The sequence below is a fragment of the Gracilinanus agilis genome, chromosome 3 (assembly GCF_016433145.1).
Source record: "Gracilinanus agilis isolate LMUSP501 chromosome 3, AgileGrace, whole genome shotgun sequence".
NCBI lineage: Eukaryota > Metazoa > Chordata > Mammalia > Didelphimorphia > Didelphidae > Gracilinanus > Gracilinanus agilis.
The window spans coordinates 117,164,406-117,236,494 of record NC_058132.1 but is presented as its reverse complement, the minus strand read 5'-3'; the positions used below and the strand labels follow the sequence as shown (position 1 = coordinate 117,236,494).

The 72,089-nt window shown below is 36.5% G+C and overlaps 1 protein-coding gene and 3 non-coding genes across 7 annotated transcripts; 3 read left to right on the top strand and 1 right to left on the bottom strand.

Annotated features, from left to right (window-relative positions):
- The first annotated feature begins 1,496 nt into the window (after positions 1–1,496).
- Positions 1,497–1,569, top strand: TRNAR-CCU. Its single transcript has one exon. It is a non-coding gene; the product is annotated as a tRNA-Arg (tRNA).
- Positions 1,570–3,181: 1,612 nt separating this feature from the next.
- TRNAR-CCU lies at positions 3,182–3,254 on the bottom strand. Its single transcript has one exon. It is a non-coding gene; the product is annotated as a tRNA-Arg (tRNA).
- Positions 3,255–3,520: 266 nt separating this feature from the next.
- On the top strand, positions 3,521–3,593 carry TRNAR-CCU. Its single transcript has one exon. It is a non-coding gene; the product is annotated as a tRNA-Arg (tRNA).
- Positions 3,594–20,584: 16,991 nt separating this feature from the next.
- ESD (esterase D) lies at positions 20,585–65,589 on the top strand. Of its 4 annotated transcripts, none has more exons than XM_044666035.1 (11): positions 20,585–20,631; positions 25,363–25,426; positions 25,623–25,684; positions 29,864–29,941; positions 33,405–33,493; positions 37,099–37,197; positions 40,269–40,393; positions 44,020–44,139; positions 46,300–46,398; positions 47,702–47,869; positions 65,094–65,589. In XM_044666035.1, the coding sequence occupies exons 4-11, from the start codon at positions 29,874–29,876 to the stop codon at positions 65,172–65,174; spliced, it is 849 nt and encodes a 282-aa protein (XP_044521970.1). In that variant the 5' UTR covers positions 20,585–20,631; positions 25,363–25,426; positions 25,623–25,684; positions 29,864–29,873; the 3' UTR covers positions 65,175–65,589. The 4 variants fall into 4 exon arrangements, with proteins under 4 accessions (XP_044521970.1, XP_044521973.1, XP_044521974.1 ...); XM_044666036.1 differs by having other exon boundaries at positions 20,613–20,631; positions 25,366–25,426; XM_044666038.1 differs by lacking the exon at positions 25,623–25,684.
- Positions 65,590–72,089: the final 6,500 nt, after the last annotated feature.

The following is a 72,089-nucleotide window of genomic DNA, read 5'->3' as shown; positions in this document are numbered from 1 at the left end:
GGCAGCTGGGTAGCTCAGTGGATTGAGAGCCAGGCCTAGAGACGGGAGGTCCTAGGTTCAAATCCGGCCTCAGACACTTCCCAGCTGTGTGACCCTGGGCAAGTCACTTGACCCCCATTGCCTACCCTTACCAATCTTTCACCTATAAGTCAATACACAGAAGTTAAGGGTTTAGAATTAAAAAAAGAAAAACTCAACTAAAATTCTTTCTTTTACTGGAAGCCTCTTAATTCTTAAGCCTTCCTTGTTATTTCCTTTAAGTTTCTACTATCTAAAATGTAAAGTATTCAAGGAAATTAAATTAAACTTCCTTTGTTAGAGTGGGGAAATTTAGAATGACAAACAAATGTGGAGAGAGGGGTTTGTTTGTTTTTCCTGACCTAGGAGGGATAAAGTACTCTCGCTTGTCCTCTTCCTCTATTCTCTATTCCATTCTTAGGGTGACTCCTTTAGAGAACTGCAAAGGTCACTAAAGTCACTTCTCCACTGTCTCTATCCCGGCCCATTTCACCCTTCTTGGTCCACTTTCCCTCCTTCTATGACCTTAAGCTCCAGTCAGCCACCTCTGCTTGGTAGAGCAGCAGCTCTGGGTGTTTTGTGTAGGAGGAGGAAGCAGGGCCTCCGCCTCGGGACCAATCTTAAACTCAGGAGGGAAAAAGGAAAATTGCTGGATCTTCCCATACATTTTTCCTTCCATTACACTCATTCATTGAAGTCCTTTTCTAATTTTGGGAACATAGAGGTGGAAGGAAGGAGAGCCAAAGAGTCTTACAATGAGATTTCTTTTTCTTAAGAATTCCGGAGATAGATATTGGCAGTCAATTGCGGAGGAAGCAAAGGATAAACATTCGAAACCCCTGGAGCAGTGATATCGCTAAAAACGCAGTATCTTTCCGCTGTCTTCACAGGCGAGGCAAAAGACTTGCGCATGCGCGTAAGCTATAAGCTTGACAGCACGAAACCCGCACTATTCGCGAGAGACTCGCGCATGCACTTACGAGTGTGTAAACACCTTATACTCTGTGTCACTCCGCCGGAACTCCGTACACCCTTGGAGAACCGCTGCCTTAGAGTTTCAGGAGCAGTGCAGTGGGATTGGGGTGACGGTGTGCACAGTGTCAGGCGGGAAAGCTTACCATGGGGCTTTGGGAGACCCAGGGAGAGGAATAACCCATTTCTAAGGCACTAAGAACGCACCAATTGTAGGTTCCACTTCGGCTCTCTATAAGCCAGACTGAAGGTGGGTAAGAAGTGCAGCCTAGGCTTGAATCCAACCTACACAGTTTCCTAGTTTATAATCACTCTGAAAGAAGCTTTTTTTTTTTTTTAACCCTGCTTTAACTTCCAACGAGTCCTATGGAGAAAGGTGGGGAAAGCCAGACAACTTTCTTGATTCTTCAGGCTGAGAAAGCAAATCGTTTAAGAGGAAACAAAACTAATTAGTCCCAGAAAGGAAACAGTAGGGTGGAGCTGAGTGACAAGTATCTTTCGTAGAAGCCCCAGTGGCCTAATGGATAAGGCATTGGCCTCCTAAGCCAGGGATTGTGGGTTCAAGTCCCAGCTGGGGTGGATAACTTTTGACACTAGTACAAAGATTACACATCCCTGAAATGTGTTCACATCTACGAAGAACTGTTGGAACTGCAACCAAATTGGATGAACTACCTTAGAAGGCAAAGGATATCTGATAAGGCTGGATCTTCTTTAATTCTGAAATCATTGCACTATTTATCAAATAACTATATTTTAGTTCGCCTTTCAGATGAGATCTTGATATTTGATATAGGTCCTGAGCCAGTACTCTAAAAGCAAAGGTGAGGTGGTGGAGTGCACAGTTTTGGTATGATCAGCAATCAGCCCATAGGAGTTTATTTGATATCTGCCAGAGCTCCAGGATTCTCAAAACAGCCCCAACAGAAGAAGACTCCCAGTATATTTTCAGTAGGATGGAGGGTAACCTAGAAGCACCATTAAGTCCTAATAAATGAGTCCAAGAAGGCTACTTTTGTTTAGAATCCAGATTACTTCTGGATTTACATTTTAGCTTTAAAATGCAAATTCAGAAGTAATCTGGTTAAAATCTGAAATATGGGGAGATCGTCAAATTGGCCATCGGTATTTTAGGAAGGATGTATTAAAACTACACAAAGATGATCTTCCATAATCCACTTATTTCCTGGGCCATTCCGTTTACTCCCATAGGAAGGGTCTTAATCACTGGAGGCAATTAATTCCCCGTTTCATTAGGGAGTTGGGTCATCTGTGTCTCATCTAGTCGTTCCTTCTCACAAAGCCACTAGGGCTTAAAGAATTAGCTAACGTGGTTTTGTTCCCCAAGGTAGAGGCATATGTAAAGGCAGAACTCCTAAAAGAACACAAAGATATTCAACCCCAAGCAGGAAATGTCTGGGGTTGCAGGCAGAGGGAATGGGAAATGAGTCAGACCAATTCAAGGCGATTTGCCTTCTGCCATAATCTGCAGAACAAAGGATATAAGGTCCTGGCCCTTAGAACTATTAAGAGCAATCAGCAAAGTTCTGGGGAAATCAAAACTCTCCTGGGATGGAAAAGGCTGTGTCACTTGGGAATCTAGATCAAACAGCAACTCAGAGGGTGATGCTCGAAATAACCCAAATGATCTAGGCCTAAGGAATATCTTACAGGCAGGAAATAGAGCTAGAGTTCTGAAGTCAGTTCAGAATTGATGCATCTCCACCTCCCGGTTTCCCAGGCTTCCTTCAAGTACGGACTAAAACCCCAACTTCTAAAAGAAGCCCTTCCTGTCCTTAAATCTAGTGTCTTTCCTTTGTTGTTTATTTCCTATTTATTCGCTATAATTTGCATATACATATTTGTTTGTTGTCTCTTCCATTTAAAATGTAAACTTCTCGAGAACAAAGACTATTATTGTTTTTCTTTATATCTAGCGCTTAGTTTATTTACTGACTGTGGAGAATTACAATCGGAATGAAAAAGAATCACGAGTCCTTCTATGTCTGATTAGGATACATTCGCTGTTAACACATCCACGGAAAAACCTAGCATATTCTTAAAGAAGGCGACATTCCAATCATTTACCCAACTCCATCAGCTCTTATAGATTCTTTAGTTCGTACATTTCTTAGATTTTTCTAAGATGTTCAGCACATATTTTATCTTTGTTAATGTGTTAAAAACAGCTCACCCCAGATGGGACTTGAACCCACAATCCCTGGCTTAGGAGGCCAATGCCTTATCCATTAGGCCACTGGGGCTCACACTTTCTCAAATCTAAGTAGTATTCAATTCACTTCTGTTATCGCTTTTCTAGCTCTAGCTGGTTTTGTTTTCTACGTAATATTAAGGATTCCGATGTGACGACAGATCTTCGTCTGAACCAGTTCCTCATTTTATAGTTGAAGAAACTCAAATCTAAAAGAAGAAATTTATTCAGGGTCCCACAGGTAGTAACAAAGCTAGTCTAGAAAAAAAATCCTGTTCTCTGATCCATGTAGACTGTAGCAAACCTGTTTAAACGAGCGCCCCAGTGGCCTAATGGATAAGGCACTGGCCTCCTAAGCCAGGGATTGTGGGTTCGAGTCCCACCTGGGGTAATAAATTTTGAGGCTATTAAACTGTACTGATGCACTCAGAATTTGCTCGAAACATCAACTCACACAGAAAACTGATCAAGTCATTTACAAAATGGGGTGGATCTTCGTTAAGTCCGCCCTCTAAATATGATTTCATGTCAGTACGTTACAAATGAAGATAAATAGGCGTGGTAGACGCCTATTAGAGGTAGAGTAGAAGAATCTGCTCCTCTACTTCTTACCTTAAGATTTTTTATTTCTCATTATAAACTTGGCAAACAGCATTACACGTGTACATTTCGTTATGCAAAGAACAAGAAAAAAAAGCAATGAATATAAGGCCAGAAATCTCTTTGTCCAGTTTGTGTGTGCGTGATTAAGTACGTAATGAAGTCAGCGCATTTGCTTCAAAGCTGTGCTGTTTGTCTTTGTCTCCCTCTGCATTTCTTTCTGTTCTCTTCTGACCTTTTTTTTTTTTTTTTTTTTAAAGCTTTATAATGAGATGTCTGAAATGGCGGATCGCCGGGATGGGATCGAGCAAGCGTGTTCCCGCGGCTTTTCTGGAAAATAAACTGAGTGCTACGTCTTTTCTGACACTTAGAATGGGGAGCACAAACCCGGATCACTGAAGAGAAAGAGCAAAAGGTTTAGGATTTAATTAGAACTATCCAGGTTACCTAGGGAAATTCGATACTTCAGGAAAGGTGAAAGGAGTAACTGAAATTCGGATTAAAGAGATGCGTGGAGACTATGGAGTTATATCTGTCACATTCATATCAGGAGCATTTTCATTGTTCTCTGCCATCGCTTACCGGGCTTATTTGGGAGTAAAACTTCAGAGATGCCTTTCGGATCTAAATTGGAAAGCTCCATTTCTTTTTTCTTTCTTTACTTTTGTAATAATTTTTTTTTGATATTTTTCCAAGCTTACATGATTCATATTTTCTTCCTCCATTTTCCCCTCCCCTATCCTGGGCTGACAAGCAATTCCACTGGGTTATACATGTATTATTACTCAAACCTATTTCCATATTATTCACTTTGGTAATTATCTTTTAAACTCAAAACCCCAAAACATATACCCATATAAACAAGTGATAAATCATATTTTTTCTTCTGCATTTCTACTCCCACAGTTCTTTCTCTAGATTTGGATAGCTTCCTTTTTCATAAATCCCTCCCAATTGTACCGGATTATTACATTGCTATTAATAACAAAGCGTATTACATTTGATTGTTCCAATGTTTCAGTTACTGTGTATAATGTTCTTCTGGTTCTGCTGATTTCACTTCAGTTTACTTGAACGTCTTTCCAGTTCTTACAGAAATCCAGCAGATCATCATATACCAAAATTTGTTCAGCCATTCCCCAACGGAGGGACATCCCCTCACTTTCCAATTTGGAAAGCTCCATTTCTGAAAAAAATCCATTCTACATAAGACAAAAAATAAGCAAATTGATGACCAGATGAGTAGCAGCTGCAGTGAAGAACTCCAACTTGCTGGGAACTATAAAATAGTCCCTACCTAAAACTGATGATTTAGGTATTCTGAAACTATAATCTGAACTAATAATCACTTGATATACTTGCTTAGACCCTTTGGAAATTATACTTCTCTTGTCTTTGATACTTGGAAGATTTGTATTTCCAAGCACTTTTTTAAAAGACCATTTCCCAAATAAGACAATTAATACTTGTTTTGCTAAGGTATATAATGTTCTAAGGCTTTGTGACATTAGGTAACCAAATAGAAGATATTTGTAAGATACATTACTTTTTCTCCTAGTTGCAGGTTCTGATACATCTAATAATTTGCAGGTCAGCTAAACATTGTACTCAAGCAAAATGGGTTTCATTCATTTCTCTAAAAAATATAAATAAAATGAGGATGAATGTTGTAATTAACATTTTTAATTAAATTTTTATAGTAATCCCTTTTTTTTGCATCACTAGTCTTCCTCACTTCCACTAAATTAAAAGAGAAAGAAGGAAAAAAGCCTCTCATAAGAAATAAACAGTGTATAAAACAATCTATACCCTGGACATCACAAAAATGTCTGTTTCATTCTTTATCTCTCTAGTCCATCAACTCTCTATCAGGGAAGCATATTTCATCATGGGTCCTATCCAGTTCTGGTTAGTCATTGTTAGTCAGTTCTTTAAAGTTTTTCACAGTTCCTTCCCCACTCCCCATCCCCACGCCAGATCTTTTTCTTTACAATGCTGCAATCATTGTACAAATTGTACAAATGGTACAAATCTACTCTCTTCACTCTGCCATCAGTTCATACACCTTCCAAAATTTCTCTGAGTCTACTCTTTCCTTCTTTGTTAGGGCACAATAACATTCCCACACATTCATATACCATAATTTGTTCAGCCATTCCTCAACTGATGAGGACCACCTTAATTTCCAGTTCTTTGTCACTAGAAAACGTGTTGCTATATTTTTGTAGGTTTGGATTCTTTTCCTGTTTCTTTGACCTTTTGGGGTGTATGTGTAGTTTAGTGACTTTGGAGGCATAGTTCCAAACTGCTTTCCAGAATAGCTAAACCAACTCAAATCAATCAACAATGCATTAGTATGATTGCTATTCCAGCTCTTCCAACAATTGTCATTTTTCCTTAATGTCATCTGAGCCAATCTGATGGTTATGAAAGTGTTGTTTTAATTTCTCCTTCTGTTATAACTGGTTAGGATACTTTTTAAAAAAATATGATCGTTGATAGTCTGGAGCTCTTTTGAAAATTGATCACCTCCAACTTACTACATCTATAGAGATACATACACATAATATACATGTATACATATAATATAGTAACATACATATAATATATATTTGGACACATGCACATATATCATATTTGTACATATATGCCATATAGCTTGCATTCAACCTTCTCTAGGGCAGTGACTATGTTTGCTTTTCTTTGTATCTCCAAGCCATATCATACTAGGACATAAAAGTTTTAATATCAATGCTACTGGTGATAGTGGTATCTAAATCTATTTTTCATCTAAATACCACCTAAGAAAGAATATCAGTCCAGATATGTAACAAACCTTACCATAGAATATTTCACTTGTAGGTATCATTTTAACACCTCTGAATTGATCTATTTGTTTTTTTTTTTTTTAACTGAGACCATTTTTATGCCAATTGTTTTCTAGTATCAGATGAACTCGATGTTTTGTTGTGAGTTTATACTTCATATTTTCCTGATTCCCCCAAATTTTGAGTTTTGAACCAAGGTCCATTTCTTATTTTCATTATCAGAAATCTAAATAAGATTTAACTAAATAATATAGAGGTAAAATTGTAATCAAATCAATAGTTTTTCAGATTTTTTGTTGAATGAAACTTGCAACATGTTTGAAATAGTCAATAATCTCCCCCAATAACTAGTATATCTATACTCTGCCAAAGTTATTATTTTCATTAATAAGGCATTATCTGTATCCTGTATATGGCTGGACAGCTTGTAGTATGCCCCCAAACAACTATATCTTGATTGTTTCTTTCCTCTAAATGCTCTCCATTATACTTCTGTCCTCAGGTTTATGGATTTCTATTGAGAAATGTCTTCTAGAACATATTGTGTTATTCCTCCCACCTTTCCCATCATTTCTATTAAATCTGCCTCTTCTTTTACTCATTTTTTAATTCATATTTTTTCCAGATTACATGTTGATACAATTTTAAATAACCATTTTCTGAAATTTTGTGATCTATGTTCTCTTTCTCCCTCTCCTTCCTCCTTCCCAAGATGGCAAGAAATATGATATAAGTTATACAGATGCTATGATACAATACAAATTTCCATGTTCATCATGTTGTGAAAGAAGACATATATTCCTTATACAAGAAAAAAATTCATGAAGGAAATAAAGTGGAAAATGGCATGTTTTGATCTGCATTCAGACTTCATCAGTTCCTTCTTTGGTGGCAAATAGCATTTTTCATCAGGAATCCCTTAGAGTTGTCTTGGATCCTTGCATTGCTGATAATAGTTGGTATTCTCAGCTGATTATTGTACATTATTTTTCTTACTGGGTATAATGTTTTCTTGGTTCTGCTCACTTCACTTTGCATCGCTTCATATAAATCTTTCCAAGTTTTTCATGATCATCCTGTTCATCATTTCTTATGGCATGATAGTATGCCATATATGCTTGATCAGCCATTCCCCAATTGATGGACATCCCTTCAGTTTCCAGTTCTTTGTGACCACAAAAAGAGCTGCTATAAATATTTCTGTACAAGTAAGTCCTTTCCCCCTAGGGTCTTTGATCCTTTGAGATATAGACTTAGGAGTGGTTTTAGTGGGTTAAAAGGTATGCACAGTTTGGTGATCTTTTGAGTATGAGTCCAAATTTCTTTCCAGAATGCTTTATGTCATTAGTTCACAATTCCATCAACAATATTAGTGTCTCATTTTTCCCACATCCCCCCCAACATTTGTAATTTCCTTTCTTTGTCATATTAGCCAATCTGATAGTTGTGAAATGGTACTACAGTTGTTTTAATTCACATTTTTCAAATTAATAGTAATTTGGAGCATTTTTTCATATGTCTAAAGATATGAAAAATTCATCTAGAAGAGCTAGAACACTTTCCTTTACATTAAAAAAAATAATTCCCTTGATATTCTTGGCTTTTTGTTATTCTAAATAAATTTTATCATTTTTTCTAGCTTTATGAATAATTTTTGAATAGTTTAATTGGCATGGAATTTAATAGGTAATTTAATTTACGTAGAATTGTCATAAAAATAATTTTAATTTCTTCATCTGAGAACTACCTGTTCATATCTTTTTTTTTTAAACCCTTGTACTTCGGTGTATTGTCTCATAGGTGGAAGATTGGTAAGGGTGGGCAATGGGGGTCAAGTGACTTGCCCAGGGTCACACAGCTGGGAAGTGGCTGAGGCCGGGTCCGAACCTAGGACCTCCTGTCTCTAGGCCTGACTCCATATCTTTTGACCATTTATCAATTGGGGAATGACTTGTATATTTATATATTTGACTCAGTTCTCTATACATTTGAGAAATAAAACTTTTGTCAGAGATATTTGCTATAAATTTTTTACCCAGTTTTTTGCTTCCCCTTTAATTTTGGTTGCATTGGTTTTGTTTGTGCAAACACTTTTAATTTAATATAGTCAAAGTATTTATTTTATATATTGTAATGTTTTCAATCTCTTGTTTGGTCATAAATTTTTCCTTTATTCACAGGTTGACAGGTACACTATTTTGTGTTCTCCTAATTTATGATATTCCCCCCTTTATTTCTAAATCACATATCCATTTTGACTTTATCTTGGTATATGACATGAGATGCTTATCTGTACCTAGTTTATGCCATACTGTTTTCCAGCCTTCCCAACAGTTTTTGTTGAATAGTGTGTTCTTTTTCTAAAAGTATGGATCTTTGGGTTTATCAAAAACTAGGTTACTATGATCATTTACTACTGTTTGTTAAATATCTAATCTATTCTATTGGTCCACCACTCTATTTCTCAGCCAGTACCAGACTGTTTTGATAGTTACTGCTTTATACTATAGTTTGAGATCAGTTATAGCTAGGCCATCTTCCTTTTTCCAATCTTTCCTCTTCCATTTGTAAAAAAAAAAAAAATTAATTCCCTTGATATTCTTTGACCTGCTGTTATGCAAGATGAATTTAATAATTTTTTCTAGCTCTATGAAATAATTTTTGGGTAGTTTAACTGGTTTGTCATTGAATAGGTAATGTATATAGAATTATTATTTTATATTGGTTTAGCCTAACCATGAGCAATTGATGTTTTTCTAGTTTTTTAGATCTGATTTTATTTGTTTGAAAAGTAATTTGTAGTTGTCGTGTTCATATAGTTCCTGAGGTTGTCTTAGCAGGTAGACTCCCATGTATTTTATGTTGTTTACAGTTATTTTGGATAGGATTTCTCTTTATATCTCTTTTTGTTGGGCTTTATTGATAGTATAAAGAAATGCTGATGATTTCTGTGGGGTTATTTTCTATTCTGCAACTTTGCTAAAGTTGTTAATTGTTTTGGTTAGTTTTTTGGTTTATTCTCTATGATTCTCTAAGTATACCATCATATGAACTTCAAAGAATGATAACTTTATTTCCACATTGCCTATTCTAATTTCTTCAATTCTTTCTCTTATTGTTAATAACTAACATTTCTCATACAATATTGAATAGTAGAGGTGATAATGAGCATTCTTACTTCACTCCAGATCTTATTGATAAGGCTTATCTCCATTCCAAATAATGATTATTGATGGTTTTACGTAGATGCTATTTATCAATTTTAAGGAATGTTCCATTTATTCTAATATTCTCTAGTTATTTTAATAGGAATGGATGTTGCATTTTTTCAGAAGCTTTTTCTGTATCTATTGAGTTAGTCATATGGTTTCTGTTGGCTTTATGATTGATACGAACGACGATTTTCATAATACTGGACCATTCCTGCATTCCTGGTATAAAACTTAACTGGTCATACTGTTTGATTCTTATGATATATTGCTATGATCTCCTTGCTAACATTTTATTTATTTTTTGCATCAGTAGGGATATTGGTCTATAGTTTTCTTTCTCTGCTTTTTCTCTTCCTGGCTAAAGTAGCAACACCATATTTGTATCATAAAAAAGAATTTGGTGGAATTTCTTCTTCAGTTATTTTTCAAAATAGTTTACGTAGTATTCTAATTAATTGTTTTTTAAATGTTTAGTGGAATTCACTTGTGAATCCATATGGCCCTGGGGTTTTTACTTAGGGAATTCATTGATGGCTTGTTCAATTTCTTTTTCTGATATGAAGCCCTTTAAGTGTTCTATTTCCTCTTCTATTAATCTGGGCAATTTACATTTTTAAAAACACTGATTTTTTTTTAATGTATGACCTCTATTTAAGAGATTTTGAAAAACAAAGGCCATTGAAAAGGTTCACAGAACACATATTTACAATTTTCTAGAGATTTATGAGTAAGTGCTGCCAAGACCCCAGGACCTAGTAGACAATAGAAATTCTGAAGCAACATGTAGGGAAATAGAGTTGCTGGCTAGATGAAAAGTTTCATGCCCCATGATACAGGAGAGGACGGTGACAAGGTTGAGACCAAGAAAGCATTCTGAGCCAGGGCTGCTACTCCTAGGTCCTAATGGCTACTTCCTTCCTTCCTCCCCTGGGCCCTACATCTTGCTGAGCTTCTGAGGCAGATGGAGCAGCAGATGGAGGCCTATCAAGAACATTAATTCCAACTATCCCAACTGAAGTGGGAGGGAAAATCTCTAGACGAGGACAATTTAAGATTTCTTGATCAAAAATGTACACTGCAGAGATATGTCATGAATTTTGCTTTGCAGATTTTCTAAGGAAAGATGACAGTGAAGAACGCTGTGAAAAATCATCATATTCCATTTTATCTTTCTTTGTAAGACTGAATAGAAGATAAACTTGTCTTCTAAGACTATAGATACTGTGGAAAATATAAGTAAGGTAATGGGGTTACCAAGGATATTATAAATAAACTAAGTGGTTTGTGGGAACACACACACTGGGATTTAAGAGAGATTAGACCTGGACATTGAAGACTTGAACAGCCAAGCAGCTCCTAACTGTCAAAAGGGACCGTTGACCAACTGCCTTCCTGAGCCAGAGGCTTTGAGTCCCACAGGCAAGGTAACAGGATATAACTGGTTTAATAATGAACAATTAAAAGGAGGGATAGGAATGTCTACTCTAAAACCTTAAACCTTAATGACAAAAACCCACAGGGAAAGGGAAGGACTTATTACTACACTAACTTAGTTATCTAAACTAACAGGGCCCAAGGAGCTGTAAATGGAGTCTCTGGATGTCTGCCTCAGACCTGGAACCTGCCAGGCTTGAGTACAGCTAAGGGCTTTGTGGCTTTGGGATTCTCACTGCAATCCACTGATGATCTCTGGATGCCAAGAGTCAAAGTGGTCTCAGGTACCAAGTAGTGAGGGAGTGCTTGAAACGCTGTCCACCAGATCTCAAACTTCTCCTTCTTCCTTTGGCACTGTAGATCTTGTCCTCTTTGCTAGATGCCACACCACACAAGATCCCAGGGGAAAATCAGGATGCAAGGTGTTCTTTTACTCTGAGTTCTCCCAGGGCTCACCACAGTTTGTGTTAACCCCTAATGAAGTCCCTTCTCAGAGCCAAGTCACCTCTTCCTGCTCCTTCATTCCAACCTGGAATTCCCAGCTCCAGCTCCTTCCTGCTATGTACTTAATACCTAATCAATAACTAATCTTATCTTCCTCACAACAATACTTAGCAGCCAGTCCCGAGGAACACCTGAATGGATTGCAGAAATGGGCCCATTCCAAAAAACATCTTTCTCCATTATGACCTGAAAATAGTCTGGGCCACAGGTTACCCATGTTGGATAATCTTGGAGCAAAGCCTTTGAGAAAAACAGAAATAGCACTGCTAACCCAGTAATGAGTTATATAAAGGAGGCTGGTGCTTTATGCTATGTCAACAAAAAGACAGAGCAAAGGTCCCAGTGCAATCCCTTTCCTTCCAGTGACACTGAATGTCTCTTTTAGGCTATGCAGAGCTTCAAGGACATTTCTCAAGCTCATGAAGTAGCTTCTAAGGGATATGGTGGGAATTTTTAAAAGAATTTTAAAGACTCAATGAAAAGTTGTATACATGTTTTTCACTGTGAAGAAGACTCAGGAATTATAGAGCATAGTTAGAGTAGAGTGGGAAGGGGAAGAAGGATAATACATATTCTGGGTTGGGGAAAATAATGAATGAAATCTATTCCTCCTGACCCTACAAGAAATAAGGACTGGAGAACTTTTGTTGGGGATGAGATTGGAGAGGTCAAACCAAATATGTCTTTAAAAAAAAAAACCCTTCACTTTCTGTCTTAGAGTCAATATTGTGTATTGGTTCTATAGTAGAAAAGTGGTAAGGGCTAGATCAGTGATGGGCAACCTTTTGATCTTGGTGTGTCAAAATTCACCAAAAAAATAAGCATAACTCGGGTGGTATGTCACTTCGAGAAAAAAACCATAATTTTGCAATATTTGTAGTTTAAATAACAAAAATGTATAATTGTAATATATAACTGTATTTAATAAACCAAAATAGGTAAATTAATATAGGTATAATTATCATATATAATGCACAGAGTGTCTACACTACACTATAGCAAATGTTTCATCCTTGGCATGTGGCCCCATGCTTCTCTGTATGTGGCCACATGTGGCAGCATGTCATCAAAAATAGCTACACATGTCAGTGCTGACACGGGTATCATAGGTTTGCCATCATCGGGCTGGGCAATGGGGTCACACAGCTGGGATCAAATAGGTCTTGACTGTCACCAGAGAGGCCCTTTTATGTGCCATCCTGGTAGTATTAACTTGACTAACAATAAAACTGAAAATGTGTTGATCTCTTGTGCTGGGTTGACCCCACTCGTTCCCCACCCCCTGGAGTAATAACACCTCTCCTTTGAAGAAGATGGGATAATAGCTGACAATAGCTCCAGCATACTGGAGAAACTGCTGCATGGTGAAAGGAATCAAACATCTGTTTTGCTTTAGAGGCAGAGAGAAACAGAAGCTATAGAGTTATAGAGACAGAACAGAACAGCAGCTGTGGAAATTGAGGGGTGACAGCATCAAGAAAATCTCTGGAATCAGACCAAGGAAACTGCAAGAGGTAGGGACAAGGAACCTGGAGGTACACATGGTTCTTAGAAGAGGCACTGAAGCTATAATCCTCACTTAGAAGCATGAGTTTTCTGGGGGAAACTTCCCTACTGTCATGGGATCCTGGGAGAAATTTATTTTGTCACTAAGAATGATTCTACTACTTAATTTTTCATTGTTATTTTATCATTATTTATTTATTTATTAAAGCAAAACGCTTTTTTTATTTGTAGTTTCTATCTGATCTGTTAATAAACTTCAAATTCCAGTTCTGAGTCACATCCATCAAGTTCTTTTGAAATGTATTAGTTTGCATTCACTACCTTGTGTTATATAGATTTTGGAGAACAAAAAAATTATACCTACCCTCCTCCCTGTTATTTTTTCTTATTAATACTAGGCACCATTATTATTTCTATGCCATAGGTTGTGTTCCTCTGTTGTGAAAGAGCTAGAGATCAAAATCCTGGGCTTGGGAAGGATGCTTTTTTGAAGAATGACAGGCTCCAATGATTTTCTTAAAAATAGAGAAATGTATTAAGTTGAATGCAAGTTGAATTATTGAGGCAGGTGCAGAGAAGACACTGCCTCCTAGAGGAGATGGGGGTTTGGATTCTTATACTTTCTGACAACAGGGACTACATGATCAGAAATGGGTTGATGGGGTGATGTTACTACATAACTAGGGGATGGGGTGATGTGTTGTGCCTTGATTGAAGGGGTGACCTGTGCAGTTCAGAGGATGATTAAATGGCTTAGATACAAACAGGTGCTTATCAGAGTAGAACTGGGAGGTGCCTATCTGTGTTTATCACAAAGCTGAGGGAGAGGTCAAAGGAACCTCTCTTAGGGGTTTATGTCATTCAAAGTTACTTTCCTTCAGGCTACACTACAGGAATGAAAGAAAAGAAACCCCTTATATACCTTTTGACCTTGAATACCTCTGGGGTTTGGAGGTGTCCAAAGGAAATCCTGAATCCAATGCCACCTCCATATGTGTGGTTTTATAAAGTTACATGTCCTTGAGTATAAAATATTGCATATATTTTCAGGGTTTTTTTTTTTTTTGTTATATTGTATTGATTGATTTCCTGATTGTTGTTTCTCTTTTTCCACTTTTCATTAAAAAAAAATTCTTTTTTATGAGATGTTTCTTTGAGATATGAAATGAAGAGGATCCATAAAGAAATTTATGTATTATAAAATCAAAATATATCAAGATTTTCTTTTATTTAAAAAAAAGATACACTTTGTCCCTTGTCAAAAGTGAGAATTATAGTCAGAAAATTTCAGCCTTGTTTTGTAAAACCCCAAACTGACTCATCCCTGAGAATCTGACTTTTTTTTTTTAAAACTTATTTTTAAACCCTTAACTTCTGTGTATTGACTTATAGGTGGAAGAGTGGTAAGGGTAGGCAATGGGGGTCAAGTGACTTGCCCAGGGTCACACAGCTGGGAAGTGTATTTGAACCTAGGACCTCCCTTCTCTAGGTCTGACTCTCAATCCACTGAGCTATCCAGCTGCCCCAGGATCTGACTCTTAAGAAACTCCCTCACTGATCCTAGTACCAGAATGAACTGTAAATCCTTAAGTACTCCTGGAACACTCTAGATAGGACTAGCAGATATAATCAAATATTAAGTGCCCTTTTTGTCTTCTTAGTTTCTCCTTTTGTATCTAGGCCTCTCCCAGGTACCCTAGCCTCTGGCTATTACCTCTGGGCCTTTTCCTGCCAGATTGAACATCTTTCCCTAGCAGGTAGCCTATGTCCTTCCCCATCTCAAAATCTAAATAAGCACATTAAATTCTGTAGTTTATTGGAAGTCCATGGTCTAAGTTTCTCTTTTTCTTCTCAGATTAATCTTTTTTATTATTCAAGGAAGCAAGGTGGCTCGGTATATAGAGAGCCAGATCTAGAGAAGTGAAGTCAGATCCAAATCTGGCCTCAGATAATTCCTGGCTGTGTGACTGAGCAAGTCACTTAACCCCCACTGCCTAGCCCTTACCACTCTTATGTCTTGGAACCAATACACAGTATTGATTCTGATAGAATTCCAAAAATTAAAACAAAATAAAAAAGCACTATTTTAATTACTTTGGTAATTCTGTGTTTTTTCAGGTTGACAATAGACAGATTGACAGATATATGCAGACATGTAGAGGTTACATGATAAGGATACCTCAATGAATATATAGAAGTAGATAGTAGGACACACTCTTTATCTGGACTTCTTGCGAAAATTTAAGACAACTTTGGATTTTAAAGCAAAGGATCTTACTTCTGAACCTCTGAACTGGATCTCTCTGAGGTGATGGGCAAAGTCCTCCCTAGAATGCTGGGAGATGTGCCCTGTTCTAAGGACCACTTTGTGACTCCTGCAGACTGAGACTGGCCTCTGATCTGAGTTGAGGTTGGAGTTCACCAAATCAGAGGGACTTAGAAAAGTGACGACACTAGGAATTTAAATGCGATAAGGAAAGGAAATAGGTTCTTTTGCCTCAGAACCACAGCCAGAGGAGGTGGATAGGGAGCTCTAGTGCTTCTGTGGTGTGGCTGCAAAGCTGTTACAGAGATGGCTTAGGAGAGTGCCAGCAAGGGTTAGCACTGGCTAGGGGAGCCCTGATGCACAAAGACAGTAGGGCATGAGGCTGCCCAGGAGAGCGCCACTGCCCTGAAGTCTGGCTCTGAAGCTGGTGAGCCTGGGAGGGGGTTGGGGTAGGGGGTGGCTTGTAAAGGGAACAACCAACCAACCATATGTGGCTGGTGCCTTTTCTTTTTCTGGTTCACTTTTTAAAATTTAATAATTTTAATAATTTATTTAATAATTATAAATTAAGAGACAGCCTCCAGAGAATTTTAATATTAACATTTTCAACTAGACCTGCAGCTTTTCATAATTGGTACACAGAAAAATTTAAATACTCTGCTTTTACTTTCAATATGCAAGCTTTTATCTGACCTAAATACAATGTTGATGCCTGAATCACAATTTTGAGGGCAACTTAGAATATTACTAAAAAAAAAAAAAGTAAATGATAAAAATTTTTTTCCAATAATATACCATTGCTTGGAATCATTAGGCACAGTATTTGTAGTTGATATATCTCCTGCCCTGCAGTTATAATTTGTAAGTTACTAGGACAGTCAACATTTTATAGGATTTCTCCAATTTCACAATTGGATTGTCTTAATTAAATTGCCTTAGAGAAAAACTTGTTTCCTCATTTTTGGATTACAAATTAAATCTTAAGAGGATAATTAATTGCTAAAATGCAATGGAACAAGGCATTGACAAAGCTGAGAATTTAGTCTTATTCAAACTTACTTGGACAAAGTGAGTTTTGGCTAAAACCCCAAATATTCAGTGACTTTTTCTGTAGAGGTTTACCTTAAGGCTGTGCAAGTTGTTCTGAATTAGTCATACCATGTTTTCTGCTTAATCTGATCAACTTTGCATGTCAGTACTGTAAATAGTTTTGTAAGAAGCCATCTTGGGCTAGAAACAGTTGCTAGTTTAAATTGTAGAATTCAGGGGTTGGCATGAGAACAAAAAGACTATTAAGAGCACCCTATAAATAGGAGCTGGATCCTAATCTCAGGGTCTCAATTGTGAGAATTCGGTGGGAGGGTAGGCTCTTCAGAATCATCTCATAGCTATTTCTCAAACTGAGTTAATTTATACCTGTTAGGGATAGTTACCTAGGCTCATTCCAGTGACATCTACATCCATTGCCAAATATCACCATCAATCTACAAACTTTTCAATACCAACAAGAAGATATTCACAGAAGAACAATCCTGTTAAGAGTAGCCAACTTGATCTGAGCTAAACCATCTAGCAGCTTGGCTAGACCCAGTGGCCTGGCTGAGGCTTATCAGCCTGATAGGGTCAGTGTGTTAATATCATCTGATATCTCCTGAAATATTATCAGTTTAATTAGTTAAACAAGGGTTTAGGATTTGTTCCCAACCCCTCTTCCCTTTTCACCTTAACCCATCCTTGTTTTACTTTTATTAAACAAGTTTAGAAGAGAAATTTGTACTGACCTGATCAGCTGTCAAGATTCTCTTAAGTGATAAGGAGTTAGTTGAAGCTTAACTTCTTCTACTTAAAGGTTTATTCAAGTGATTATTAATCTGTTACCATCAAGATTAATATCACAATCCAATCACAGTCAGATTACAATCATCTTCAATAATTTAATCAAATACTTGTAATATTCAAGAGTACTGAGTTTATTTTACTGGCAGTGGAGGAGAGATTATCTACTTCCTCTTTGGTCAGCTGTGAAAGAGGAACCAATCAAGTGTTGAGTTCCATCAACTGGTCCATCACTGACTTTATCCAGCAACAAGGTTTCTCAATCAGAAAATCTTTATTCAGCAACAACACTTGATTGGGTTATTCAATTTGGGAAATAAGTTCCAAAACCATCTTTGTTTTTACAGTACATAGCCAAACATATTTTATTTATATAATGTTGCACTTAATAAATGCTTTTTCATTCATGTCATTTCCCTAAATGCCATCACCTGTAATGCAGGAGCTTATATAACAATCTCCAGTAAGGACTGACTACTGAACAAAGCTGAATACTTGAGTAGAAACACTGTGTTTTGAAGTTAGAGAGGCAGAAATGAGAAAAAAAAATATGAGGAGATCTGAAAAATGCACCAAATCTGAATAGGAAGTCAATGCATGAGTTAGCAGCAATAGATTTCTCAAAAGTAACTGAATCACAAGCTTAAGAAAAGACTTGCCTGGAGGGTTTCAAACTGATTAGAAAGGAGAGAGGAGAAAAGCAGCAAATGAGGTTAAGTTTATTATATATGTATTAAGTGATATTGAAGCTATGAGTTCTGTAATTCTGCTGGGGACACTTGATTTTTCATAAAACAAGTTATTAGAAAGCATGCCCTTGGGCTGGTTCAAAAAAACAATTATGAGAGGTCTGAGCACACAGAATATTAGCCCTTTCCACCTTCAAGTTTATTCTCACTAGACAAAACTAGGGTAATCAACTGATGTTCAACAAATTTTATTCATTAATATTTGTAAAATGGTAGTTGTAGTGGTGGTGATAGTAAAGGTAACAGTAGCAACAGCAGTAGCAGCAGCAGCAAGTAGTAGTGGTAGTAAAAATAATAATAATGAGCATTTATATAGCACCCATAATGTGCCAGGAAATGTATTAAGAACTTTACAAGGGGGCAGCTGGGTAGCTCAGTGAATCTTGAGAGCCAGGCCTAGAGATGGGAGGTCCTAGGTTCAAATTTGCTCTCAGACTCTTCCCAGCTGTATGACCCTGGGCAAGTCACTTGACCCCCATTACCTACCCTTACCACTCTTCTGCCTTGGAACCAATACACAATATTGATTCCAAGATGGAAGGTAAGGGTTTTAAAATAAAAATAAAAGAACTTTACAAATTTTATCTCAACAATTCTGTGAGGTAGGTGTAGTAGGTATGGCCAAACTGCTTTATTACAAGCACCATCTTTAACCTATGTAAGCACTTGAATGATAGAATGGTAGAACTATTACTAGTCAGATTTATAAGAAATATTTCTATCAACTACTCTTGGAGTGTGTCTCACTGAATGATCAAACTGCAGTTTTCCTGTCTCTGTCTTAGGCTGGCTTATTGGCATTAGCTTAGCAATAAATCTAAAGGAAATAGTCCTTTAAACATGCAACAATCCTCTAAATTTATGACCCTAAGTGACTTGTCCCCGGTTATACAGCTAAGAGAACTGGTAGAGTATCTATTCTGTTGTTACTTGGGATTTGGGTATATTTGCATAAGACTCTCCTTTTTGGTAGAGAATAATTACTTGATGTTTCATAGTAAAGGATTGAGTTGAGAGATTTAGAAAGGAGAGCTCTTATACAAGGCATGCAGTTCCAAGCTTTCTTCAAGAGGAGGTCCCTAGAGGGAAAGAAAGATTCCAGAAAGAAGCTGACTTAGAAAAGTATGTTCCTGTTCCCTTGTCCCCTGTGCCTCCTTAGAAACTTAAAGGAATGTCTCTCCTTGGGTGAGATCTCACTCCTATTAGAAGAGCAGGCAGGATAGAGTGCTGGCCTTGGAATCAAGAAGACTCATTTTCTAATTCAAATCTGGCCTTACTTTCTAGCTTCGTGACTCTGGGCAAGTCACTTAGCCCTGTTTGCTTCTGATTTCCTCATCTGTAAAATGAGCTGGAATGAAATGGCAAGCCACTTCACAGGAGTCACAAAGAATCAAGCAGGACAAGACTGAACAGCAAAGTAGGAGAGCTCATTCACTGCATGTATTATCATTTCTCATTTCTCAATCATATCAATTCTCATTTGTTGTAACTTCTCTGATTTCCATTCTATTTGCTTAGATAAATGCTGTTCACCAGGTGTGATAGTGTGCAGTGACTGGACTGTGGGGAAAGTGGGAAAGGAGTTCACACCTTCTGAAGACTAGAACAAAGGAGGATAAAGATGAAGACAGAAGATAATAGGGAAGCCCACAGTGGCTGCCCTCAGTGTTAATGTACTTTTCTTCTATGATCTGAGTCAACAAGAAAGGCTAATCAATTAAATGTATTTGATTGAAATGCCGTGGAACTAAAACATAAAATGAAATTTGGAATCTACATCCAAGTCAGAAACTGGGAAATGTCCTGTACTTTACTGGCTATGTCCTGAGTATATTTGGAACTTTTGGTGTTAAATTTGGTGGCAATTTAGAACTTTTACCTACAAGAAGTAATTTTATTCTTTTTAGATTCCTTATTTAGTGCAGTTTTAAACTTTTCAGTTTTGAATATTAACTTCCTTGTTTCCATACTGTTCATTTTTTAATTTATCCAAATAATAAGTAGAACCAAACAGCTACATAGCAGAATCTTCTAGAAAAGTCAAGAATTTCTGGAGTTCAGAGCTTTCGTACACTCAGAGGCCATGTCGTAAAATATATATATCTGATAATGATTTCTTCTCTGCCCATTAATGAAATAATGACTAGGAATGCATCCTGAACCTAAAAATGAGAGGGAGAAAAAAAGAGAGGTGAAGAGGTTGCGGCGGGGAAAGAGGTGTAGGAAGAGAGGGAGGGAAGGGTAAAGAGAGAAAGGAAAAAAGGAAGGAGGGGGAATGAGGAGGAAAAAAGGGAGAATGGAGAAAGAGAAGGGAGGGCAGCAAGGTATGGATGCCGGAGGAAAAAGTAGAGAGAGGGGGCAGTACCCGGAGGCCGCTGGGAATGGCGGGAAGCGGGAGGCTGGGGCGGGGCGGGAGACCTTGATTTGGCTCCTCCCCTTCCTCCGTCTCTCTCTCCGCCCCTTGTCATCTCCACGGTTTCCTGCTCGGGCCGAGGTAAGTTTGGTTTCGCCCCCGGGGCCGCTAGCCTGTCTGGAACGCGGGCCTATAGGTCTTCCTATGCCTGGTCTTTCCGGGGAGACCCGCTGGCTCGTGACAGGGTTGTGCCGGAAGTCTATTGCCATGTGTGGAGCCCCGGGGCCGAGGTGCAGGCGCCTGGGGTGAACCGTTGTCGTGGGGTGGGGAGGAGATGACGGCCCCTGCAGCAGAGGCCAGCCGCCACGGCCCCTTCTCGGCCCCCTCCTGCCCTGGCACCCTAGTCCAGAATGGACCCTTTTCTGTATCTTGATTCCCCCCGCCTTGGGGAGTCTAAGGATCCCTTCGCAGATACTCCTTTTGGATGCCTAAAATAAAATATTTAGGATTACAAGTGCAGACTACTCGATTGAAATACAGTTACCAAAGTATTTTAAAAACAAGTTCACCGCCCCCAGAGAAGATCCTCTAGAGTAGTGGGAAAAGAGCTTTGGCGGTGAACTTTGACATTTATGTCCGAACCCCTGGCCCTTAATAGGATTTTTCTCCTTTCTCTGAGCTGTGTTTTCCTGATGTGCAAAATGGGAGAAATCACCCTGGGAAGGAAGTTAACCCGAAACTCAACTTTCCTTTAGCGTCTTTGAATAAGCCATTCTGTGAAACTTTCTTTAGATCTGGAAGGCGGCAACAGCACACCGAGCTCCATAATAAGTCAGAGCTGTACTCTTTTTTCTCCTCGAATGTCATCTCTCTGAGCTGAGGGTAGGAGCTGTCTTGCTTTTGTTTCAAGTGCCATCATTTTTAAAAGGAATGATAATATGGGAGATTTCTGCTAATTGTAGAATTGTAGTCAAGCCACAAGTGCAAGGCACTGGACATATGACTGGGAATAAAGAGAAAGGTTAAAAAAAAACAAACTTTCTCCATTCAGGGAGCCCATAATGTCTTGGAAACAACATGTGGTCAGCTTTGTACAAACAAGATATATACATGATAAATGGGAGATAATCAGGAAGGGAGGGCAGTAATATTTCAGAGCAATTAAATAAAGCTTGAAGAGGGAAGATTTTAGCTGAGAACAAGGAAAGAAGGCAGAGATGAGAGGGGTATTACAGGCATGGGGAAAGTGGCTGAAAAGTATCAGGAAATGGAGTGTCTTATTCCAGAAACATCAGAGTAGCCAGTTTCACTGGATTTGAATTCAGAAGAATAGTCTATTCAAAAGAATAGAAAGCCAGGAAGTGGGCAACGAAGGACTTTTAACAGCCAAAATGGATTTTATATTTGATCTTTGAGGTAATAGGGAATCAGTGGAGTTTTGTTAACTCCAGTGAAAGGGAGAGTGTGTGACATGGTCAAACCTGTGCTTTTAAAATTTCTCTTTGATAGTTGAGTAGAGAGAGGATGGATTAGTGTGAGGAAAGGCCTGTGGCAAGGAAACCAACCTCTTTTATAGAGGGTTTTTTTTAAACCCTAATGTTTCTTCTTTGAATCAATACTGTATATTGGTTCCAAGACAGAAGAATGGTAAGAGCTAGACAGTGGAGGTTAAGTGTCTTGCCCAGGGTCAAACTGCTGGAAAGTGACTGAGGTGAGATTTGAATCCAGGACCTCCCATCTCTAGCTGGCTCTCAATTCTCTGAGCTACCTAGCTGCCTTCCCTTTGCCGGCCCCCTCCCCCCTTACAGGTTTTAACTTAAAAGTGATGTAAATAGGGAAGCAATGGAAAGAGCCCTAGATTTAGAATCAGAGAAATTCAATTTGAATCCTGGTGCTCAACTTACTTAGGCCCTAATTTTCTTACTTTGTCAAATGAAGAGGTTAGAGATGATCCCTAATACCCATCCAACTTCAAATTAGTAAATCTATGAAATCTGAATAATTCAGAACAGCATAATGTCAAGAACTGGGGAGAAAATAGTCCTGTTATATTCTGTCCTGGTCAGATATTGTAATAGTGTGTTCATTTTAGGGCACCATACTTTTGGAAGGGCATTAACATATATTTCTTTGTGTACTCTGCCAGAAACTAGGGACTACAGTGATTAAGTGACTTGTCCCACAAATCCCAAAACTATTTAGTAGCAAGGCCAGGACTAGAAACCAGGTCTATGAGATCTTAGGCTCAAGGGCTTGAAGTAGCCACAGAGATCCAGAGGTATCAACACAACCACAAAGATCTTTATGTGTCTTTTAGTGGGTCTCCACTACTGATCTAATTCAATCTCCTTTACTTTCCAGAGAGGAAAGCAGCCTAGAAAGAATAAATGATTTGCCCATTCACTAGTAAGTAGTTTGGAGAAAGGATGTCAACCATAGATCTCTAATTTCAGAACTAGTATTTTTCTACTGGATCAATTTAGTATTCTATTCATCAAAGCCATGCTGGAGGAAGATTATCCCAGTAAGTTCTGCTCCATTGACTGAAAGTTCAAAAATAAGTTTGAGATCAATTAAGAAGTTTTTATCAAATGTGAGCTGATAAAAGACTAGTGTGATAGTGACAATAATGGGCAGATATGAGAGACATTTTTAAGGGAAGACTGTTTTACCTGGTGCTGAGTCCTATAGGCACAACACCTGGCTCTGAAATGGAGTATAAGTCATAAGCTGATGTGAGAGACAAGAAATGAGAGACAATACTGTGTGATGCTTCTAATATGTCTGCCTCAAGATTGATCAGCACATAATATCATTAAATACATAGTTCAGTCTAATACTTGTAGAATAAGAGCCCGCTCTGAAATGAGAACAGTAATAGCTTACATTTATATAACACCTTAAGGTTCTTTCCTTAGAATAATCCTGTGAAACACTAATGCATGTCTGAGGGTATTGATGGTGTGGGAGGTTTTTGTCAGGAAGGTTTTGGGGTTCAGTTGTGACCCTAATGGGTTTGATCCTACCCTCAGGGCCAGCATTCCTAAGTTCAAGTAGCTTTACCCCTCTAGATGGTCTTTGGATTTAGTCTTCCCCTCAGCCACAAGATCAGTCACCTCCCCCCCTCAATGTAACTGCTCCAGACTCAAAGTATCAAAACTATCAGGGGTTTATTAAAGAGTTAATTAATTCAGGGTACAGAGGAAAGGTGTAAGGGAATCAAGGATGGTGAGAAGGGATGAACTTCACTATCAACTATGTCTTCTCCCCAAGAGAGCAGCTCTGAACTTCTTCTGAGGCTTGGTCACAGTAGCTAACTCTCTTCCCCCTACAATCTCCTATCTAATATCTCTAAATTAATATAAGAGAGAAATAACAGGATAAATTGATTCAAACAGGATCAGGGAAGGGGAACCCCCCCCCCCCCTTCATTCAAGTCTGCTCCCCCAGGAGTCAGGGCTCTCTGGCCAAATTGGAGAATTGCTGTTCAATTTCTTCTTTGTTGGTAAATGAAGATAGTAGAAATTGATGTTGGTAGTTGTGATCTCCCAATAGTCACTAATAAAGAGGTACTGAGGAGCTAGATTCACTCAGGATCCATCCAAAATCAAACCTCCCAACCAAAAACCAAACCCCCCTGGGTCCCAATCAGGTCTGGAGTGAAGTGACAGTTAAGAAAACTCCTCCTCTGTGGGCCCTCCTTTCACATTCCTAATGAGCAACATTCCCCCGGGCTGTTTCAGGGTCCATTCCTACTCCAACTGCCTGCTCTCCTTTGCAAATTTCAGTCCACACTGTTACAAGTACTATTGGTAGAGTTGTGAACTGGTCCAACTAATCTGCAGGATTGCATAGAACTATTCCCAAAGCGCTATAAAACTATAAACTATATAAAAAAAAACCAACTACAAAAAGGTGCATACCCTTTGAGCCATTATAACCTAAAGAGATTTTTTAAAAAAGAGAAAGAAAAGGCCCTATTTGTATAAAAATAGCAGCTCTTTTAGTAGTATCAAAGAATTGGAATCTGAGGGTATATACCCATTAATTGGGAAGTGGCTGAACAAGTTGCAGCATGTGATTGTGATATAATACTATTACATTATAAAAAATAATGAGGATGATTTAAAAAAAACACTGGAAAGACCTACCTGAACTGATGAAGAATGAAATAAGCAGAACCAGGAGAACACTATGTATTACATAGTAACAGCAATATTGTACAATGATCAACTGTGATAGACTGAACTACTCACAGCAATATAATCCAGGACAATTATGAAGAATTTATGACAAAGAATGTGATCCACCTCCTGAGAAAGAACTGATATCTGAATGGAGATGAAGCATACTATTTTTCACTTTATTTTATTTGGGGATTTTGGTTTTATATGAATATTCTCTCATAGCAATGACCAATATGGAAATAGGTTTTTCATGATCATACATATATAACATAAAACAAACTGCTTACTATCTCTGGAAATAGGGAGAGAAGGGTAAGACTAGACAATTTGGATCTTATAATTTTAGAAAACCTATGGTGAAAATTGTTATTACATGAAATTGGGGAAATAAAACATTAAAAAGCCCAACCCTGTGAAGTAGTACAAATCTTATTTCCATTTTATAGATGAGGAAAATGGAACTCTTGAGAGGTTAAAGATTTGCCAATAATTACATAGCTAGTATTATAAATAATATTTGAACCCAGAAGTATTCATTTCAATTCCATCACTTTTTCCCCATTGACCCATTTTGTCCTGTAGTAAAATATATCTGTTTGGCTTGTACAAATGTATGTTACAAAGATGTATCTTTTTTATTATCATCAATATTTTCTATTATTGAAATCTTTTTGTTTTTTGGTAGCAGGATAATATATCTTCTGTCAGTCACCTTGGGTGAGCAAGTGGAAGAGCTAGAAACTGACTAGGTAAGTTCAAGTATTATAATTGACATTTCACACAGAAATTCAGGTAAAGTTTAAAAACCTATTAACTGACATTGAAAATGACTTTTTTTCACATATTATATTGTTGTTGGAAAATATTTAATAATATGGCTTAAGATATTTCTTGTTTTACAAGTCAGGTTTTCAATCAATCATACCTGTTCTCTTCATTTTAAAGGTACTTTCAAGAAACAAGAATTTCAGCCTCTAAAACATTATCTTGCAGAGAACATACAGGAGGTATATGTGTTTCTTTAATGGTATTGAAAGTAGGATGGTTTTTAAAATAACCTTAAAAGGCATTCTATTCTTGAGCCTTCATATTTCCTTTTTTCTATAGCTAAATGTCAAGTATTTATTTTTATATTAAATTGACACTAAGACAATTTAGTGAGCAAGGAAAAAAAGATAATAGTGCAAATTTATTTGTGATTGAAAAGCAAATCAGTGTACTGTGTGTGTGTGTGTGGGGGGAAAGCCTACAACTGATTATAATGCTCTCCTACATTTGATCATGTTAGAAACAACCAGTATGGTAATAGATGACAGAAAGCAAGGTTTTCCAGTGAAATAGCAAACAATTTTTGTTTTCCTATTTCCACGAATAATATTCTTATTTGTCTCCAAGTAATACATCCTTTGGAAGTGTGAGGTCATTTTTTGTGATTTTATTAGAAAAATAGAAGCATCAGTTAATCAGTAAACATCTATTAAGTATTGTACTGGGTGCCAGGTAAATCCTAGGAATATAAAAACAAAAATGAAGTGGTCTCAGCCTTTAAGGAACTAACCTCTCAGAGGATGTCTTGGGTTAATTTGAACCCTTTTTTTTCTTAAATGGAAAGATTCCATTTAGGACTGGAAATATATTTGGAAACTGTTAGTGTACAAGATAAGGTTAAATAGGGGACTTTTTTTAGACATAAAGGTTGATATCACAAATAAATTATGAGAGCATGGAATATCTTATGATCAGGTTGATGGATAAGGAAAGAATTATGATCAAACAAGGGATAGTGAGCATTATGGGATATAAGATGGATAATTTTAATTACATTAAATTAAAAAGGTTTTCTACAAACAAAACCAATGCAGCCAAGAACAAAAGGAAAGCAGAAAACTGGGGGGAGGGGTAATTTTTCCTATCAAGTTTCTTTGATAAAGACCCCATTTCTTAAGTATATAGGGAACTGAGTCAAATTTGTAAAAATTATAGCTATTCCTCAATTGATAAATGGTCAAAGAATATGAACAGGCAGTTTTCAGAAGAAAAAAAATCGTACCTATCTATAAGTCATGTGAAAAATTGCTCTAAATCACTATTGAGTAGAGAAAGGCAAATTAAACAACTTAGAGTTTATCACTTCATATCAGATTGGCTGATTGACAGAAAAGGAAAATGACAAGCGTTGGAGGGTATATGGAAGAATTGGGACACTAGTGCACTGTGGTGGAGTTGTGAACTGATCCAAACATTCTGGGGGGCAATTTGGAATTATGCCCAGAGGGCTATAAAATTGCATATGCCCTTTGACCCATCAATACCACTACTAGGTCTGTACTCCAAGGAGATCAAAGTAAAAAGATAAGTACCTATATGTCCAAAAATATTTATAGCAGCTCTTTTTGTCACGGCAAAGAATTGGAAATTTTGGGGATGCCCATCAATTGGGAAATGGCTGTATGTTTTGTTATATGATTGTGATGTAACTACTACTGTGGTATAATAAATGAACAGTAGGGTGGTTTCAGAAAAACTTGGGAAGACATATGAACTGATGCAAAGTAAATTGAGCAGATCCAGGAAAACATTATACACAGTAACAATATAGTATGGTCAACTGTGAAGGATTTGGCTGTTCTGATCAGTACAGTGATCCAAGACAATTCCAAAGGACTTAACAATAAGAAATGCTTATCTCCCTCTAGAGGAAGGATCAATGGAGTCTGAATACAGATTGAAGCATAATTTTTCACTTTCTTTTTCTTCCTTTTTTTTTAAACAAGATGGCTAATATGGAAATATGTTTTGCATGATTTCACTTATATAATTGATGTTACATTTCTTACCTTCCCAATGAGGTAGAGGGATGAGATGGAGGGATAGAATTTAGAACTCAAAAAAAAAATTTGAAGCGAATATTAAAAATAAACAATACATTTTTGGAAGAGAAACTCTTGGTGTAAAAAAAACAAAAGGTTTATGATCATTACATTTTTTTAAAGATAAAGAAGTAATTGTTGTATATAAAAAGTTATTTTTAGGCAGAGAAACAGGAGACTATGACATGAGTATAATTTCTTTGTGCTTAGAGATATTTCATATTTAAACTTAATAGCAATGTTTTCATTATCAAAAGAACTTTCCAGTCTTAGATTACATGTCTTATCCTAAAGAGAGTTTGAGTGATGATCTAGTTTTCCTCAATATAAAATGAACCTTTGAAAATTGTATCAGTTAATTACTTGAGTAAAGTTAATAACTTTAGGACAAAGATATGTGCATAGGCATTTTAAAAATTGAATTTCTAAGATCAATCACTTATCTATAGTCTTTGAAAATGAGATTGCTTTCCTAACTCACAACTAATCACAATGACACCCTGTACATTTTTCAAGTAGGACAACTTGAGAAATAATGGTTCACTTATTTTCTGTAGCTTTTGCTACTTTATTGTCTGAAGTATTCTTTCAATTCAACTTAGCTTTATAAATAATTTTCCCCCATTTTTAGGTAGGTATTGCTTAGTGCTAGGGTTAAAATAAATATTACCTACATAAGACTACCTATGTAATATGTAGAAAATAAAGTAAACATTACCTGTGTTTAGGTAGGTTCTGCTTGGTGCTGGAGATAGAAAGACGCAACAAAAACTAGTCCTAGTTAGGATTGGAAGTGAAATATAATACTGGATGTATCTCTTTCTTTGAAAAAAAAAAAAAATAGAGGCTCAGGGAGATGAAAGGCCCTGTCTAAGGTCACAAAGATAGTATGTTGTAGAGCTAAAGTTTGTCCTAGATCTCTTCACACCTAGCCCAGCATTCTCTCCAACCTCCCCTATCTGCCTGCAATTTATTTTTATTTTTATTTTTTAAAAAACTTTACCTTCTACCTTAGAATCAATTCTATGTATTGGTTCCAAGGCAAAAGAGCAATAAGGGCTAGGCAACGGAGGGTAAGTGACTTGCCCAGGGTCGCATAGCTAGGAAGTGTCTGAAGATAGATTTGAAACTAGGACTTCCCATCTCTAGGCTTGGCTCTCAGTTCACTGAGCTCCCCAGCTGCCCCACTTTGCCAGCAATATTGCAGGATGTGTTGGTGCACTCTTCATCATTTTCATTGGAGGGAGCCTTTAGGTTTCATGGAGTTTTTCTGTCTGTAATATGTCTGAGAAAAACTCTGAATACAGTATACCAAAGAAGTCATTTTATTCTTTTCCTAAAGAAGCTTGATCTTTCTTTGCCAGATATGGTGACAATGAGTGTTCCCTATTATTAAGATTTTATTTTTTATGATTATACTTTTTAATGAGAATAGTTTTTTTGCCTCTTTTATAAGTATAATATGTAAAAAGTGAATGCACTTGTAATGAATTATTATTGGGTATACACAAAAAGTAAATCCTGTCAATCTCTGTGGAAGCCAATTCATGTTTAGATAACACTTTTTTTTAGATAACAGTTACAAAGTACCTTACATGAATTATCTCATTCATTCCTCATATTATCTCTGTATCTTTATGAGACAAGCTATGAAACTATTATCATCATTATGAACTAAGTTTCAGAGATGTTAAGGAATTCATTTCTAGTATACAGTTAGAAAATTGGAAAGCCAGGACTCAAGACTAGATTTTTTTTATCTTTCCACCATTCTAAAGACATTTGCAAATCAGCTACTTTTCATTTCCACAGAAACAGAATAAAAGGCAACTTGGAATGTTTGATTTTTTTAAAAGTTATTTATTACTATCTCTAGGCAGAAAACTGAATCATAAATTTAAGTAATATTTTCTTTTTACAAAATCCAATAATAAGGGTATTGTATTTTGACGTGGTTGTCACACTGCTATCTATTTTCAATTATTCAAACCAGTCAATCAATGTCTTTGATATCTCAGTTTTATTTGATACTTTAACTATTGACAATTGCCTTAAATGGCAACAAAGACGAAGATAATAGATTAGCCTGTTTTAATAAGGACATCTCCAAGTGTTTTCATTTGAAGTGGCAAAAAAATGAAATACTTTTTTTGGGTGCCATTTCTTTGTACTAATAATCAAAGTCAATGCCTATTGAAAATAATTATGTTTCAAGGATTTAAACATATTACTGAGAAAATGTGTTTAAGTTTATACCTTAAGACACTTTGTTTAGAATCTAACAAAATTTATGTTAACTTATTTTTTTATTAACAGCAAAGAAACTATGGCCTTGAAACAGATTTCCAGCAATAAGTGCTTTGAGGGGTTTCAGAAAGTGTATGAGCATGACAGGTAAGTTATTAAATGCCATTTGGCTAATGTCAAATATAGTTTCAAATATCCTTGAGCCTATTCTTTATTTGACTTATATTTTGGGAGGAGAGTTTTGATCCAACATGTATACCAGTAACTAAATACAAGGTTGTTTCTTTGAGGAAGGAAAAAGTAATAATAACTGGGTGGGGAAAGTGAGGGGAAGGATAGAGAAGATTTCCCACTAGATGTACGACCTGAAATAAGACTAAAGGGAGGAGGGGAGATTTTTTCCAGACTTAGGTGATGACTTGTTCAAATGCATGGATTCAGGAAAAGGGGAAATGACTTCTTCAGGCCCCTTTCATTTTAAATCTCTGGGCTTGTGAATAATGAGTTTTGGAAAAAGAGAATAGTTCAGTTTGGCTGGAAATATAGTATGAAAGAAGGAAAGAAATGACAAATGAGAGTGACAAGGTAGGCTGGAGTCAGAAATGATCAGGTGAAGTGCTTTTTATCTTAGGAGTAAAGAGGAAGGTTTGTATACTGACATCTTATATTTATATAGTGCTTTAAATTTTGCAAAGGATTTTCCTCACAAAAATTCTGAGTTATGTATTATTATTATATCCATTTTACAAATGAAGAAATTTGGGCTCCAAAGAGGCTGTGACTTGCTCATGGTCATGTGCTTTTGGAGATTATTTTGGTATATTTGTGGAGGATTAAGAGAAACAGAGCAATTAGAATGATAATTAAGTAGTCTGAGAGAGATAAGGAGAGTTTGTCTGAACCATAGTGTTGGCTCTATAAATGAGAAGGGAACAGGTAAAAATGATAAGATTTGTCAAATATTGAACACAGAGACTGATAAAGAGAAGGGAGAAGTCTAGAATGACATTGAAGTTAGGAAACTAGATAAGTGGGAAATTTTTGGTACTCAAAGAAAATAGAGTTTTGGAAGAGAGACTATTCTAAGCTGGAGATAAGTCCTATTTTAGAAATGTTGAATTTGAGATGCCAGTGGGACAGGTAGCCAGATATCTAGGATTCAGTTGAAGGTCTGGATTGTATAATACAGGTTTTAGCATTACTATGTTCGGCTTAGGTCAAACCTATCAGTTGCCCTGGATGGAATGTTGAGGGTGGCATGCGCCACATGGCAGATACCAACTGGCAATTGAACTTGAGAGTATAAAAGGCTCTGGAAACCCAAGGCTGGGTTCTGTTTTCCCCTGACTTCACCCTGATCACTCATTTACCCCCTAACTCCCCTCTCATCTTGGGCCCTGAGTGGAGGGAGGAGGAATGTGGGAAATTTAGGCCTTAGGATAGAGTAGGGTTTTAGGAACTATCTTCAAGAGCAAATCAATATTATCTATTATCATCATTTACAAGGTTAGCCAATATATCTACTCACTTTCCTAACCAAAGACCACTTTGCTCTGGCAAAGGGCTGGTAGCCCTCAGTCAGCCAAGACCTTCCAAGGACCTTCTACCAGCTTCAGCCAGTGATTTCATAGCAATAGATTAGTAATACCAAGCCCTCTTACCATTGCCTTGTTCCTTCCCCAGTGATCAATAAATCCCATAACCTTTAACCAGAGAATCCTGTGGTTATTCCCTTACCATTCAAAGGCTAAGGAGGACAGGCAACAAGGAGGGAATTCTGAGCTGTTAAGGTTCAAACAAACACCATAGTTGGGGGCAGGAAGTTTTATATCCACTTCCTGCCAGTCTGCCATAACCAATAGGAGGCTATTTCCTCAGCAGGGAGGGGCCAGCTGCCTAACACCTTAAAGGAGCCTAGTGGTAGCAGTGAGGTTTCACTGGGCACTCAGCTTTCAGGGTATGAATCCTTGTACTTTCATAAGCAAGTTTCATACCCAGCTGAGGTTGCCCACACCAGCATATCAACCAACACCAACCTCCTGCTAGCCTGATACTGGCCCAAAGCCCCTTTGACTTCCCTCCCTTTATAACAATTGAAATTCAATGAGAGGTTAGGGTAGGTATATAGATTTGAAATCATCTATCTAGAGATGATAATTGAACCATGAGAAGCAATGATATTGCCAAGGGAGAGAGATAAATTGAAGGACCTGGGGCAGAGCCTAGAGGGATATCTGCTCACTGGATGGGAGATTGGTGATACCCAGCAAAGGAGACTGAAAAGGATCAATTAGAAAGGTAAGAAAACCAAATAAAAATAGCAAAGAGGGAATCAAGAGAGGAAAGAATATTCAGGAAAATTGGATGGTCAATAATGTCAGAGGTTACAGAAAGGTCAATTAGGATTAGAACTGAGAAAGTGTTTTGTATTGATCAGTTCAGAGGTCACTAGTAACCTCTGAAAGCAATTTCAATTTTTTAGTGGATTCAGTTAGTAGATTGTGTTACATTCAAATCCTGGGAAATGTTGGTCGCACCTTGATTGACAAGGGAGGCAGTTGGAGAGATTGGAATGTTTCCAGATGCCGTGAGCTAGGGGCAAAAGTCGGTTGGCCTGAGAGTATAAATACCTCTAACAGACATCTGGAGGGAGTCTTTGGTCTTTGGTCTTTAGTCTCTGACTTAGGACTTTGGTCCCTAGATCTTTAGGTCTCTGAATCTTCCTAGCTCTTTAGGTCTCTTGGTCCCTGGGTGGTGAAGGGAGGAAGGGAGGTCTGAAGAAGTAGAGGGTGGGTAGAATCTATATATTTCCTGAAGGATGTGAGAGCTAGTATATCTCCTAACACTGATAATAAGAAAGCTGAGAGAAATCACCAACACAGCTGCATCAAGGGCAGTCACTCACTGGTTTGGCATTGGCCAGGCTGAGCCAGAGGGGTTGTGAAGACCAAAAGCTCCAGCTTTTACTAAGTCAATAGCCTCCAGTCTTAAGTGATTATTGATTATAGATATTAGATTGACAGGGTCTCCAATCCCCAATCCTTATCCTAATTATCCTTTCCCTGATTTACATATAGATAAAGAGTGTTTAATAAGTACCTTCCTGAGTGGTCTTTATATCTCGACCCTTGGGAAGGGAGCTAACACAGTCAGATAAACAAACGTGATCCAAGGCTAATCAGAGCCCAATATTAATAATTGATCCAACCCCAGGTTGGACCTGAAAGGGTTACCCATTCACCTAATCTTTCGGGGTCCTTCTCTGGGCAACTGTTATTGAGAGGGGAAATTATAACATCTAGCAAGGGGGAGAATACAAAGATACATCCACCTCACTGGTATCCATATCTCCTTTAGGACCATAGGATCTCTCTTTCTTTATAACAATTGTAAGAGGTTTACAATCAAGAGCACTAGTAGAATCAGCCCTGGGAAGGAGAAGGCTCACATATTCTGAAGACTAAAACAAAGGAGGAGGATATAGATAAAAACAGAAGATAATGAGGAAGCTTACAGTGGCTGTCCTCAGTGTTAATGTACTTTTCTTGTATGATTTGTGATTTAACAAGTTAAAAAAAATTAAAATATCAAATGTATTTGATTGAAACAGTGTGGAACTAAAATGCAAAATGAAATTTGGAATCTACTTACCACCGAAAGCAGAAACTGGGAAATGTCCTGTACTTTACTGGCTATCTGGTGAGTATTTTTGGAGCTTTTGGTGTTATAGCAATTTAGAACTTTTGCCTTCAAGAAGTAATTTTATTATTTTTTAGACTCTTTATTCAGGGCACAGTTTTGAATATTAACTTCATTGCTCCCATGTTGTTCAATTTTTTTATTTATCCAAATAATAAGTAGAATCACCCTTTCAGCTACATGGCAGATTCTTCTAGAAAAGTCATAAGAATTTCAGGAACTTAGAGTTGAAGAAGACCTCAAAGACCATGTAGTAAAATTTACATCTGTTCATGATTTCTTCTTCAAAATCCTCAACCAGTTGGTCATCCAGGCTCCACTTTAAGAGTTCTAGCAAAAGTTGCCCCCCATGACCTTTCCAGATAGCCCATTCCATTTTTGGGAAGCTCTTTTATAGAATGACCTGAGAGATTTCTAACCTATCATTTTAGCCTGTTAACACATCTTTTTGAATCTTTACTATGTCATCCAATGTGTTAAATCATCTCTCCCAATGTTTTTATCATCTGTGTATCTAAGAAGCTTCCTTTCTATCTTTATCTGTCATTTAAAAAAAAAAAAAAAGAAATGAACATGGCAGAAGACTAAGGATATATTCCCTCTATGTAGATATCAACTTATTTTTTTTATGTCTGACCATTCAACCATGCTTACTTTCACATTACTACTCCATCTTATCTGTAAAGATAGATTTGATGCCAACATATATTTTGATGAAGTCTGTTCATATACTTTGTCTTCAGCAGTCTCCTTATCCTCTTGTTTAGTATCTCTGTCAAAAAAAGTAATTGAGCTTAATTTGCATTGTCTTACTCTTGCCGAGGCCTGCTGTTTCTTAGTGATCATGGCTTCATTTTCTAGATGCTACCAAGCTGTTCCTTAATATTATATTAAATTTTTGCCAGAAATCAAAGTCAAACTTACTGGCCTGTAGTTTCTGGTTTGTTGAAAATTGGGTCATGGTCTTTCTAAGATCAAGGATAAGAACTTAGCAATCACATTCATCAGTTCTTTCAGTAACCCAGTGACTTGAACTCATTAAAAGCAAATAGGTGTATTCTTACTATTTCCTTGCTTATTTGGGGTTTAAACTTTCTATTAACAATTTTAATTATGTCCTTTCTACTTCAGTGATTATTCCCCTTAGCAGTGTAAATTGAGCATAAAATAAGAGTTGGTTAGTTCAGCCTTCTGCTCCGAGCAGCAATACTACTACCCTTCCGTGCTTCCCTTTTTCCTCTGAGTATAGCTTTTTAAGAACTTCCTGGTGGCTAGCTGTATTCTTCAATAGCCTCAATTCATTCTGAGTTTTATTGCTCTTGATACTATTCTCATATGACCATGACAGACCATAACATTTTCTTTTAAATTTTTATTAATCTTGATCAATATTAACGTAAAGAAACCTTTGCATCTGTATCTCACCAGAAACTAGATGCAAAATGGCAGTTTTTCAAAATCATATCAATGACATAAAAAGGTAAAAATTTTATTTTAGTCTCATTAAGAAAGTATTTCTAAATCAACATTTTATACTTTGCTGAATGAATATTATGCATTGCTAAAAATATAAATGATTGAAATTATGTTAAACTAAAATGCAAAATATTGCAATTTCCTCTTATTCTATTTTTATTTAAACTCTGACAAGCCAAAGTAACATACTCTTAATTTAGATGATAAACCCTCATTTTAAAAGTTACTGTATTGTATATGTCGAACGTGACAATAGCAGAATATCTGATTCTTGACCAAAATTAAAATCTGTCAAGAATAATATCAAACCTTTTTTTTATGATTATAAGATTTAGATCTTTATTTATTTGTTCACATCAGATATCAGGACAGTCTTCAGGATGGAGATCGTAGAGTATAGTTAGCCCTTAAGTGAAAATGTGATTTATGAAACATTCAAAATCCGGGAATTTATGACAGCAGGTCAGCATATCTTCTTTACTGTGATCTAGTGTGGGATATTCTCATAGGGAAGACAGGCAAAATGCTGTCATGATGAAGCATGGTTTTGATTAAAGCAATGTACAAGCCAAAAGATTAACAGAAGACCATGGCTTCTAGGTATGGACTCCTCAAGCCGTGATAATATTCGGTGACATCAAATTAGCCAAAATGTAAAATCAGTTATGTGAATAGATTTAGAGTGGAGTTTGTAGCTACCTTTATTCTCAGAAGAGAATAAGAATTTTAGGAACATTACCTTTTTTTTCCAAGGAAAACTGTCCTCTCTTGGGTTTTAATCTTATCCCTGCCTCTAGCTAATTGTATCACATTAGATTACTCATTTAACTTTTCTGAACCTCAGTTTCTTCATTTGGATCTCTAAGGTTCGTATCAGGTCAGTTGTTCTTTGATTCCCAACATAATGTCTACCTTAGTATCTTCTTTCTCATAGAATTATAATTTTAAATTCACCATAATGAATCTTATTTTCATAGCTCAAGGGATTGCACAGTTCTCATTGTGTTCCTTGGGGAAAGGACCTTCTGGAATTTCTATTAGAGAACCTATTTTGCTTTCACAGGTCTTCACATATCTGAGAGATTCACAGAGAAGTGATGTGGTAGATAATTAGGAACTTCAACTTACTCTTAAGATCAATGCCTAGTTTTTATGTCCATGTAGATCCCACTCAAACATTTGGAATGATTCCCTGTAGAGTGTTAACAAGCTGATCCGCATTCAGTTGTTATGTAAATGATTAGGTTTTGACTTTGCTAATTGCAGAGTAGTAGTATAAATGACTGGGACTAGGTTGCTTTGAACCAGTGTCTTATCCATAGTATTAGACTCCTGCAGTTACATTAGTTAGTCACTTTTATCCCTTGTAACAATAATATGAAGCACAAGGATAATGATACTATAAGTAAAGTGATATAACAACACTAGTGAATGGGCTGGGTAAAGCAAAGTGCCTTTTCCTTTGCTCAGAGAGTCTTTACTGGCAAGATCAGGTTGTACTGCATCCTACTTTAAGATAGAAAGAACTGGGTTCTAAACTGACTTTCTGATACTCTCTGTATGACTGTGAACAAATCACAGCCTCTCTGAACCTCACTCACTCATTAAGACATGCCCATTAGCCTGAATGGAGCCTCTCTAATCTAACACCCTGACATAGGAACTAATACAATTTGTAATAATTAGATTCTTACTATGTTTAAAAAAAAAGACATGCCTATTAAATTGTGATTTACTGGCAGAGGAAGTACCAACACTAAAATCTGATGTATTGAGGCATATATGGCCATAAATATTAAATGAAAGAGAATATATTCTTTTAAGTTGCATAGCATAAAATTACTGTTTTCTTAGATCTGGAGTTCTTAATCGAGTGTCCATTAACTTTTTGACATTTTTTGATAATTGCATTTTTATTATTATTAGTTTTCTTTGTAATTTTATCAAAATATTATTCTGAGGAGGGACTCCTAAGCTTCACCAGATTGAGGGACCATGACACAAAAATGATTAAGAACCCTGCCTTAAATGACTCTTGGTTTATGTAAGTCTTGCTGTATTTATAGGAAACTAAAAACTTTGAATAATATATAATAGTGTACAATGATATCATTATTTTCACTCTTCAGGTTTAACTTGCACAGAACAAAATTTCATCACAAAAGCTGGTTATCACCAAGCTGCAGCAGAATATGGCCTCATTGTTGTTGCACCAGACACCAGTCCACGTAAGTATTTTGTGACAGAGATTCCCTATACTGTGGGCTAAATTTTTATTTGGCCTGTCTATTCTGTTTTTTAGTTCAATTCAACAAAAATTTATTGAGTCCATGCCCATTATGTGTAAAGTACTGTTCTGGGTACTATGAGAAAAGCAAGATAAATCAGCAAAATCTCTACCCTCAAGGAGTTTATAATCTAGTAATTATGGAAGATAAGTGTAAAACTATTGTTGAGTAAGCCATAGTTTATAGACATAAAACCATTTCACTGTAAATAATGAGAGATATTGGCATATGAGGTAAGAAAAGAATATTTATATCTTTAAATCAATAGCTACATGGAAAATAGAAAAGCATCCATAAGTATCTAAAGGAGCACATAGGAATCAAGGAGAGCCTGTTTTTAAGATGTTGCTTGGTTGTGTCCAAGTATTTGTGACCCCTTGTGGGGTTTTCTTGTCAAAGATGTGGTTTGCCATTTCCTTCTCCAGCTTATTTAACAGATAAAGAAACTGAGGCAAACAGGGTTAAATGATTTGCTCAGGGTCACACCGCTAGTACAGGACAGATTTTGAACTCAATGAGATGAGTCTTTGTGACTTTAGACCCAATGTTCTATCCACTGTACTATCAAACTTCCCCTATTTAAAGTATTAGAAAGAATTATTAGCAAGTTCAATTAAATAAGACTGTATTAATCTTTTTTTCTTATCAATGAGCTCTATGTTGAAATTCAGGAGAAAAGATTTGTGTAATCATATCTTTTATGATAATAATGATAATGTTTTAAGGATTTAACATCATTCAATATATTTTAAATAGCTTATATCTATAAATCGTTTTGTCATGACAATATCTTTGAACTAGAGTGCTTATCCTATTAGCAAATCATTAAGAGTGTTCAGAAAAACATGTAAAAACTTAGTACTAGGGTGGTAAGTAATTTTACAACAGCAATAAAAAGATATATTTGGGGGGCAGCTGGGTAGCTCAGTGGATTGAGAGCCAGGCCTAGAGATGGGAGGTCCTAGGTTCAAATCCGGCCTCAGACACTTCCCAGCTGTGTGACCCTGGGCAAGTCACTTGACCCTTATTGCCTACCATTACCACTCTTCTGCCTTGGAGCCAATACACAATATTGATTCCAAGATGGAAGGTAAGGGTTTAAAAAAAAAAAAGATATATTTGGTAACCTGTAAAACCATAAAATTTGTCCCTCTTTGGTATAATTGCTTCTGGATTCTTAAAAGATAAAAAATAGATAAAAATAGTGGAGGGGTGTTGGTGAATATTATTTTTAACCTGTATCCATTCTTTATATAGTATTTAACTGTTGCAGAATAGATTGAAATAATCTTAACTATTAGAGGACAACATATGGCATCTAACTTCTATCAATTCCCTGTTATAACTTTTCTTATTGGTAACACTTTCTCATGCTTTTCTTAGACTAAATACTTCTTCCATTTTCTCAAAACCATCTAAAGTACTATTATTTTTCTCAATACTATAATACTTTTATCAATACAGATTGTTATTTCTAAAATATTCATTCAACAACAATTCAGCAAATATTTTTTAAGCACCTACTATGTGAATTGTGATGTCTTTAGAGTAATGGGTAATGGCTCTATTGATATTCTCTTACATTGTTTTCCTTTCCAAGGCAGTGGTCCTGAGATGATATTCAGGCAGTGGACAAGAGTAGACCGAAGTTAACTAATCTTCTCAGAAGTTGAGCATATAATTCTGGTCTCAGTTTCATACTGTTTTCATTAGTGGAGACTACTAGTTTCAGAAAACTACTAAGTGAAAGAAAGTTACTCTTGCTCACAGATGATCAACAAGTATTTATTAAGTACCCACTATGTATTAGATATTTAGGCACACAAAGACAATGAAACAGTACAAAATAACAACGGTAAAGAAAGATACAATGTTTAGTTAAGACTCAACCTCTACTCCCCAAAAACTGATAGTTTAGTGGAGAGATAAGACACAATACAAGTAGCTGTAATACATAATAATATATAGTAAGTACATGAAGGAATTACTTCTTATTATACTTTATAGTATGTTTTTTAGTTATTATATTTTATACTTTGTTTTTATACATTAGTTATACTTTATAATTATTTATACTTTATATATTATACTTTACAGTACCATATTCTAAGAATGTATCTAAAGTTTGGTTTTCACCATTATAATATTATTTGTATCGCAACCAACATTTTCATTCCTCTTAAATCTTGTCTTTGCATTTCTCCTTTTCTTGTTACCTAGTAACTAGTCCAATGATGTGACAGACAATAAAACTTGAATGAACTTTCTGTCAGTTTATATAATCCTGCTTTCTGGTTTCTTTTAATGGCATTTCTCAGTTCCTTAACACTGCTGTAGAATAAAAACAAAGTATATGTTAAAGATGCTTGAGCTTTTTTTATTATCAATTTCAGAACCCATGTAGTTTTGCACAAACTCTGCACTCTTCTCTTTAGAAATCCTGTAATAATAATTTTTGGTTTTAACATATGCTTTCATTAACGTGAGGAACTCTTGGTTTGGAACTCCCTCCACTGATGCAATGATACTAACTGTCCTGAGTCACATTTTATAGTGTATATTATAGCCTACAGAGTGTTTTCATCACAACAAACCCATAAGGGTGCAGGTGAAACCTGGGACTGATTTTGATTCACAGCCATAAACACTGTGATGTTCCTAGTGATATCAGTTCAATTTTAGAAATGTCTGAATTACGGACTCATAAAGGCTGTCATTTAGTGGAACGCATTTTCAGTTTGGAGTTGGGAGATGTGGATTCAATCCTACCTGTGTCATTTTACTGACTCTGTAAAGGAATCTTGGATTTAGTTCCTTTAGTTCCTCAACTTTAAAGTAAAACATTTAAAAAATGTTTACCTAGCACACCTCACAGTGTTATTAAGGTCAAACCATGTAAAATCAGTCAGATGAAAGAAAAATTGAAAAACCAAAGTACTATGTAAAATAATCATAAATATTACAGTAATGATTTCAAGTGGTCATTTAACAATGACATTTTACTTTGATAGGTGGCTGCAATATTAAAGGAGAAGATGACAGCTGGGACTTTGGTACTGGTGCTGGTTTTTATGTGAATGCTACTGAAGAACCTTGGAAAACCAACTATAGGATGTACTCTTATGTAACAGATGAGGTAATTCCACTGAAATGAACATTTTAGTAATTAGCTTCAGTTATTTTTATTTGTTTACTAGGTGTCTTACTTTGATTTTGTTTGAAAGATTTAATCTTAAACTCAAGATTAGTATTATTAAATTAATGTTAATTGCATTTGTTGATCATGTTAGAGAAAATATCAAATTTTATCATGTTATCTGAGAGGCAACATGACATCCTGGATAGAAATTGACTTTTGAGTCAGTAATATGCAGGTTTAAATCCTCTCTCTGATTCCTGTTAGTTGTGTATGGCCTTGGACAAGTAAGTCACTTAACATCTTAGGGCCGAAGACTTATTATTCACAGAGTAGTTGCTGATTTGTTTGAGAGAGAGGGTTTAGTCCCTGATAACTCCTAAATTTAGGAAATCTCAAGTTTGGACCATTAAGGTTTTTAAGTGGGCTTATTTTTATTACTATAAGGAATTCCTAAATGTTTTTCTTAAGAGATTATTAATTATGTTGGTCAGAGCATATTTATTTTGAACTTCGGACTAACAAATCTGACTATATACCAGCATTTCAAAGACGTGGCACATGTATAGAGCGGGCACTCAGAGAGCTGCTTAGTTTTCCCTCTTCCCAGTGCCAGAGGACATTTTTTGTATGTCCCACCCCTCTGTCCAGCCACCCAAAGCAAGTACTTTCTCCCTCAACTCTCTCTATTAATGGGGGGCTCACAGACAGCTTTAATTTACCCCCAGGCACTCGAACTCAAAAAGTTCGCAAAGGAGGCAATATACCAACATCTGATTCAGAAATTACTTTCCTAGTGATAACTGTAAGAGGGAAATTTAGGTATTTTATAGATATGTATTTAAAGTGTGGCCCCCAGGAATCAACAATTCAGGTTGATTCCATAATTAAATCAGACCTAAGTCAGCATTGGGTTAAGGCACTTTATTTACAATCAGGAAGGTAAAGGTATAGGAATAAAGGAAAAAGGAGAAGCTAGTCCAGGCCTGCGGAGGCCTGGACGAGAGAGAAGGTTAAAAGGCTAAATAAATGAAGCTGCAAGCCTCAAGGCCTAGCAACCAGATAGGCTAGTGCCTATTTAAGGTAGAGAGTCTGGAAAACGCCAGGGTAGGCCAAGGAGGTCAGCCTAGCTAACCCACGTGACCATTCAGAGTAGAAGCAGTCTGAGGTCTCCTCAGAGATCTGTCAGCACCAAGTTCAATGCGGGAACTGCCTCCACAGGAAGTAGCCAACATACTTAAAGAGATAGTGCCTTTCTTCACTTCCTGTGGGTCCACCTCTAATTCAAATGGACAAATGGCAGCCTCTACACTGATTTTTGGACTGCCTAAAGGGCAGTCCCTTGTTCTTGATTTGTTACTTATTGTCACCTGTGGGTAACTCGTCTCCCCTCCCACTAAGGAAGGTTGAGGAATTATATCATTTCTATGCCTAGGTTAAGTAAGAGTTTAGCTATGAATGGCTAGAGCTAATTCTATTTACACATAACTAGTCACTTCTTTGCATAAATATGTTAAACCTTTTTTTTAATGTTGTTATTTGATATTAGCCATGTCTAACAACTCCAAATTTTCTTCTTGAAAAAAGAATTCATAATATATAGGCATGACTTTATAATCTGCAAGATTTTCATCTCTCTTTTTCTTACTTTTGTATCATGTTTTTCGGTGTTTTGCCTCCATATTTCCATATATCCAACTTTGTTGTAAAGTATGTTAGAATGTAAGATTCTTATGAGGACAGAATCTTTTCATTCATTGTGTTTATATCTACATCCAGCAATTCCCAGTACATAAAAGGTACTTAATATGTGTTGATATTATGTTAATTTAATTTGGAGGGTCTTAAATTCTTAATAAAATTCTTATCCTCCTCATCTCTTGCAATAATTTTCTTTTGGTTGTTCTTTACCAGATACTAATCGTGGGCACTGCAATATAAAGTTATCCAGGTTTCTCATAAAACTGTATTATTTTTGGACATATAATAAAACCAACTTTGCCAACTCCTTTATTTGTCTCCGTGAGCCATCCTTCCATTTAACTGTAGCTTCCTTTTATCTTCTGATTTTATTTATAGTAAGAATGTCAAGATTGATGATTTAGTTCTTCCAGTAAGTAGTATGGCCCCTCATTGGTCACTGGATGCAACTGTCACTTTTAGAGTGCCAAAAATTAATTTAATTTATCTAGTTCTGTTTAAAAACCATGACTGAGTGCAACCTCTGCCCCCTTTTCCTTTGCTCTATTCCTGTTGCTGTAGAAATGGAAGGGGCTTGTCCAGAACTGAAGGTCATTTTGAATTTTTTTTTTGTTCTGTGAGTTATCATGGCTAAAAAATTCATCACCAAGTGACTAGCCTTCTGTAGTTAGCCAGGTTGGCCCTTAGAAAGCAGGAATAATCTGTTGCCAGGGCTTCAGATTGCTTGAAGCTGTTCCCAAAGAGGAAGAGCTGCCACCAGCTTTTGTGTCCTGCTGACTTATAAGGTAACCTTTATGCTGTGAAAAGTAGGACTTTGTTAGAGGTACAACCTCAACAGTTTAAGAAAAACGACAAACTCAAAAGTGCCAACCATGTGTAGTATGTTTTCAAGGCCACACAGAAACAGAAAGCATTTCTTTTTTCCAGCGTATTTTATTTAAAATAGACAATATAGAGATGTAATTTTGACTAAAGAAGTTAGAATGATCTATCTCCTTAAATGAGATGTCATACTTTTAATTTTTAAGAAAATGCAAACTTTTAACTTTTAAAAGAAACAGAGAAAATAATGCATATTGATGCAACATGGCCAACTTTCTATTTGTTTGTTTTGGACTACTTTTGAGGGCCATGACACTATAGTACTGTAATGGCGAACCTATGGCACATGTGCCAGAAGGGGCATGCAGAGCCCTCTCTGTGGGCACTCCTGCTGTCATTGTCTACCAGAGTTCATTATTAGAAAGCCAGAGGGACTGAGGGTGGAGCTGCTTCCCTCCCTCTCTCCATGCACCTAAAAACATTTCTCACTTACCCTACCCCTCTGCTCAGCAGCCAGTGTGAGTTCTTCCTCCCCTATCTCAGGTAAGGTGGGGGGCATCACATGCTGCATGAGGGTGAGGCACAGATGGCAGCCTATTGAGTCTGTGGTGAAGGTGATTCCTGTGGTGAGGTTGGAGAGGAGCTAGATTTGAGGGGAGCACAGCTCACAGTGTGGCACATAGCTGGAGGGGAATAGAGCACTCAGACCACTCTCCTCTCCCTCTCCACATGGGCCTCTCATCCCTTGTCTGGGGTAAAGTGGGGGCCAGAGGAGGGAGGTGAGAGGAGGGTGGAGTACAGCACTTGATCTCTGGGGGAGTAGGTGCGTGGGCATGGCACTTGGTCTGGGGTAGGACCCGACACTATCTCTAAAAGGTTTGACATCACTGATACAGTATAACTAATATTTCCTTTTTAATAGTAATATTTCTTGGTCATGATGTTTTAAAAATGTAATTTGTGTATACAAAAAAGTACATCTAATTAGCTTGTACATAGATTGAACCAGTTATCAGTATGGATTTACTCGTGGTATTATTGTGTACCTTGAAAAATAGGCTAAATTTCTTTTATATTTTTGTCATCCTATCAATCTTTTTCAGTTGCCCAAGCTGATAAATGCCAATTTTCCAGCTGATCCAAAGAAGATGTCAATTTTTGGCCATTCTATGGGAGGCCATGGAGCTCTGATTTGTGCTTTGAAGAATCCTGGAAAATACAAAGTAAGATTATCTGTGTTCAAATGGTTAACATTTCTTTTTAGTAATTTATTAAGATTGAATTTGAGATTCATTCATCTTTGTAGTTATTGACATTAGAATTTTCTAGGAACAGAAGTCAGGAATCAAAAAAGTCTTTATATTTTATATTGGAAATTTTTGTTAACAACCTCAGAAGTAGGTTCTACCTTCAATTCCAGAGATCCAGCTTATTGTCTATATGTATCTCTAAAATACATTTTTTTTGTTTTTGTTTTTTTTTTAATTTTAAACCCTTTACTTCTGTGTATTGACTTATAGGTGGAAGATTGGTAAGGGTAGGCAATGGGGGTCAAGTGACTTGCCCAGGGTCACACAGCTGGGAAGTGTCTGAGGCCGGATTTGAACCTAGGACCTCCCATCTCTAGGCCTGGCTCTCAATCCACTGAGCCACCCAGCTGCCCCATCTAAAATACATTTTTTCCCCACCATATACTCAACTTAACTTGGTGCTTCATCCAAATCAATAAGTGAAATAAATCTCTTTTATTGGTTGCTCACCAGAAATATTGTAAAATGTGATTTCATGCTAGAAGGGACCTTAGAGGTCTTCTAGTTCAATAGACTCATTTTCTAGATGACAACTCTGAGACCCAGAAGGTGACTTACCCAAAGTCATCTACTTGTAATTAATTCTGAGATATTAATGATTTGAACTACTACTCCCACCATTCAGACAGAAGCAGCTTGGTAAATTTAACTCTGATTTTCTGAGATAGAAGGAATTGTTCTTAGCTTGTAGTAGTAGTTATTCTTTTTTATTTAGTGATTTATAATGACTTTATGTCAAATATCAATACAACAAATAACAATACAAATAATTAAATTTAGTGTCCATAATTTAACTAGTTTCAACATGTAAAAATATTAACTGTTTAATGATTTTGAGTGTCAGATTTCTTTTCTAGCCTAATTCACTTTTTCTTTTATATGAATGCAATAGACATTATTCATTTATTACCAGTTTTTAAGCAGCCCTAAATTCTTTATAGACAAGAATGTTAACTTTCTCATTTGTGTGTTCTAAGTATATGTTTTATTCTCAGTTAATAACTTTGAGACCTCTATGTTCATTCAGCTCATTACATAATGGAGAACAGTGTGCTATGAGGAGTTGTAAAGGAACAGCAATATGATCTTTGGTGGCAACACTATGCTTTGAACCATCAACCATTTTAAATTACTAGCCTCTTAAAATCATAGGACTAAATTACTTTTGTGGTCTGCTTAATCTATGCCCAACCCTCAGGGATTAGTTACTAAGTTATTCTGAATCTCAATTTCAGAGATGAAAGCATTTATAATAGACTTCGTACTGAAACAAGATATATTTTATTATTGGCAGGACTTATTCTGAAATTGAACCAGCTTTCTAACATGATGGATTTTTTAAAAATTCAAACATCTTATCAGTATACAATAAAGCAGTTTTCTATTTTCTAATGCAAAAATACATTTACTTTTTAACATTTTGAAAAAGATTTTTAAATCTAAGAGAAACTGCAAAATTATGTATAAAGTATAAATTCTTTATAATAAGGTATAATAAGTTATAAATTATTTGAAACAAAAATGTCTATATTCTGAATTTCAACCCGCATATAAACAACATAATAAATATTTGATGAATCAAATGTTTGCTAGTGGTAAAAGATTCAAAATAATATGGAAAAGATTTGTATTATGACCGGTAATAATGCTATTAAAATTCCAGTATATCTTTTTAAAATAATTCTTAAGAGTATTTTAGAATTAAATGCCATTTATTCATCAAGAATCTGTTCTTATATTTCAGTAAGTTGTTTTATTTTTGCTGGGCATAATCAGAAGAAGGAAAGTCCTAACATAAACTTCCTTTTATTTAATATACTTTTTTGATGAAATGAAATTTTTATCACTTTGTATTATTTCAGCACCTATAATTTACTAGCAGTTAAACAGAATATTCAGTGGGTTGTTCTGACCCTTGAAGCACCTACACTGAAAGCCAAAAATATTTCAAGAAAATTGTTCACAAACTTTTTCATGAGGAGTCAGTAGCTTCTTAGTCATTTTCTAGTTGTCAGTTAAAATATAACCTTTCAAATTGACTGGTTATGAAACTTGTTTTATTTGTTTCTGAAGTCTGTGTCAGCATTCTCTCCAATCTGCAATCCAATGCTCTGTCCTTGGGGGAAAAAGGCCTTCAGTGGATATTTAGGATCAGATCAAAGTAAATGGGAGGTAAGTACTAAATAATTCATATCTGAAATATTAAAGTCTTTAAAAAATTATGCAAACTAGAAATCATATATGCCTAGCCAGGTTTTGAGGTTTATCTAAAATTTAAGGAATAAACATTATAGTAAAATATGCATATGATGAAAAATTTTATTATAAGCAGTGATTAATTAAAATAGATACCCTAAGAAAAGGATATTTTGGTAATAGTCCTTTGTGGAAAAGGCAATTTGTACTTCTTACTATTCTTACTTCTTACTGGATGCTATTATTTCTTTGAATTTTATATTAACCCATCTTTTTACTGTGTCTATGACAACTCTGTATTCAATCATACGATGACAAGAGCCTGGCTATATAAATAGGGCCTCTTTGTTAATAACATTTGTGCTGATTTGAATGAAAAATTCCTGATAGTGAACTCAGTTTTTCTTTTTAAAGAGACAGATTTTTATATGATCACACACGCACACACACATGCACAAATACAAATAGATAACAAAAATAAATGAAGTTCCTTATTCATATCTGGAGAGGAGAAAAGAAAGAGAAATCACATGATATGACTAGAAGTGGAAGAATACTAGTGTGTGTTTCAGGGGTTGTTAGAGGGAATAGACCATGTTGCTAGTTGAAATAGAGATACCTACCTAAGTGTGGAACAAAATAAAAGAATTAAAAATACTTTTAAAATTATTTGATGTTTTTATTGGATTTGTGAGGTGGGCTTTAGAGTTGCTACAGAGTTTAAAGGGAAAGATATGAGCCAAAAAGTTTTCAAGGAAGATGATCTTTGCTTTTGTGAATAGGATTATTTAAAGCAAGGAGAGGCTAGAAACTGGGAACTTAAATCCAGGAGACTTTTTAACCAAAATCTTTAAAAATTATGTTTAGATAAATAGAACTTTTAATAACTTCAGACTTAAAAGCATATTTCAAACTTAATCAGCCTTATAATCTGGGTTGCTTTTAATTTCTGATTTATTCTAGTAGTAATATTAAGTATACCTGGCTTATTTTTTTTTTTAAACCCTTGTACTTCGGTGTATTGTCTCATAGGTGGAAGATTGGTAAGGGTGGGCAATGGGGGTCAAGTGACTTGCCCAGGGTCACACAGCTGGGAAGTGGCTGAGGCCGGGTTTGAACCTAGGACCTCCTGTCTCTAGGCCTGACTCTCACTCCACTGAGCTACCCAACTGCCCTACTTGGCTTATTTTGATATACTTTTTCCAGAGTGCTTCATGTTCTGGAATATATTTGTTAAGCATTGTAAAAATTAGTTTTGACTTTTTCCTTTTATTTACAGGCATATGACGCTACTCATCTTGTAAAGTCTTATCCAGATTCTCAGTTGGACATATTAATAGATCAAGGCAAAGATGACCAGTTTCTTAAAGATGGGCAGTTACTTCCTGACAATTTTATAGCTGCCTGTTCAGAACGGAAAATTCCAGTTGTTTTTAGATTGCAAGAGGCAAGTATTTAGGAAACTTTTTTTCTCTTGAATTTGTACTCCTTGATCTGATTCAAAAACAGAAAACAAAAACAGACACCATCAGAACTTTTTCTTAGACCTGAATGTGAATGACATTTCCCCCCAATATTTCTATTTCCTTTTAGGTACATCTGAAAATTAATATCCCATTGTGCTACAGTAATTTCTATGCTAAATAATATGTAGGGACCATTTAATGGAAATAGATATTTTTGACAGTAAGAAATACTGTGTAAAAGGAGTTATACGTTTTTGAACTACTGCCACATAATTAACACAGTAAAAATAAGTTATATAGCTACATTGAAGACTAAGTAAAAGCTTGTTGTTTCATTAACTATCTCTAGTCTTTCCCTAAGCCCTCTCTTTGCCTGTTCTATTGTTAGAAATCTCTCCAAGTTATATTTCTGAAGGTCTGGGATAAAATATTCTCTTTAATGATATGAGTATTCCTATTCTAGGAATAAATGCCTTTCATTCAAACAAAAAATGTGTATTAGGTACCCGCTGTGAAAAAGGGAGGAAGGTTTCTCTAGCAATACTTTTCTCCTTTGGATTTAAAAGCATTTCTTTTATTTTTCATTTTTCAATACTTTTGACCTTTTTTTCCAAATGAATTTTATTTTTATTTTTTCCACATTAATAAAATAATATTTTGGTAATTTAGTTAGGATGGCATTGGATAAGTAGCTTAGGTTAGACAAAATTTTCATTTTTATTATATTGACTCTGCCTACCCATGGACAATTCATATTTCTCTTATTATTTAATTAACTCTTACTTTATTTGTATGAAAAGTGTTTTATAATTATGTTCCTGGGTTTGTTTTGGCAGGTATACTCAGAGGTATTTTATGCTATCTACAGTTATTTTTAACTGGGGTGTCTCTTACTGTCTCTTTGCAAAGGTCTTTGTTGGTGATATATAGAAATGTTGATAATTTATATGGGATTATTTTATGTACTGCTACTTTGTAAAAATTGTTTCAACTAGCTTTTTAGTTAAAAGTATTTCTTAAGGCATGAAAGTAAAACTAAATATAATAATTATAATAAGCATAAACATTTATATAGTCCTTAAAGGATTACAAGGGATTTTATAAAGACTATTAAATGCTTTTCTTATAACAAGTCTGGGAGGTAGATTTTATTATTTTACAAATGAATAACCAGAGACTGAGAGAGGTTAAGTGATTTACTTAGGTTCAAACAGTATCTGAGGTCAATCTTAACGGGTTTTTCTGAGGCCATGTCTATTGTCAAGCTCTATCCACTATGGTGCCTAACTGCCTTAAGCAAAGACACAGAATAGGTACTGTCAGCAGAAGGAAAATATCTGTCTTCCTCTTAGAAATGCAAGTAAATGAAGTCAATAATAATAATATTTTGAATAAGCTTTTCTTTTTTTTTCTTTTTTTAATTTTTAATATTTATTTTTTAGAAAAGTTAACATGGTTACATGATTCATGCTCTTACTTTCCCCTTCACCCCCTAACCTCCCTCCCCGCCCCATAGCTGGTGCGCATTTCCACTGGTTTTAACATGTGTCATCAATCAAGACCTATTTCCAAATTGTTGACAGTTGCATTGGTGTGGTAGTTTTGAGTCTACATCCCCAAATCATGTCCGCATCAACCCATGTGTTCAAGCAGTTGTTTTTCTTCTGTTTCCACTCCTGTAGTTCTTCCTCTGAATGTGGGTAGCATTCTTTTCCATAAATCCCTCAGAATTGTCCTGGGTCGTTGCATTGCTACTAGTACAGAAGTCCATTACATTCGATTTTACCACAGTGTATCAGTATCTCTATACAATTTTCTTCTGGCTCTGTTCCTTTCGCTCTGCATTAATTCCTGGAGGTCTTTCCAGGTCACTTGGAATTCCTCCAGGTCATTATTCCTTTGAGCACAATAGTATTCCATTACCAGCATATACCATGATTTGTTCAGCCATTCCCCAATTGAAGGGCATCCCCTCATTTTCCAGTTTTTTTGCCAGTACAAAAAGCACAGCTATAAATATTTTCATACAGGTTTGTTTATCTATGATCTCTTTGGGGTACAAACCCAACAATGGTATGGCTGGATCAAAGGGCAAGCATTCTTTTATAGCCCTTTGAGCATAGTTCCAAATTGCACTCCAGAATGGTTGGATCAGTTCACAACTCCACCAGCAATGCATTAATGTCCCAATTTGGCCACATCCCCTCCAACATTCATTAATCTCCCCTTCTGTCATTTTAGCCAATCTGTTAGGTGTGAGGTGATACCTCAGAGTTGTTTTGATTTGCATTTCTCTAATTATTACAGATTTAGAACACTTTCTCATGTGCTTATTGATACTTTTGAATTCTTTATCTGAAAATTGCCTATTCATGTCCCTTGCCCATTTATCAATTGGGGAATGGCTTGATTTTTTTATACAATTGATTTAACTCCTTGTATATTTGAGTAATTAGACCCCTGTCAGAGTTTTTTGTTATAAAGATTTTTTTCCCAATTTGTTGTTTCCCTTCTGATTTTGACTACATTGTTTTTGTTTGTACAAAAGCTTTTTAGCTTAATATAATCAAAACCATTTAATTTACATTTAGTAATTTTCTCTAACTCTTGCTTGGTTTTAAAATCTTTTCTTTCCCATAGATCTGACAAGTATACTATTCTGTGTTCACTTAACTTATTTATAGTTTCCCTCTTTACATTCAAGTCATTCACCCATTCTGAATTTATCTTGGTGTAGGGTGTGAGATGTTGCTCTAAGCCTAATCTCTCCCATATTGTTTTCCAAATTTCCCAGCAGTTTTTGTCAATAGTGGATTTTTGTCCCAAAAGTTGGGCTCTTTGGGTTTATCATACACTGTATTGCTGACTTCACTTACCCCAAGTCTATTCCACTGAACCTCCCTTCTGTCTCTTAGCCAGTACCATACCGTTTTGATGACTGCTGCTTTATAGTATAGTTTAATATCTGGTACTGCTAGGCCCCCTTCCTTCACATTTTTTTTCATTATTTCCCTTGATATTCTTGATCTTTTGTTATTCCAAATGAACATTGTTATAGTTTTTTTCTAATTCAGTTAAAAAGTTTTTTGGTAGTTTGATAGGTATGGTGCTAAATAGGTAAATTAATTTGGGTAGAAGGGACATTTTTATTATGTTAGCTCATCCTACCCATGAGCAATCAATGTTTTTCCAATTGTTTAGATCTAGTTTTAATTGTTTGGAAAGTGTTTTGTAGTTATTTTTGTATAATTCCTGTGTTTGTTTTGGTAGATAGATTCCTAAGTATTTTATATTGTCTAGGGTGATTTTAAATGGTGTTTCTCTTTCTACCTCTTGCTGCTGTGATGTGTTGGAAATAATAGAAATGCTGATGATTTATGTGCATTTATTTTGTGTCCTGCAACTTTGCTAAAGTTGTTAATTATTTCTACAAGCTTCTTAGTTGATTCTCTAGGATTTTTTAAGTAGACCATCATATCATCTGCAAAGAGTGATAGCTTAGTCTCCTCCTTGCCTATTTTGATACCTTCAATTTCTTTTTCTTCTCTAATTGCTACTGCTAGAGTTTCTAGTACTATGTTAAATAATAGAGGTGATAATGGGCATCCTTGTTTTACTCTTGATCTTATTGGGAAGGCTTCTAATTTATCCCCATTGCATATAGTACTTGTTGATGGTTTTAGGTACATATTGTTTATTATTTTTAGGAAGGGTCCTTCTATTCCTATACTTTTCAATGTTTTCAATAGGAATGGATGCTGTATTTTGTCAAAGGCTTTTTCAGCATCTATTGAGATAACCATGTGATTTTTGTTTGTTAGATTGTTTATGGTCAATTATGTGAATGGTTTTCCTAATGTTGAACCATCCTTGCATTCCTGGTATAAATCCCACCTGATCATGGTGTATAATCCTCTTGATCACTTGCTGGAGTTTCTTTGCTAGTATTCTATTTAAGATTTTTGCATCTATGTTCATTAGGGAGATTGGTCTGTAGTTTTCTTTCTCGGTTTTTGATCTACCTGGCTTTGGAATCAGTACTATATTTGTGTCATAAAAAGAATTTGGTAGGACTCCTTCTTTGCTTATTATATCAAATAATTTGTATAGTATTGGGATTAGTTGCTCTTTGAATGTTTGATAGAATTCACTTGTGAATCCATGAGGGCCTGGCGATTTTTTCTTAGGGAGTTCTTTGATGGCTTGTTCAATTTCTTTTTCTGATGTGGGATTATTTAGGTATTCTATTTCTTCTGCTGTTAATCTAGGCAATTTATATATTTTTTAAAATATTCATCCATATCACCTAGATTGCTATATTTATTGTCATATAATTGGGCAAAATAGTTTTTAATGATTGCCTTAATTTCCCCTTCATTAGAGGTGAGGTCTCCCTTTTCATCTTTGATACTATTAATTTGGCTTTCTTCTTTCCTTTTTTTTATTAAATTGACCAGTACTTTGTCTATTTTATCTGTTTTTTCAAAATATCAGCTTCTAGTCTTATTTATTAATTCAATAGTTCTTTTACTTTCGATTTTATTAATTTCTCCCTTGATTTTTAGTATTTCTAATTTAGTTTTCAACTGGGGATTTTTAATTTGCTCACTTTCTAGTTTTTTAAGTTGCATGCCCAATCCATTAATCTCTGCCCTCACTAATTTGTTAATATATGCACTCAAGGATATAAATTTCCCCCTGAGTACTGCCTTAGCTGGATCCCATAGAGTTTGGTTGGATATCTCATCATTGTCATTCTCTTCAATGAAATTATTGATTCTTTCTATGATTTCTTTGACTAACTGGTTTTGGAGAATCATATTATTTAATTTCTAATTAGTTTTTTATTTTCCTGTCCAGGTGCCCTTACTAATTATTATTTTTATTGCATTATGATCTGAGAAGGTTACATTTATTATTTCTGCTCGTTTGCATTGTTTGCAATGGTTCTATGCCCTATAACATGGTCAATCTTTGTGAATGTGCCATGTGCAACTGAAAAGAAGGTGTATTCCTTTTTGTCCCTATTTATTTTTCTCCACATATCAATTAAATCTAATTTTTCTAGGACTTCATTCACCTCTCTTACCTCTTTCTTATTTATTTTTCAGTTTGATTTATCTAGATCTGAAAGAGGAATATTTAGATCTCCACTAGTATGGTTTTACTATCTATTTCCTTCTTGAGCTCTGCCAGTTTCTCCTTTATGAATTTGGATGCTATGCCACTTGGTGCATATATATTGAGCAGTGTTATTTCCTCATTGTTTATACTGCCTTTAATCAGGATGTAATGACCTTCCCTGTCTTTTTTAATCATATCTATTTTTACTTTGGCTTTGTCAGAAATCATAATAGCCACTCCTGCCTTCTTTTTCTCATTTGAGGACCAAAAGATTTTGCTCAAGCCCTTTACCTTAAGCCTGTATATGTCCACCCGCCTCATATGTGTTTCTTATAGACAACATATGGTAGGATTTTGGTTTCTAATCCACTCTGCTATTTGCTTCCATTTTATGGGCGAGTTCATCCCATTCACTTTCAGAGTTATAATTATCAGTTGTGTATTCCCCAGCATTTTGGCATCCTCTCCTAGTTCTACTCCTTCTTCTTACCCTATTTCCTTTTAAACCAGTGGTTTGCTTTAAGCCAGTAACCCTTGTCCTCTCCCTTGATTTACTTCCCTTTCTACCCCCTCCCTTGTTATTCCCCTCTTTTTATTTTTTAGGCCTAATTAATTCCCTCCCCCTTCTTCTCCCCTCCCTTTTTTGACCTCCCCACTCCCCTACTCACCTTGGTTTATCCCTTCTGACTTTCTCAGTAGGGTTAGATAGAGTTTATATCCCAATGGATATAGCTACTTTTCCCTCTCAGGGTTAATTCCACTGAGAGTAAGGTTTAAATATTACCTCTTAATGCTCTTTTCCTCTCCTTTTTTTTTTTTTTTTTTAATAAACCCTTAATTTCAGTGTATTGTCTCATAGGGCAAGGGTGGGCAATGGGGGTCAAGTGACTTGCCCAGGGTCACACAGCTGGGAAGTGGCTGAGGCCGGGTTTGAACCTAGGACCTCCTGTCTCTAGGCCTGACTCTCACTCCACTGAGCTACCTAGCTGCCCCCCCCCCTTCTTATAATAGTATTCATCCCCTCCCCTTCCCATGCCCTCTTTGTGTATAATAGAATATCCTATTTTTCTTATTCGTTCAAATTTCTCTTGGTATCCTCTACTATTCACCTCTCTCTTTCCCACTCCCCATATCATCTTAGACCATTTAGTACTCCAACCTCTCCCAATGAATAATTCTTCTAATTACTATAATAGTGAATACTATAATAGTGAATTAAGTTCACTACAGAGAATTACACATACCATTTCTCCACGTAGGAATACAAATAATTAGATCTTATTGAAGCCCTTAAAGAGGCAAATTTTAAAAAATTAAGAGTTTTCTTTCTTTCCCCTCTGTTTCTTATTTACCTTTTCATGTTTCTCTTGATTTTTGTGGTTGGATATCGAACTTTAGTCATGGTCTTTTCTGTGCAAATACTTGGAAATCTTCTATCTTGTTGAATGCCCAAACTTTCCCCTGGAAGTATATAGTCAGTTTTGATGGGTAGGTGATCCTTGGTTATAGACCCAGTTCTCTTGCCTTTCTGAATATATTCCAAGCCTTGCGGTATTTTAGCTTCGAGGCTGCCAGATCCTGTGTGATCCTGATTGGTGTTCCTTGATATCTGAATTGTCTCTTTCTGGCTTCTTGTAAAATGTTTTCTTTCACTTGGAAGCTCTTGAATTTGGCTATTATATTCCTGGGAGTTGTCTTTTCAGGGTCTAGTGGAGAGGGTGATCTATGGATCCTTTCAATGTCTATATTGCGCTCTTGTTTTTGAATTTCAGGGCAGTTTTGTTAAATTATTTCTTTTAGAATTGAGTCCAAATTTCTATTAATTTCTGCTTTTTCAGGGAGACCAATGATTCTCAAATTGTCTCTTCTAGCCCTGTTTTCTTGATCTGTCAATTTCTCATTGAGATATTTCATGTTTCCTTCTACTTTATCAGTCTTTTGACTTTGCTTCATTTGCTCTTGCTGTCTTGAGAGATCATCAGCTTCTAATTGCTCAATTCTAGCCTTTAGAGACTCATTTTCCTTTTTCAATCTGGTCATTTCTGGTCTTCAGTTGACTTGCCTCACTTTCCAATTGCGAAATTCTGCCTTTTTAGACTGTTACTTTCTTGCCAGATTTTGGTTTCCAATTTGCTTACCATTTCGTTTGATTTTGGGGCATCTTTCTCCAATTGGGAGTTTCTGTCTTCTAACCTGTTAATTTCCTTTTGAGTTATTTCCCACTTCTCTCGCCAGATCGCTTCCATCTTTCTCATCATCTCAGATTTGAGCTCTTCAAGAGCTTTTGACCAGTTTTCATTATTTTGGGAAGGTTTGGGTATGATTGTTTGTTCTCCTCTGCTGTTTGCTCTGTTGCCTGGATTTTCTCTGTGTAAAAGTTGTCAAGTGTTACAGATTTCTTCTTGCCGATCTTTCTGTTTTGGGGTTCCTGTGGATGGCTTGCCATTGTGATCCACATGCCCTCTCAGGTTTATCCTCACACCTAGGGTCTGTCTGCGCCCTTTAGGCTCCTGAGGTCTCAGGTCTAGTTGTTCTCAGGGTCAAGCCTCCTGGTGGTCTCCTTGCTTGTTTCTCTGTCCAAAGCTCCTTTAACAGTCTCAGGGCGCTGCTTCCACAGTTGAGCACCCCTCTGCACTGGGTCCCCACCCAAGGTCCGTGTCCGCGCCTGTGCTCAGGGTCTATGTTCAAAATCCACATGTTCTTTAGCCTCTTGGGGTCTTAAGTCTTGCTGCTCTCAGGAGCGGGCCCTTGTGACCCCAGGTAGCTGCCAAGGACTTAATAGGTACCCCAAACTTGCTCTAACTCTATTGCGCTGGCTTTGGTACTGTAGGTGGGGTGGGTTGGGGAAGGGGTTGCTCAGCTCACATTTTAGTAGAGCTATTTCACCCCCTTATAGCATGGAAATGCCCTGATCCCATGTACCTTCAATGCTGTGCCCTGTTGTGGGGTCCCTTCATTCATCTGGATTTGTTTTATGTCTTCTTGAGGAGTCTTATATGTGTGGGTTAGGAGAGGTTAAGCAAGCTGTTTCTACTCTGCCACCATCTTAACCCGGAAGTCTCATAAGTTTTTCTTTTTAAAAAGTTGTTTCTTTCTATCTGGAAATCTCTCCAAGTTATATTTTTGGAGAACTAAGATAAATTTTTTTCTTTAATGATATGAGTATTTTTAGAGTAGTCTTGATTTTTTTTCTCTTGTAAGAGTAATGATATGTTATTGTTTTCCATTATCTAATTTCGATTTGCAGGTGGTTCTTTTGATCTCACTGATTTAAGTATTGATTCTCTCTATTGGTGCAGACAGTCATCTATTTAGACCCTCTCATATTGTGCTATTCTTGTCCATATTCTACAATAAATCCTCTTCAGCAGTGGTTCTCTGCCTTTTTGAGAATTTTGCCAGTACTTTTTTTAACACTGAAAAGGATCACATCTCTACTTCACAATAGTTCTAGTATTTTTTGCTGATTGAGAAAACGTGTGACTAGATATGTACTCCTGGGAATGAATCCCTGACTCCAACTTATTTAGGGTTTACCCAGTGCTCTAGAGGCTTTACTCTAGCTCCTTTGACATTCCATAATTACTAGTGCAGCATTTTCACTATTCACCAATTACCCTTTATTCTTTTTTTTTTAACCCTTAACTTCCATCTTAGAATGAATACAGAGTATTGGTTCCAAGGCAGAAGAGTGGTAAGGGCTAGGCAATGGGGGTTAAGTGACTTGCTCATGGTCACACAGCTAGGAAGTGTCTGAGGTCAAATTTGAACCCAGGACCTCCCATCTCTAGGCCTGGCTCCCAATCCACTGAACCACTTAGCTTCCCCTATCCTTTATTCTTGTTATGTGACAGTCATTATTGGTAATGTCCTGTAATGTACTATATATCTCTTCACTGTCCTTTTGTGGTGTTCTCTGGTTTGCACCCCTATAGTGTCAAAAATCAGTATTGCCTTTTGAAAAATAAGGGCTTATATCAGGAAACAATTTGGCAATTTTTGGAAGTATTGAGTAAATTTCCAAATCTATCATTTCCTTTGAGTCCTTGAGATCATTTGACTTCGATAGCATGGAACGTTTTCTAGCTTGTTTTCTCCCTAGTTGATTCTGGACCCCTCTTATCCATCTACAGTTATCTATCCAACACAAACAATGTGTGGGCAGTCCTCAGTATGTCACAGTCTAGAGACAATGATTAATCTTTCATTTGGTTTTTCCTGTGAGGATTGTTAGGGTCAATCCCATGAGTGTTTACAATAAGTTTTATTAAAGAGGCCCAGTGGTGTTTAGGAGCTTGAGGCTTGATGTAATCAGTACAAAACAACCTACAAACTGGTGCATTCAGAGTCATCTATTTTGCATTTGGATTCTGTGTGGGTTTTCTTCCATGACAATGCCAGAGTTCAGAAGATCATTTCTGTGGTTGCTACTATCCAGGAATCTTCCTTTTTTTTTTAAAACCCGTAACTTCTGTGTATTGGCTCCTTGGTGGAAGAGTGGTAAGGGTGTGCAATAGAGGTCAAATGACTTGCCCAGGGTCACACAGCTGGGAAGTGTCAGAGGCCAGATTTGAACCTAGGACCTCCCATCTCTAGGCCTGACTCTCAATCCACTGAGCTACCCAGCTGTCCCCCATAAAGATTTTTAAAAAATGAACAACTATGATCAGTAGTCAGTGATAGTCATTACAAATGACTTTTATTGGTAATACCATTTGTAATTTTTTTTCCTAGTTCAATATTTTCCTCTCTGGTCTATCTTGAAGTATCATCCCCTCATTGCTTTCATAATTGTTTCCACTATCATGAATTTGTGACTGCATGTGCTGGGGTTTCCTGGCTTCATCTTATTTGCCATCTCTGCTTCCTCAGGTGGCACTCGAGTCTGAGGTGATAAAGGCCAGATTGGGGTCATTCTTTTGGCACTGATGATAAAAACAGATCACTTGAGAAATGCTGATTGATCAGTTCCCTTTCCTCCTGTTTGTTGACCTCATTTCATCTCTAAATTTCCTTGGGCTGCTCTGGGGTGGCTCAGAAAAAGGTTTTTCTCCCCATGGTATGCTTGCCTATTTGAGGAGGTACAATGATCCATAATCTTGCACAATCTTTCCCTGTGACATTTCCCCAAATAGATTATATTCTCAATTAATGTTGTCCTTGGCTGCCTTGTATCTTTTTTTGATAAGAGTCTGTCACTAAGCATTCATTAAGTGCCTGCTGTTGCTGGGCATTGTGCCAGGAGCCAGAGATTCAGAAACAAAAATGAGTCTCTGCCTTCAGGGGACTTAGGTTCTCTGGAGGAATAACATGTAACCATAACGGTGCATATAAAGTAAATATAGAGTAATGTGGAGAGGAGATTTGCTGGCAGCTTGGGGGACTCAGGCAAGTCCCTGTGTGGGAGATGTGACCCTTGAGCTGAGCTCTGAAAGAAGCTAGATGCTTATAAGAGTCACAAGTGAAGAAAAACACTTTTCTGCCTTGCAGGACAAGCCTGTCAAAGGTGTAGAGACTGGAAATGAAAGGTAATGTGTGAGGAATAAGAAGGTCATTTTGCCTAGACCAGAGAATGTGTGAATTCAGTAATTTATAATAAGGTTAGAAAGGTAGATTAGAACGAGATTGTGAGGGGCTTATCAAACTTTATCATTATGACTCATGTTGGCATCTTTGTGGAGAATGGATTGGATAGGGAGACAAGGAATCAGAGAGCCCAATTAGGAGATGAAAAGTATTCTGTTTTTGTTTAATTGAATATTCATAGGCTTTGAAAGACTGTGCTAGTGGTACCGAAGGTAAAGTGCTAGGCCTGGAGTTTGGAAGATCTAGTTGAAATCTAGCCTCAAACACTTACCAGTTCTATGATCCTGGACAAGTCCCTTAATCTTTGTTTGTCCGAATTTCCTCAACTGTAAAATAGGAATAAAAATAGCACTTACCTCCCTACTTGTGAGGTTCAAATGAGGTAATATATGTAAAAAAAGTGCTTAGTACAATGCGTGGCACATAATAGTTGCTATATAAATGCTTAATTCCTTACCTTCCCTCTTCCCTTTTGAAACATAAAGTGGGCAATCCCTTTTTATTAAAAAATGAAGATGAAAAATAATCATGCTGTGTAGTCTTAAATTTTAAAAGCATGAAGCATATTTTATTGATAATAATTCCATTAGGTAATTCATTCATTAAGTTAACTTTTATAAATATATGTCAAATAAGTAATATTTTACAAATACATTATTATAGTGAAGAAAAATAATCTTTTTTAAAAAAAGATTAAAAAAGATTTAAACAGAAACACCTGGTGCATTTTCCCCAGAGAAAAGGGAATTATTTGAGGGTTTTTTTTTCTTAAAATTTCTCTTTAAGAATAGAAAAAAATTGGAGGCAGTTGAATGCCTTCATGGATAGAGAATCGGGCCTAGAGACAAGAGGTCATGGGTTTGTATCTAGCCTCAGACATTTCCTGGCTGGGTGACCCTGAATAGGTTGTGACCCTCATTGTCTACCTTTACTGCTCTTTTGCCTTGGAACCAGGGCTTAGCATGGATTCTAAACCAGAAGATAAGGATTTAAAAAAATAATAATAGTAATCATTCATTTAAATATCTTAAATAATAATGATCAAGCCAGCAGGTATTTTAATTTTGATCAAATTAAGTGTATTGGAGGGGTTTAGGTAGAAGTGGTATAACAGATTGGGTGTTTCTAAATAGATTACACTTTTTGGCAAATTGTTTCATTGGATACCTTTTCTATCCAGGAACTGTGCCAGGAAATTCTGACGAGACTAGGAGAGTGTTAGCCTTCAAACAAAAGACTAATTGCTTTGGGAGACTGTGAAAGTGGGAAAGATTTGGGAAACAATGAGGAGAGAAACTCATTATTTTCCAAATATCTTTCTTCTGGGCAACTAAGAAACTTGGTAGTCTAGACTTAGGAGGCCAGGGCCAAGATAAAGTATCATTCAACAACTCCAGAGTAAGAAAATATTGAAATTACTGTGGTCCAGTTCATTGTTCAGCTAGACATAAATTTTCCCTTGGCTTTCATTCTGGCAAGATTAGAGTAAGTCTGCCTTTTAGAGTCAAAACTAAGTTTTTTTAGACCTTCTATAATTGAATAAACAAATGAATGAAAATGTGCTATGTCATGACTCCACAACCAGATTCTCAGACAAAACCTCTCCACATCTCAGTTTGCCAAAGGTGGAAGATTTGATTATCTGTTTAAAATCATAGATATAACTGGAATTTAATTGAGCCTCATGTCTGAGGAAAACTGGGTTCAGAGAGATTACCTGACTTATGGCGAAATAAGGACTAGAATTAAGGATTCAACAACCTAGAAAAGTACCATCATGGCAGGGCCTGGGAGCTGTTATTTTTCAGTTGTTGAAGTCACATAGAGTGTGCTAAGAAAAGGAACTTCAATAACCAAGGAGTGAGGCAGTTGCCATCAATGATGTCCTTTCTTTAGAGGCTTCAGGAAGGAGTGGTTTGCAGTTTTTCTCTGGCGTTCAATGAAGTACTTCTGGTTATAGGACCAGAAGTCAAAGTCTATTTCTGCCAACTATCATAACTAAACTGAAAGATCTTAGATTTTGTCAGTAGGTACAATGTAGATCAAAATCCCTTGACAACCAAGAACATGATCTTTGAGGGTTAGAATGGATAAAAAAAAATCTAGTCTTGTGATAAACATTGACAGGCTCATCTTCAGATGATAAGTCCGTCACTTATGGCCTTAATTTCCATAATAGCTCAGTAATGCATAAGTAACAGCACCTGGCCTATGGAGGAATAGAAATAGCCCAGGGAAAATAAAAGGACAGAATATAGAAAGTACAGGGCTAGTTCAAAAGAGAAAAAATATGGTTTCTTAAGGGAAGAAAACAATAAAAAAGGACCATTTATTTGATGGCAAGAGGTGAGGGATAGGTAGACACATAGATTGAGTCAGAGAGGAATCGCACATTAAACAAGCTATAAGACAGCATTGGTGAAGTTTCGGCATGGGATACCAAGCCCACATGGGGGAACTACTCCATTCTCTTCCCAGCACCCAAGGACATTTCTTGCATGCTTCAACCCTCTGTCAAGCCTCTCAAAGTGAGCACTTTCTCCTTCAGCAATCTGAAGTAATCTGGGGGGGCTCACAGCAGCTCGAAGTTGCAGTTTGGACACACAAACTCAAAAACCTTCGCCAATGCTGGTATAAGAATTTGCTAAGGGTTTACTGTGTACCAAGCATTTGGGGAAAGAATTCTGAAAGGCAAGATAGTGTCTCCTCTTTGTGTTCTAATTGGAGAAGGTAACACAGAACAGAATTATGGTTTTGTTATAGGAATGGTGAATGGAGTCCTTCCATTATTGGAAAATCCTTTCCAATAATGGAAGTTCTGATTTGATTGTTTTTAAGTGCAAGGCAACATGGGGTTCTTTAAGTACTACTACTGCTCCTAAATTTACTTGTTTAATACACAGGTAGAAAAATGTGTCTTTAACTTGTAAAGGAGAAAAGGACTAGACTCACAAATCTTGAAATAATTTCCTTTGATGCATCATTGGGGAGGAGCAGAGATGATGGAAGAGGAAGCATGGGGCAGTCAAGCTAGCCAAGTGCTAGAAGACTGCACTATTCTTCTCAGTACACCTTACCATGTATGAAATGTTCTTTGTGCTTAAGAAAGGCAAGCACACTATCTGTTCTGGTGCCCAGTGCAGAGCCTAACAAATGCTGCTGTGACTGATGGATAACGTGCTGTTTGCAAAAGAAAAACATCATTCACATTCACATTATATCTTAAGACTTGCAAAATGCTTTCTTCACCCCTATGAAATAGCTTTTAAAAGTATTGTTATCTTCATTCTACAGAGAAGGAAACTGAGGCTCAGGGAAGTTAAGTGATTTGCCCATGTCACAATCAGTTGGTATTTAGAGATGAGATTTGAACTCCAACCTCTCCTTTTGATTCCATCTAGTGTTCTTTGTATTAATCTTTCTGTCTTAAAAAACTGAGAAATTTACTTAATCCTCTTTGATTTTTCTTAAGGCTCTTTTCTCCTTATTCAGTCATCTTTCTCCCATATATTATTTTTCTTTCTTTTAGCTTTATATCCTTCTAATCAGTTGTGACTTAGATAATGACTTTTCTTCTTTTCTAGACAAAGAAATGTGAAACCAGATAGTCCAAGACTTGATAAAGGCAACACTCTTGTCAGACTAGTTTCCATGTATAGTCTGGGGAAAAGAATAGATGGATTGCTTTTGAGTTCCTTCCATGACTTTCATCTAGAAGTATTTGTTAGTTGCTCATGCTCAGAAATGTCTAACATGGTACATGTTAGTAACATGGGTACCCACATGTACCCATCCATCTTTTTAAAAAGTCTTTCCCAATTACATGTAAAATCAATTTTAAATTTAAATTTTGGATTACAAATTCTCTCCCTCCTCTTCCCTCTTCCTGAGGAGGCAAGCAGTTTGATATACATTATACATATGATATGATGCAAAACATTTCCATACTAGTCATATGGGAGAAGACATACGTTTTTTAAAAGCCCATAAAGAAAATAAAGTAAAAAATAGAATGTTTCATTTGTTGATGGAATTGTGAAGTGATCCAACTATGCTGGAGAGCAATTTGGAACTATGCCCAAAGGACCATATAAAATTGCATACCCTTCGACCTAGTAATAGCACTACTAGATTTGTATCCCAAAGAGTTAAAAAAAAAAAGGGGGAAAGACCTACTCATACAAAAATATTTATAGCTGCTCTTTTGAAGTGGCAAAAAATTGGAAATTGAGGGAATGCCCATCAATTGGAGAGTGGCTAAACAAATTGTGGTGTATCATGGTGATGGAATACTATTGTGCTATAAGGAATGATGAACATGATTTCAGAAAGAGATGGAAAGACCTATGTGAACTGATGCAGAGTGAAATAAGCAGAACCAGGAAAACATTATACACAGTAACAGCAATATTGTGGAATGATCAACTATGATCAAGTTACTCTCAGCAATACAATGGTCTGGGACAGTTCTGAGGGAATTATGACAAAGAATGCTATGTACCTCCAGAGAATGAACTGTTTCAGTTGGAATGCAGATCAAAGCATACTATTTTTCACACTAACTAGTTTATTTGTGTTTTTATTTGGGGGTTTTGTTTTTATATGAGTATTCCCTTACAAAAATGAACAATATGAAAATATGCTTTGCATGATAATACATGTATAATCCAGATCAAATTGCTTACCAGCTTTGGGAAGAGGTAGGGAAGGGAAAGGAGGTGACAATTTAGATCATATAACTTCAGAAAACTTATGTTGAAAATTGTTTTTACATGTAATTGGTAAAATAAAATAGCTTTACAAACTGGGAAAAAATAGTAATCTTCAATCTGCATTCATACTCCATTAGTTCTTTTTGTGTAGTTGAATAGAATTTTTCTTCATGAGTTTTTTGGAATTCTGACTCATCTTCTGTAGTTCCTAGGAATTAGTAACTATACTCTCAAGCTCAGAGGATATTTTTACATGGTCTATTCTGTTTTGTAATTGTTTTGTAGGTTAGTTTGTTGGGCTTTTTAGTGTCTACTTTCCCACTTTCTCTGATCAGACTTCTATAGTTGAATAGAAACCAGCATTAAGCAGAAAACTGGAAAAGCCTTCTTAAATTTCCCCCAACTTCATTTGGTTATGAGGGATTATGATCCCCGATAAAATTATAAGGCCCAAGGAAATAATTTCATTTCTAGCAAAGCTTTGAGAAGCTCCTTGTTCAAATTATTTTCTATTGTAATTGAATATATTTCCTATAGAACCCTATCTCCCAAGCAAATCGTAATATTTCCTTAGAAGGCTGTTTTCAGTAGCTTTCCCCCCTCCCCTTTCTGTGTCTCTGTCTCCCTGTGTTTTGTTTTGTTTTTTTCCACACATGTATTTTTGATGGCTGTAATTGAAAAGGGGAAGCTTCTTTTTGGCTTTTGCATTTGTCTGCTAGTTCCATGTTGACAGACTTTGGCCTCATTTGATATGTTGCTAAAGGTTATCAAGATAATTTCTTTAAATTTGACTTGTCTGACATTTTGAAGTAAAGATATAATAAGTTTTATATTTTCAGTAGATTTTCATTGATATAATTTGCTTTTAATATTACTTGCACTTTCCTATCCTCAAAGAATTTTTAAAAGAGAGGAAGAAAAGAAAAATATCTACAAAACTGATGAATATAGTCAAAGTCTGGTGTCATATACAATATTCCACACGTGGAGACTCCTACTTCTGCAAAAGAGCAGGGAAATTGTCTTCTGATGTCTCTTCTTGGGGCCAGTCTTGGTTGTATATATTTCATAGTTTAATGGGATTTTAATGAAAAGTGGTAGATAAGTAATTATATTGTTTGGACAATAATATTCATTTAGTCCTTTCCAGTATCTCTTAAGTGAGCCCCAATGAATGCCTATTTGCTTTGTATCTGTGTTTCAACATCAACATCAGTGGAAAATTATAAGATTTGAGGTCTACCCCCAGAGTTATAGATCTAAGATGCCTATGCTTTCTACAGAAAGATATTATTTGTGTGGCTGTCTGTTTTCTCCAGATTTTTGTTTTCTATGTACATATTTATGATTTAGGATTTGCTTCATTATTGATTGATTAGTGTTCTCCTCATCCAGGTTTAATCTCAGTTTCTTTCTTGTCCATGTTTATGAATCCTCACTGAATGATGTCATGGTTCTTGGAAATGCTGGCAACATCTCTCCTCCACACAGGATATTAACTTCATAAATGTACTAACATCTTCTCTTAGAAATGGTGACATAAACTTGTCTCTGTGGAATGCTAATTTTTTCCCTCATTTTTAGTTGAAAATGTCACAAAGTACATTGTGGTCTAAATCTACCAGGAAAACTTCAGAGTGTCTGTAGAAATACTTTTATTTTTTATTGTGAACTTTTTTCAAGCAAGCAAATTTGATGTAATGAACCTAATTCTTTAGTCCTTAATATTACTTTGCGTATATGCTGACTATTTTGGTGATTATCTATTTATTTTCTTTTGCAGGGATATGATCATAACTACTACTTCATTACAACTTTTGTTAATGATCACATCAGACATCATGCAAAATACCTGAATGCATAAAGCTTCATATATGAGTGATCTCAAGATTATGAAAGTTACCAAAAACCAAACTTTTGAAAAGATAGTATTATACATTAAAAATTACTGCTGTGAATACTCACTTCTAATTTTTATCAAAAACCCATCTCCTGCTGAATATATAAAATCAAGTAATATGATTTCTTTTTGTTCCCCACGAGTAAGTACCCTGATAGAAGACATGTCATAGCTTAGGGCCATTTTAAAATCTTTGTTAAATCACGTTCAAAGAATCACAGAAAATGTAAATGATTAAGTTGTTTCTAAGGAATAAAGTGATGCAGATGTACTTGGAGACAGAACAGTTAGTTGTTGGTCGTTGGATATATCAGTTCTTTGAGAACTAAATTATGGAATTGTATCTTAGTAACTGAATAAAGAAATGTAATGCATTGATGTTAGTTGTGCTAAATGTTTTCTCTTAAGGGCAATTAAATGGTTTAGTGAATGGAGTGCCAGACCTGGAATTAAGAAGACCTGAGTTCTTCCCTCAAACACTTACTAGCTATGTGACTGGACAAATCTCTTAACCTCTGTCTCAGTTTCCTTATATGTAAAAGACACTCATTCAAGTAGTGGAGATCCACTCTAAAACTCTCATCTCCTCATTACTCCTCATCCCTGGGACCTCTGTCTGTTTCTTAACTAGAGAGAGGAGTTAGGATGTTGGAAAGGTCTTTCTAAATCCACCATTTAAGGATGTCATCAAGAGAATTCTCTTCATTTCCTACTGGCTGATCCGAGTTCTTGATCTCCAGAAACTCGTCATTTTGCAAGATGAAATTAAGGCAGAGGTAGCTGAGTGGCTCAGTAGATGGAGATCCAGGCCCAGAGATGGGAGGTTCTGGGTTCAAATCTTGCCTCAGATATTTTATAGCTGTGTGACCCAGGTCAAGTCATTTCATCTCCATTGCCTAACCCATAACACTTTTCTGCCTTAGAACCAATACACAGTATTGATTCTAATATGGAAGGTAAAGGTTTAAAAAAAGATAAAATCAACTCTATAACTCACCTCTTAGATCATTTCCCACTGGCTGCAGGACTTTACCAGATAAGTTGCCCCCTCCATTTCACCCCACCATGATTCTGATTTTTTAATGTAATGTTTTCCCCTACAAGATTGCAAGCTCTTTGGGGGGCAGGGACTGTCTTAGAGCTTTCTAACTTGAGCACTTAGTATAGCACCTAGCACATATTAGGTGCTTAATAAATGTTTATCAACTCTGTAAAGTGGGGATAAAAGTTTCAACATAACTATTGTCTGAGGTCAAGTTTGGATTGAGGTCTTCTTGACTCTAGACCCACAAAGCAATACTAAAATCCCATTTTCTATAAGAAATCTTTCCCAATCTCTCTTAATTCTAGTGCATTCCCTATGTTGTTTATTTCCTGTTTATCCAGTCATATTGTTCATATTTCTTCACTTATTGTCACCTCTGTTAGAGTGAGCTCCTTGAGGGTAGAGATGATCATTTCCTCTTTTTTATATCCCCAGTGTTTAGCACAGTGCTGTTAATATTAAAAATAATAAAGACTGATATAAATATAGAAATTAGTATTTTAATTAAAGCCATGGCCATGCTGGTAAAATCATTAGACCACGCGCCGGTAAGAATTCAAACTGCCTCTGCCATTTTTACCTTTTGTACCTTCCCTCGCCTGCTAGCTCAGAGAGAGCCCTTCCTTTCGGATTCTCCTCCCATTTAAACTGTCCTATGCGTGGTGACGCAGGCGTCCCCACGCCCAAAGAACCAGAAACCCGTTGGACCACGGGAAATGTAGTTTGATAGTTCCCACGTGTCCATAGAAAATATATATATACTTTTAAATGTCATCTCCCAAATTACAATTATACAATTCCCCCTGGGATCCTGCAAAAAAAAGTTGGTCTTTTTTCTTCGCTGGATCCATAAACATAGACAACTTCTAAAATTTTAGGAATTTGGGGGATAAAAGAAATGGATAAACAAATGGATAATACTAGCCGCATTGACAAAAAAACCAATTTGGGGGCAGTCCCCTATTGGCATAACATGTACAATTAAAACAATACATTCAATTCAAATTCAACTCCCCATAGTTCAATCAACTGCACCCCAAAGTTCAGTTTTGGTCTTCATGGTACAGTGAAGGCTTTTCAGACATCTTCATGGTGTCTTCAAACAGGTTCGTCGTCTGGATTCTGGGGAGGTGGCAAGATCCTTATCCTGAAATTATTAAAAGAATTTAAACTTTACATTATAGATTATAAAACATACATTTTCTTCTGAGAATTATACATTTCCCCCTGAAATTACTCCTAAAAGAGTTAAGTATACATATATTTTTACATTATTGAATGTAAAAAAAAACTTAACAGACATCCCCCTGAGGTAAATTCTAAACACACCTTCTTTCCTTGAAAAGGGTACCTCAGGTCAGCTAAGGATGAGTGGCTGAGTACCGGGGGTTGTATGAAATCAATTGGCAAAATACAAAGAATAAAATTCAAGAAAAAAACAAGAAAAAATTAACTTATGAATGAAATGTAAAATGTGCAAAAAATGTAGGGGAAATAAACAGGCCTTTGAATCAAGGCCCAATAAAAATGATTTGAGCAGTTGCTATTTCCCACTTAGGGCCAGGACTTAAGGGAAATATCTCTCTGATCTGATTTACCATTAGCTTTTCAGGGAAGTAAGCCAAATAAATAACCAATCTTAGGTGCTGGCCTAGGAATTTTAGTCGAGGGGACCCACATCCTCTAAAGTTTTAGAAAAGACTAGGACTCCAGGACTCAAACCCCAATTTCCAAGCCCTAAAGTATTGGCATAGACCTCTGCAATCCGTGCAGATTTTTAGTCAGTGACCATGTGCTTTTTTTGCACTAATTAATGGCTTTATGTTCCCTTCTGGAACCAGAGAGGCATTTAATCACAGTCCCATATTCTCAGTCTCAGGCTCAGGTATTTGCATTAAGCTTATATCGCTGTAGAATCAGAAAAAGGATAAATAATGATTATATATGTATTTCCAGTACAAGATGAGAAAAAGGAAAAATCAATTGCTCTAATAAAAAATGTTTAAAAATCAAAAATATATATAGCTTAAAACTAGAAGGGTTTTGCTACTCAAAAATGAGATTTTCTGTGAGAGAAAATAGATCTTACAAATAGCAGATTCACAATGCACATTCAAATAGAGTACCATAATTTCCAATAGCACATTTTAAAACAATAAACAATGATGGTTTGTTTTTTTTAAATCATATACTTGTTACAACTTTTAAACCTTGGCTAAGAGTTCATCAATAAACTCTGGTATTGCTTCCATAGCAAAATCTGATATTTAGAAAAAAAGAACTTTCTGGTCTAAATTATCCTCAGATAAGAATATACAGGAGCTCCTTGGCTTCCTGTTTAAAAAAAAAAAATCCCGGGTAGGAAATTTTATGCTTCTACCCATTTAAGGCAATAATTTTCTTATAATAAAATATATAAAAGCTTATCCTTTAAGACAAGTCTTTAGGATTTAAAGTAAAAGTTAAAAAGACCTCTTGTAAAATTACAAGTTAATTCTCAAAGCATGCATCAAACTCTCCAAGGTTGAACACAATTACCAAGACAGAATAAATTTTTTTTTAAATATTTTTAAACCCTTAACTTCTGTGTATTAGTTCCTTGGTGGAAGAGTGGTAAGGGTAGGCAATGGGGGCCAAGTGACTTGCCCAAGGTCACAAGCTGGGAAGAGTCTCAGGCCAGATTTGAACCTAGGACCTCCCGTCTCTAGGCCTGGCTCTCAATCCACTGAGCTACCCAGCTGCCCCCCAAGACAGAATAAATTTTAAAAAACATGTGCTCTATAAATCCAGTATACATAAGGCAATTTACAACTTTAAAAATGTGTAGGATATATAATGTGAGTATCAGATTAACAAGCTGGTCAAAACCTCTTACCAGTTCTAATAGATTTTTCTCATTATTTGGAAGTTACAATAAAATCATAAGCAGAATTAATCTAGCAGCCACAAACTTCATTAACTGAAAATGATTCAGTGCAACAGGAAAATCAATGAAATAAACAAAAATTAATTCACGAAACTAATTAGCAAAATGCAGTAAGATACAGTTTCTTTAAAAGTCATTCAGTTCTGAAAGGTTTTTTTTTTTTTTTAAGGTTTTTTTTTATAATCAGTCTTTGCTCTCAGTTCAAAGTTCTGAGCAGGTATGGGGGTGAATAGGCCATGCGGCCCGATTAAGGGTAAATGCTAGTTCAAGTTTCAGACTCTAGGTCCATGTGGGGTCAGGTAGTGGGCTGGGGCTAGAGAAAAACTTAGGTCAGTTTTGTAGGAAATCCCACGTGTAGAGCCTGTGGGGGTGGGGGATGCCTAAATTAGGTCTTTAGAGAAACACGTGGAGGGCTAGAATGCAGGCCATTACCAGAAGAGTGGGGGGTTGGGGGAATAATACCAAATCCTAAGCAGCAGAGGCAGAAGTCTCTGAAGATCTCAGCAAGTCAGAACTGGGTCGTAGTTAAAACGGCAGCAGCTCCAGCAGTCTCCAAGTCAGGGTAGGGTTGTAGTGGAAGCGTCAGCACCAGCGGCAGGATCGGAGAAGTGGTCTGCTCAGGTGAGTCAGGAATGTGAGGCAGGGGTCTGTACTGGTGTCCCGGCAGGGATATGAGGCAGCAGTAAAATCGGCAAAGATCACAGGCACTGGGCACTGGCATTTTGGTTTTAAAGCCAAAAGCCAGAATCGGCTGGCCTGACCTCCCTAGGTGGTTTGGGCTGGACTGGCTGGCTGAGTCCCGCCTGAGGCAAAAACGTGCTGTTGCTTTTAGCAAAAGCATGGCGAGGAAAGCCACTTTCCTTTTTTAAAAAATTGTCCAAAAAAGCTGAGCAAGATGGCCAAAAAACAGGCATGGCTCTCTTTAGGCTATCTGGAAAATTGAGAGTTCGAATTTCGACCGTGTGGTTGCCATCAGTCTTTATTATTTTTAATCTTAACAGTGCAGTACATGCTTAAATAAATGTTGACTGACAGACAAAAAAGGGTTGTAGGTTCAGTCAGATCTGGGTTTGAGTCCCAGTTCTATAAATAAAAATGACATAACAATACTAGCTCATTTTTACTTGGCACTTACTAGGCACCAAGTACTGTGCTATGCACTTTATAAGCATCTCAACAACCCTAGGAGGTAGGTGCTATTATTATCCTTATTTTACAGATGAGAAAACTCAGGCAAGTATAGATTTGTTAATAGGGGTTAAGTGATTTGCCTAGGGTCACCCAGCTAGAAAGTGTCTGAGCTTAAATTTGAGTCCACATCCCCACTGAGCTTAAATTTGAAAGACTCGGGTCTTTCTGACTTGAGATTTAGCATCATAAACACTGTGGCACCCAGCTGCCTCTAAATGTGGGATTTGGGACAAGGCACTTAACCTCTCTGGTTGGGCTTCAGTTTCTACTTTTGGGAGATGAGGAAGTTCAGAGGATTATAGATCTAGAGCTGGAAGGGAGCTGCTCAAGCCCTCTAACCTTGCAAAGGAGCAAATAGACCCAGAAGTTAAGGTCACACAGGACCAGGATTCGACTCCAAATCCATCCATTTTCCACTACTAGCTGGTTTTTTTTTCTCATGTGACTTTAGATGATTTCACTATTAGGATGACCTACCTCACAGGCTTATTGAGCTGATGCAGACTAGAAGGAAGAACAGGCATCTCTTCTAAGTGCCAAATCTAGTGCGCATTCTTACCTAGCTCAGGCTTGTGAGCATTAGCTCGTAATATTCCTAGGCAGGGAGTGGGGTGGTTCTCTAAACGAATGCTTTTGGAAAGCATGCCTCAGTAGCTTGTTTACTCCCAAGGTTACAAGGTAGTGTAGCGGGCCATTTGTGATAGTCTTCCATTCTTGGCACATGGACAAGTTATTTGTTGCGGCATGGCCTGGGATCAGGACAAAAGCTCAGGATGTGGCCTAGCCATTTTACAGATAGAGTCAAGTATCCTCACACTGACTTTTGCCTTGCTACAGTCAATCATGAATAGTGTACATTTTTGTAACTATAAAATGATGAAATGACTCGTTCTCTTATAATGCTACCCAAACTAAAATAAAAACACTATGGATATATGTATGTGCTGTCTTGTCATCGAGATTGTTATTGCTCAGATTCTATGCATAAAGGAAGATGGCCCCAGGGAGGACTTTAGCTCCCAGGAGCTTTGGGACAAAGAGGGCTTTACTGATTGGTTGAAGAGTCTCAAGACTACATTCTCCCAGAAGGCAATGCCCTAGCTGTAGCCCAATCGGCATTTTGCAATGATCAGCATCCACTAGCCTGAAGGGAGGTTCCTTTGAGACTGCCATGAATGACTTGATGTAACAAACAAGGTATCATAGGTGAAGTGCTTTGCATACTTAAGTTATATGTAAGTTTTTGTTAATATTTTTATTAATTATTGTTAATATCTTTAATCTCCTACTATGTAGGACAGACTAAGAGGTTGAACGGGAGTGAGACTCCTGCTTTTCTGGAAAAACATACTAGGAGTAGGGTGGGAATACAACACAACCATGGAGAATGTACATCACTAATAACAATAATATCTCGCTTTAATGTTGCAAAATGCTTTCTCTTCACATTATTTTATTTGATCTTTACAACAACCCTGTGAGGTAGGGGCTCTTAAGCTGAGAAAGAGCTAATAAGTGAGGGCCAAAAGTAGAGCTGTTTATTCAGTGTCTTTGATTCACCTTATAAATCCATCTCCCTTAAATGGCTGATTATTTCATGTCAAAGCTGGTTTGATATGTGAGAGAATACACCGGGTCGGGGCTCAAGTCAGAAGTGTGACTACCTGTTGCCGCAGAACAGCACCAAAGCTCAGAAAGCAACAAAGGATCTTAGAAT

Bases quoted from the DNA above. Each gene is read 5' to 3' on its own strand.
- ESD (XM_044666038.1), top strand. From the start codon at position 29,874: ATGGCCTTGAAACAGATTTCCAGCAATAAGTGCTTTGAGGGGTTTCAG. The intron at 37,198-40,268 runs GTAAGTATTTTG...TTACTTTGATAG, and splicing joins TGCACCAGACACCAGTCCAC to GTGGCTGCAATATTAAAGGA. The intron at 47,870-65,093 runs GCAAGTATTTAG...TTTCTTTTGCAG, and splicing joins TTGTTTTTAGATTGCAAGAG to GGATATGATCATAACTACTA.